Source organism: Anas platyrhynchos, chromosome 5, assembly GCF_047663525.1.
Source record: "Anas platyrhynchos isolate ZD024472 breed Pekin duck chromosome 5, IASCAAS_PekinDuck_T2T, whole genome shotgun sequence".
Lineage (NCBI taxonomy): Eukaryota > Metazoa > Chordata > Aves > Anseriformes > Anatidae > Anas > Anas platyrhynchos.
In genome coordinates, this window is record NC_092591.1 from 13,740,101 (window position 1) to 13,812,189 (window position 72,089).

Genomic DNA, 72,089 nt, shown 5'->3' on the forward strand with positions numbered 1-72,089 from the left:
GTGGCTCTTAGAATCTCAGGGTTCTTTAAAATCTGGATTGACCACAATAAAATTCAGCATAGTCCCATACTTTGCCCTGATGATGTACCAAAGTGTGTTGTTTCTGAGCATGGATGTAGTTGCAACTCACATCTGGTTGGTTCATTGCTTGCTAGCCACTCCAGGACACACAGAACGCCCATACCATTTAGCAGGTTGACTCTGGATGACAGGGCAGTGACAAAAGGTACATTTTTTATGGTACCTCCACATTTTAGGAAGAAAATGAAGGTCCTGAGATGAAAGTAGATCTGGCCACACCTGCACAACTGCTGGAGTCATGTCATTAGTGAGGCCACAGATGATTAGCCAAGGTTGAATCAAAACACTCACAATATTTTGGACTGCTTTAGTACAAATTTGGAGGCTGTTCATTGTAATACAATGAATAGAATACAGTGGGACCCTGAAGAATATTACTTATAGAGGTGAATGAGTGCTCAGGTGCTTAGACCTCCAAGAACAAAAGCATGCTGTTCTAGCAGAAGTGATAAGATCCAGTATTAAACCACTCTAAAGTACACTTATAAGTATCAGTCACACAATCTGATACCCTCCTCCTACCTCCCAGCTAACTTCTCCTTAGCAAATCATAAAATGCTGGAAAGGCATAAAACCATACAAAACTTCATCTCAGTTTCTCTGTTATAAAGACAATCAGATTTTCCTTTTGATTTCTAATTAGATTACTAAGGTAGATTTCTACTTAGATTACTAAGTAGAAATAAGCAATTAAATGAAGAATTCCCACATTGTAACTAAAACAGTCTTACTACATCCTGACTTAAATCACATGAATGTGTTTAGGGTGTGAGAGAAGTGCCTTACAACTTCTTTAAAAAATATCATTTACATATGACATAACATCAAGGCATGCTAGAAGTTAACATGACATTAATTCTATGGAAAGAGATAGGAGTTGACTGTTTAATAGTTTCTGTTTAATGCTAGGCCACACAGACAAATGCTTCTGTGAATTATCTAGAGAGCTGTTACAGAAGGAAAGATATTAATTGGTATGATGCAAAGCGGGAGGGACATGTAAGAAAGGGAAAATGAAAGGGGAGTACAGAAAACCACAGTTATAACTATCTAGTTGATCTGAACATTATTTTGGACTACTCATCATTGCAAAATCTTGCTTCATCTTTGAAACATGTTTGGGAGCACTATTGATTTTTTGTGAAAAGGATCATTAGTCTTTTATTATAAACTCTTGATTTATACTACTCTTGGTTCATTGGTTCCTGGGGGAGAATGTTGAATTGATTGGTTGAGCTCTAGCTTTTGGGTGGTTTTATTTTCTTTCCTTTTTTTTTTTTTTTCCTTTTCCCTGTCTTGTTTGTGATCAATGAAGGGATTTTGAAAGCTTCTGTTCAAAAGTGTCTCAATGTTATCTAGCTTTTATTTGTACCATTTAAAGAAAAAATGTTTCTATCTACAGTCAATACTTTATTTAAGAAGTTGAGTGTCTATCTTCCAAACATACTTATGATTGGCCAGATCCTAACCATTGCAAGGGAGTAACTCCATGTTTAAAACAATGTAAATGTATCCCAATTACCTAATTGCAGAAAGGATTCGACACAGTGTCAGCAATTTAGGTCAGAGCAGAGCCTCAGTGTCATGCAATTTATCTTCCATCTTTAGAGAACTGTTAAAAAGTAATAATAATAATTAAAAAAAAAACAAAACACCACCACCACCAACAACAACAAAAAACATGGATATTTTATCCAAAGCAATTTTGAATATGATAGAAATGCTAAAGAGCTTACTTTTGCTGGTAGCACATTTTTCACCCCCAACATAATTTTTCCCTTTGTGATTGTTAAAAACTGTTCTAAGCGGGGAGAAAAGTCCATGCCCCATTTAAGAGTCTTACTACCCTGTACTTTATAAACATGAATAAATTTATATCACTGCTTAAAAAAGGCAGTGGATGGCCAAAAGTATGACATGTCAGCAGGCTTAGTAACTGAGTTGTGTTCCATTCAGGGATCACAGAGATCAGTAGCTACAAATACACGACAGCAGAAAACTGTCAGAAGTTCAGCTCTTGAATTGCTTCAGAGTAAAGATGATGAGTGCTAGTGTAGTAAAATGCCTTGCAATAAGCACCAGACCACTGGTCCTTATGATTGCAGGACTATAGTGTATAAGCTATTCCAGGAGTTTAGTTCCTCTTTTAGTTCCCATTTTTAATCCAAACAGACTAGGGAAAGGAGGGGGAAGAAATGTGTCTCACCAAAAATACCATAAACAAATCATGCAGAATAATGATGTAGGCTCTTCTCAGATGTATCACCCTGCTTCCTTTGATTCTGATAGTCCCATTAGTAATGTTGCCATTGCTGCGTGATTTATTTAGGGGCATTGTATTTGCAATTCAGCTGTGTGGCATGCAGCTTGCTGTGATCTATACTAAGCGATACGGTTGAGTACATCTGAATAGTGTAACCCTATGGAATCTGGAGGGAATGTGTTGTGACTTACATATCTTCTGAAGAATAATTATTAAAACCTGATTTAATTTTTACCTGATGTTTCACCTATTCAAATGAGACATTAAAAAAGAGGGGGATTTGCAGCTGCTGGCTTCTTAGAAAAGATCAACAGTTTCTTTAATTAATATGGAAGATAACAATTTAAAATAATGAAACACCTATAATATATTTGAAGAAAGCAGCTTGTTGCTATAATTAGAACTAGAATCAAATTGTTCTGATGGCAAACACCATTTATTGAACTTCAAGAGTGGAGCAGCTTCTGCAAGTAAACAACACAAGTGCGAAAATATCAGAAACAAGTAGATGACATGGAAGAATGAGGCTGATGGGAAAATCCTACAGCTGAACTTCCTGAGGCTCCTCCTCTAAAAGAATAACACACTCTGAGAGTGCCCATGTTCATGGCAGAGTATTTGGAGCTATGACTAAGTCCTGACAATAGTCACAGATTTCATGCGGTGACATGTGAACAAAGGACTTCTCAGGAGATTGTATTATGTTCTTTCCACAGCAGTACCGGTACACAAGGTGAAAATTCATCTCCAGTTCCTCTGTGTCATTTGCTTATTGTTTCAGTCTGCCCTGGAGAGCTATGACAACTGGCCTGCCCTCCCAGCTAATGTTTCTCCCAACAATTTTTCTTATGTGCCTTTGCAAACACCAGCTGTTTACATGAAAGCCTCATGTGACAATCTTCATGTTGGTGCAAATTTGGCTTTCTGCTTCTGGTGGATTAGAGCTGTTGATTGGTGATTTCTCAAATCTTGCTTTCAGTGATGAAGCCTGAAAATGTCTGCAGGACCTTGGGGCCTCAGTCTAGTTTGTTTTTCCCTGAGCTTTACTTTCTATGCTGTGTCACTGTGTAAAAGATTAAAAAGAGAGAAGCTTGACTCCTCCATTGTTCTGATCACAAACTCTGCATCTTTCGCCAATGAATCCACACTTCACTGGTTAAGAAACAGATGAACACAGAGGTGCAATAAAATTTGGTCTGTGCCCCCTGACTGAGCTATGTTACCAGTTGAGGAATTACTGCACTAAAATGAACTGTTAAACAATTGCTGGGGAGCAAAACACACAAAAGAAAACAAAATATGTTGATATTGTTTCATTGGTTTGGTTTGGTTTCTGCTAATTAAGAACAAATATCCTTGTCTGAGACTGATAATGGAGCTCTGAGTGTTTAGAGGTCACAGAATCACAGAATTTCTAGGTTGGAAGAGACCTCTAGATCATCAAGTCCAAACTCTGACCTAACACTAACAAGTCCTCCACTAAACCATATCACTAAGCTCTACATCTAAACATCTTTTAAAGACCTCCAGGGATGGTGACTCCACCACTTCCCGGGGCAGCCCATTCCAATGCCTAACAACCCTTTCGGTAAAGAAGTTCTTCCTAACATCCAACCTAAAACTCCCCTGGCACAACTTAAGCCCATTCCCCCTTGTCCTGTCACCAGCCTTTAGAGGCTGTAGCAACCCCCACCTGTAGAGAGCAATAAGGTCAGCCCTGAGCCTCCTCTTCTCCAGGCTGAATAAGCCCAGCTCCCTCAGCTGCTCCTCATAAGACTCCAGACCCCTCACCAGCTTGGTCACCCTTCTCTGGACTCGCTCGAGCACCTCCATGTCCTTCTTGTAGTGAGGGGACCAAAACTGAACACAGTACTCGAGGTGCGGCCTCACCAGAGCTGAGTACAGGGGGACAATCACTTCCCTAGCCCTGCTGGCCACACTGCTTCTTGTACAAGCCAGGATGCCATTGGCCTTCTTGGCCACCTGAGCACACTGCTGGCTCATATTCAGCCAAATACCAACCATTACTCCCAGGTCCTTCTCTGCCTGGCAGCTTTCCAACCACGCATCTCCCAGCCTGTAGCTCTGCTTGGGGTTGTTGCGCCCCAGGTGCAGGACCCGGCACTTGGCCTTGTTGAACTTCATACAGTTGACCTCAGGCCATCAGTCCAGCCTATCCAGATCCTCCTGCAGAGCCTTCCTACCCTCAAGCAGATCGACACATGCACCTAACTTGGTGTCATCTGCGAACTTACTGAGGGTGCACTCAGTGCTTTCATCCAGATCATCGATGAAGATATTAAAGAGGACTGGCCCCAACACCGAGCCCTGGGGAACGCCACTAGTGACCGGCCTCCAACTGGATTTGACTCTATTCACCACAACTCTGGGCCCGGCTATCCAGCCAGTTTCTAACCCAATGAAGCATATGCCAGTCTGAGCCAAGAGCAGCCAGTTTCTCGAGGAGAACGCTGTGGGAAACGGTGTCAAAAGCCTTGCTGAAGTCAAGGTAGACCACATCCACAGCCTTTCCCTCATCCACCCAGCGCGTCACTTTGTCATAGAAGGAGATCAGGTTCGTCAAGCAGTACCTGCCTTTCATAAACCCATGCTGACTGGGCCTGATCACCTGGTGGCCCTGCAAGTGCCGCGTGATGACTCTCAAGATAATCTGCTCCATGAACTTCCCTGGCACTGAGGTCAAACTGACAGGCCTATAGTTCCCCGGGTCTGCCCTCTGGCCCTTCTTGTAGATGGGCATCACGTTTGCTAGCTGCCAGTCAACTGGGACCTCCCCCGATAGCCAGGACTGTTGATAAATGGTGTTAAGTGGCTTGGCCAGCTCCTCTGCCAGTTCTCTCAGTACCCTCGAGTGGATCCCATCTGGCCCCATCGACTTGCGCACATCCAAGTGCCGTAGCAGGTCACCAACCATTTCCTCGTGGATAGTGAGAGAGAGTCACATTCTGCTCCCCATCCCCTTCCAGCAGCTCAGGGTACTGGTATCCAGAGAACAACCAGTATTGTCGCTAAAGACTGAGGCAAAGAAGGCATTAAACACCACCGCCTTTTCCTCATCTTTTGTAACTAGGTTACCCCCTGCATCCAGTAAAGGATGGAGATTCTCCTTAGTCCTCTGTTTTGCGTTGATGTATTTGTAAAAAGAATTTTTGTTGTCTTTAACGGCAGTAGCCAGATTGAGTTCCAGTTGAGTTTTGGCCTTTCTAATTTTGTCCCTGCACAGCCTCGCAACATCCTTATAGTCCTCCTCAGTGGCCCGCCCTTTTTTCCAAAGATTAGAAACCCTCTTTTTTCTCCTAAGCTCAAGCTGCAACTCTCTGTTGAGCCAGGCCGGTCTTCCATGCCGGCTCGTCTTTGGGCACGTGGGGACGGACTGCTCCTGTGCCATTAAGATATCCTTCTTGAAGAGCACCCAGCCTTCTTGGACTCCTCTGCCCTTCAGAACCGCCTCCCAAGGGACTCTACCAATCAGTGTCCTGAGCAGCTCAAAGTCAGCCCTCCAGAAGTCCAATACAATGGTTTTACTGGTCCCTTTCCTGGCCTCACCAAGAATAGAGAACTCCACCATTTCATGGTCACTCTGCCCAAGAAAGCTTTTGACCACCACATCTCCCACCAGTCCTTCTCTGTTTGTGAAGAGAAGGTCTAGCGGGGCACCACCCCAGTAGGCTCACTAACCAGCTGCGTCAGGAAGCTATCTTCCACGCTCTCCAGAAACCTCCTAGATTACTTTCTCTGGGCTGTTTTGTGTTTCCAGGATATGTCAGGGAAGCTGAAGTCCCCCACAAGAACAAGCGCCGATGATTTCGCAACTTCTGTCAGCTGCCTGTAGAACGCCTTATGCATCTCCTCATCCTGGTTCGGTGGTCTATAACAGACCCCAACTAGGCTGCTAGCCTTGTTTGCCTTCCCGCCAATCCTAACCCAAAGGGACTCAACCTTGTCATTCCCAGAGCATAACCACCTGTATTGCTACTGCAATGCAGGGCAACTTCTCCCACCTCTCATGATATGGGAGACAGTGCAAGTGAGGTGAAAGACCTCGGTCCCTTATCCTTGTCCTCCTCCTTCAAATAAACATGCACTGGTAGGGTAGGTCTAATCCTTGGTAGGGTTGGAATATGTAGAAAACCATGGAAAATATGCCTCTTTAACCACCCCTGAAAATATGCTTCAGTATATTGTACTGAAGGCTTGGCTGAAAGGAATTGCTTCATTGCAAATTTGCAGTAACAGAAGGATTTCATTTATTATTTTTTTCATGTGTTTTAAAAATAGTTTTTAGCATTATGTCTACTTTGGGCTAGAACATTGCAGCCAATAGAGAGTGTTCATTATTGGTAAGCATTTGCTTGTATTAACAACAGCATATGTGTACTAATACTATAGAAGATAAATACCTGCTTTGGTTTTAGCAGATTCGTTTTCTTAGGCATTTTCTTTTTTTAACCACACTTTCCACACGCATCTTAGGATCTTCAGCAGATTTTTGTATTGCTAAAAGGTTTAGAATATGTCATTTTTAATGAAATTTTTGCATATTTTTATACTTTCATTATAAATTAATTTTTACCTTGGGCACTTTGGTAACTGATATAGTGGGATCCTGTTCAGAAAGAAGCAGCAGCATTCCTAGAATTCCATCTTCTTGGGTGATACTGTCACTGAATCTGAAAGACACAAGTGAAAACTGAAAACCCAGCATCCATGAGAAAGAGCAAAGTTCTTAAACCATTGCACAGAGCAAGCATATTGGAAAACAAACCAAACAGGTAGAAACTTCATATTTGAAACATCTTTCCAGCTTTTTAGAGTGCAGAATTGTTGCATGATTATAACTGATGATATGATAAACTTGTCAGACTTCCCCTGTTTGTCTTTTGCACTAAACTATTTGTGATGTGAGGTGGTAACAGTAGCTGAATTCCTCCTACTCCAGCCAGATATTTACTTGCTAAATGGCCCTTGTCATCATGGTATCTGAATGCCTCTCACACACTAATGGATTGTATCCATAAGCTCTCCAGTGAGAGCAGAGGAATATTAGCCCCATTTCTACAAATGGGAAAAAAAAAAAAAAAAAAAAAAAGGTAGAAGTGATACTCTATTCTCTGAGTGTATCTCAAAGGAATAACAGAAACTTCTTGAATTAGACTTCACACCTAGACAGGAACTCAGAAGGGAGTGCTGTCATAACCATCCCTTTAAGGGACAAATAGCCCTCATTGTGCATAGGCTAGAAATGACTTTCCTGAGGTTATACTGGAAACCTGTGATTGAAGACAGAATAGAACCAATGTCCCTTGAGTATTGTATTCAGAGAGGTTATGTTGCCAACTCCTATGTAACAGTTATTTAGTTAATAACATGAAGTGGATTTTATTGTTTTTGTTTGTTTTGTTTTTGTTTTTGCTTTTTATTTTTTTTTCCTGATGTTTTTTATCGTTAAGTGCATTTTATGCTCCAGGTTCACTGTAGCTCAAGAAAGTCTAACATATATTTATAAATCCAGACAATATATAATGATCCTGGAGACAATATTGCTGTCCATGATGTATGAAGCAGAAAAAACAGAGTTTGATTTTCATAAGCTCTAATGACCCTCCTGGGCAGTTTGAAATGTACATTGTTTGAGATAATCAGACAAACTGATTCCATTATAAAAAGACGTATTGTTTTTATTTTATGTTTTCACAAGCATTTTGTCTAATTATTGCTGACATTTCCAACCATATTGTGAAGTTTTTCAGGGGGAAAAGATGAAGTTTATCTCCATTAAAACTGGAAGCAAACTGATGCTAACTGTTTTTATAAACTGAAAACACTAAAATAAAATGAAATGCATTAGAGCAATTAGGAAGAATTATAGCAAAGTCTGTCTCGCCTATATTTTCTTTGTGAAAAAAAAAAAAAAGATATAACAAAGATTATCTTTCTACAGTATGAGTCTGTTCTAAAAAAAACACCCAAAATGTTTTTCATTAAGCTGTTTAGCACAGGAAATCTGTTATTGTTTAACCCTTCCATACTCCAAGGTGATGAAACATGTTTAAATGCTGAGATATGAATGCAGACAAATGATATGCAATCACTTAGGATTCAATTATTCTTCATGTTCATAGTTATTTTTATAGAAATAGACATAAAATTCTTCTTGCACTAAAATACCGTACAGTATTCATCAGAACTGAAGGACAGTGCTTTGTTTAGTGGGAGTATCTTGAAAGGAGTATCCCTTTCTGAAGTGACAGATAATTCAGTCATTACTGGCTGACCAGCATGTTATTGGTTAATCCCACAGAGTTTGTAAATCACATTGAAAGCTTGATCACAATGCTATTATTGCAGGGAAGAACATTGTTAGTCATATGTATCACTTGGAATTCATTTTTAACTAAAAACAAACACGCGTTTTTTTTCCGTTATGGTAGGAAGTTGCAAGTCTAACACCTGGTTAAAAACAAGGGTGATTCCACATATTTGTCTGCATCCTGCCATATGAAATCATGAACCAAAATGGGGTCCTGCTCCAGGCATAGCTGCAGCAATAATCAAGTGGGGGTGTTAGTGGAGCAGTCCTACCCCACACCCAGAGAACCCTCATTTTTCCTCTGATGCCAGTAGGTGAGCTGCAACCCTTCCACTGTAACAGTCTCCACCAGTGTTGGGAAAAGTGTTGCAGTCACTAACTTCAAAGGGAGTTAGTTAGTTCTGATATTCTGTCTCCAGAAATAATAAGTACATTCTCATACAGTAACTGCAGGCTGACTACTTCTGAAGTTGTCATTGTCTATCAAGTTATGTCCTGGTTGTTTAGACAATCTGGTCCCCGATCCTCTTATGAGAGCAGATCTTCTTAGGAATGCATGCTTTGCTAGTAATATTTTACCCTAGGTTTTCTACTGCTTTTCTAGGAGCAAATTTACTAGAATTAGTATAAGTGCAATGCACTTATAACGCCTGCTAAGGCCTAATAAGGTCTGCCATTCTGACTGGAATAAAAAATATTTATCAGTTGGAACTAATCACTGTTCTTGATATTTGCTATTAGACTGCTTTTGCTGTTACATCTCCTTCAAAGAAAAGCCTGCTAATCTCATTTATCCAAAATATTTTTTTATGCCAATTGCAGCTATTGAAAGGGGACATAAACCGGGTGTCTCTAGAGCTTTGCCATATACCCATAAATCTTGTGAAACATCTACACATCTGGGTTGCACAGGACACACCAGACTGAGAGCTAACACAGCTAAAAGATGTTAATGCAGTCAGATTAAAAATATATATATATATTTCAATAAAAACCTAGATTTTGTTTGTTTGTTCTACATAAAAAACTGGCTGTGGTTTATTTTTTTATAAGGGAAAACTGAAACAAAATAATGTAATTTTAATTATGCTTATTAATCTTAGCATCTTCCAAAGGTATTTCAGCGACTTTTAACAACTGTATTTCCAGGTCTTGGACAGTCTGTCAGGTTCCTCTATGGGGGGTTGTAGATGACAACTCCTTTATAAGTCATGATAGATAATTTCTCACAACACATAACTTCGGTTGGGAGCACTTCAAGTTGAAGTGCAATAATTTCATTATGAGATATCTAAATTATTTCATTTAATAATTTCTGAATAGAAATAAAGAGAAATATATTCCAAAAAAAGGTTTGACATTTCAAATTTATTTTCTTGATTTGTTAAAACAAAACAAACAAACAAACAAACAAACAAAAAGAAGATGCAAGAACATTGCCTTGTTATTTGGAAGGGATGTTGAATTTTTTGATCATCTGAGTATTGAAAAACTGAAAATTGATCCTGATTACTGAGACTGTGACTGATTTTTTCCTCAATCCTAACAGAATTATATTAAAAAGAAACCCCAGAGTTGGGAAGGAAAAGTAGTAGAATGTAAAATTACAAAAGTAGAAGGTTAATATTTTGTTCCATGTTTTTGTTTTCTGCCTCAGGACACATACTGTGTCTGAAGCATAGTTTAAAAAAAAATAAATGTTTCTTTGAAGACAGCAGACAACACAATTTTAGTAAATATAATATTTATAGGACCTGGCAATTAATTTACAAAAATTTTACATTAAAAATGTATGCTGATGATTTTAGTCTTTAGGGACGACAATTGTCTCCTCAGTCATGTTTTCATACACTAAAGGCAATTATTGTTGCTTCTAGCTGTAATAAAAAAATAACTGAAACAGATAGAAGTGTCTTGGTAGAAATTGAGCTGAAACTCCCACTGTGGAAATAATCAGAAAATTAAAAGCTCTGCAATCTTGCAAATAACATTGCAACTTAATATTATTGGAACATAACATTATTATCTCTTTTTATAGGGAAAAAAAACATAAACATGTTTTCAAACAACATTGATGTTATGGTTTCATGTTATCAGCTAACAGAAAAGAAAAAAATGAGAAAAACAGTAACTTTTTGGAGTTGCATATCAAACAATCAACTAGAAATTTGAGAAAAATGATCAGCAGTAGCAGAATTATATTTCTTCCACTGTTAGGTCAGCATCTTCTCTACTAACCTCAGTCTCCATGACACCTATGAGACATGGCCCATCTGCTACCTGATGGGCTCTAAACTAAATGTTATTCATGTTTGGTTCACTTACTCTCGTATTAGCGACTATTAGCTTCACAACCTGAGCAGTACAGTTGAAAACCCAAAGTAAAGAAGGCACCAAATAATTTTTTTAGTCTTATTTTTCTTTAGTGTTTTGTCTTAATTTAATAAGTACTGTATATTTTTTTTCTGTTCTTTTTTTTTTCTCGTAATGATCATCTTGTATGGCTGTTGAGCAACTCTCTCAAATAACTCAGTCTCAAATAAAGAGAAATTAACATCACCAATACTTTTTTCTTACTTAAGTATAAATCTACTTTTGGGTCTATTTGTCCCACAAATAGACCTCTATAATACCTCACCAGCTATAGTGGACAGACTACTGATCTCCTGGCTGTGTGAAAGAAGGAAGTCACACAGCATCTGGATCGCCATTACTGCTGTATTTAGTAATTACTCAAAATACCAGAAGGAAGTTGCATCCCCTTTATGATGGTGACACACAATAAATTTGAGATTTGGGCCCAAAAGAAAAAATACGTAGGTTGTGACATTTGTTGGTGTAGCTACCTTACAAGTTAATGCAGAGTGAATATTTAATTATGTGCCACTCCAGAGATTATTGGTAAATGTCATGGGTCATTTGTTTCACCTGTGTCCCAATCTGGAGAACAGTTTTAAAACAAATCATAACTCTCCTTCCTGTCAAACATGTACAGAGTTTAGGAGCAGAATCATGTAAGAAAGTCTGGGAGGTGACAGGAACTGAACTGAAATTCCACCTGGACATTAAATCAAAGCCAGTCATTTTCCTTTTGTATTTCATTTATCTTGCACTAGAAATATCTCATGGTCCACACAGTTTTTTGTTTTGTTTTGTTTTTGTTTTTGTTTTGTTTTTTCCCCCAAAGGATAATCCAAAGGTATGAATGACCCTATATCTCCAAAGTATACTTTGAGTCCTCAGTGATTAAAAGGACCATGCCATATTTGGCTTTAACTTATTTAAACAAAATACCTGGAAGCATACAGATGCACTCCCACAAGAAGACATGCACACATAAATATGCACACATTTTATTATTATTTATTATTATTATTATTGAATTTTATTTTAATGAATCCTACTGAAAATAAACCATGACAGTGGTTAGATAAGAGTATGAAAGGAAGAATAAGCCAGGTGGAAAAAATGTTAAATTACATCACTTATAGCTACTTCAAGGGGCTTAGACCTTGTACATGTATTTTGGTAACAGCAGAGCAGAAGATGATGCCATGGTAGAGTCACAGTGTCTTAAGAAGTTACCTTCCATCATCTGGAAGTTACCTGTCTTCAGATGAAACAATAGCTGACTGCACACATGATTTTATTTCACATTTTATGCTGGCCAGGTTTGTTCTGCTGCTGGGAGGGAAAGGGTGTCCACGTGGTTGTTTTATCTAAGCTAACAGGGGTGTAACATCTAGTGCAAGAGTAGTAATTGCTAACTTGATTATTACTGATCATAAGCACATTTTCCAAGAATTAGATCAAAATACCTCTTACAGTAATGTTCACTGTATTTTTCCCTAGAGGAACATCCTCACTGTCTGAAATATTTTGGGGGAAAATCAAGGCAAATTGCTTACTTTTACTGGCTCTAATTTTGAAAACACGGAATTACTGAAAATTTCTAATGCTCAAGGAAGTTTCTTACATGAGGAGAGTTTAAATAAAAAGCAGCAATGTTAAATCTAACCTTACCACTTCTGGAGCAGAAAGACCTGGATTTGAGAGGAATGTAAGAATGCAGGTGAAAGAAAAGGTGCTGATAGGGTGCTGCTAATAGCCTAGACAGAATGAGAAAAAATAAATCAGGTGCAAGTAGTGAATGACAAAAATATAATGCTGTCACCTTTGTCTGGACATCAACATTTTTTTAAGGATGTTGAAACCTACTCACAACACAAAGTAAGTTTGGGAATGGAAAGGAGTATCTTCTGTTCCAGGTTTAATTTCCCAGTAACTGGCAATACCTACAGGCATTGCTATCTAATATCTGACAGCATCTAGCATCTAAATATGATAGATAAGAGCCTGGCAGACAGGCAGGGGACTCCCTCCCTCTGTTTATTCATGTGAAATTGGGAGGAGAGAAAAACCTCCACAGGATTTCTGACCCCCTCTTTCAGCTCCACCCCTGTCAAAAGCTGAAACTAATGAGCTGGAAATAGGAAATGTGCAAAATAACTGACACTTCCCTATCTGAACTGCATTCCTTAAGAGTTCTTTTTCTTTTTTATTTTATTTTATTTTATTATTATTATTATTATTATCCTTGATAAATGCTTTGACATGTGTATTTATGTGAAGTCTGAATTTGATTTAGATACCAACTACCTGCTGAGCTAAGAATATTTGCTTCCTACTTAAACCAATATGTTTATTTAAAGGATCTTTAAGTTTTAAAATGCCCTTGGCTTACGGCTCTGTAAATGGGTAACCTTTATATGTGGAATGCATTGTGCACTCCATTTGTTATTAATATAAAGTAATATTTTCCTTTTGCTCTGCTCTGTTCATTTCTTTAGGAGCCCTTTTACTGTAGCAGACTTGTGAAAAATGTGCATATGCATGTATAGAAGAGGACAGAAAAGGCTGATTCTCAGAGCTTCTGCTTAAAGATGATGTCCACCAATCTTGCTTAAATAACAAACAAAGGGTCTTTGTTGCTCTTGCAGAGAATTATTTTGAGAGGTAGGACATTTCTTTTGTTCTGTGTTTTTGTGCACAGCACAATAGGGCTAGAAGTTGTGGATGCTGCTTTCATGTAAAGAATAAATGGCAACGTACAGACCAAATGAGTTAATTCACTATTTTTATTAAGAAAGGTTTCATAACACTTGTACTTTCATGGGTGAATTCCTTGACTCTCTGCTCCTGGTTATTCATGTTTAACACAAGTTTCACTTTGCTCAACTAATGTTCTCTTTAAATTCAAAGGAAAATTTGAGTAAGAATATACAGGTTTGCTACCAAATGCAAAAATTCTTTATTTTTACATAGAAAACCAAAGTTCTATTTTCAGGTCTTCTGATCAGGAAATGTTTGTAAAGCAGCCAGCAGTTAGAAAACATGGTCATGATTTGAAATTTCCAGCCAAAATCAGGACACCCATGTCATGGAAATTCATTTTGTAAATAAAATCATCAATATAATGCAGGCTAATCCCTTCTAGAATGAAGTTCTCTGAATGTAGATGCATATAACAGGATATTTGGGTTCCTGTCAACAACACCACTGACACATGTGCTCTAAGGCTTTCACTTAACGTATGGAAGAGGCCAGCAATCTGCAATGCAAAGTTTTGAAGGCAATTACTCTTTCTTTTTAATTTGAGCCCACATTCAATTAAGTGGAGCAGAATTGCTCACATCCTTTCAGCCAATTAGTCACAGGCTTAAGTTTTTGTTTTGTTTGTGCTTCTTCCCTTCTCCACCCTGCCATCCCTCTTCTCCCCCCAAGAAATATTCCCGCCTTGGATTCCCTAACGAACATAACCAAAGCTGTCAAAAAAAAGTTTCTGGGTGTTAAGGTTTCAGACAGCAAGCTCTAAGCATCAGATCCACAGCAAAACAGGTGCACCCTTTCAAAAACATGAAGCATTAGGGGTTGGGATCTGTCCTTGTGGGTGAACCACACCATAGCCTTGGGGTGACAGAAAGTGGCATAGCAGCGAGCGGGATCTTTGTGCAGGAGACACAGCAGCATTCACAGCTGAGCTGAATCAGATTGAAAAGGAACTGTCAAGTGTTGTGTGTACCATAATTAACCTTTTTCAGGTTTCCTTCCCATCTTTTAACCAAGCTTCCTTGCAGGCTATTATGCCCTAAAGCCCATAATGATATAAAGCTGTGATGATGGAGCACTGACCTCTCTACTCTACTCAGATCTGACCCATAATATTTTGAGTAGCAGAGATCTGAGCATTTGCTAATATTTTCATACCTTTGTGAGAAGTAAGAAAAGAAAACCCGTGACTTATCTGTTGCATATTTCCACAACAATGAATGTTAAAATATATTTATTGGGGTGGGGGGTGGAGTTCTAGGGCTCATTTTTAATATAGTGGTTAGTATAATAATTCCTTGAAACTGTTCCCCTGTGGTGAAATAATGAAAATTAACTGAAAAGAGCTGCAAGTGCAACTTCTGAGTGAAGGATTACATTAAAGTATTGCTCTCCTTGTGATAGCTTCAAATATTTGTATAATAGAATTTGTTGCCCTGTCTGGAGTTATAAATTATCAACATAGCTATAGAAGTATCCCTGAAAAATAGCCCTAAGGCTATTTGTGTACTGAGTCCACACAAACAGCATGATGTTGAGCAGGACGTTAGTAAGAGATACTCATTCCAAAGCAACTGTTTCACTGGTACCTGAATTCACAAAGTGATTAAAAAGATTATTTGCAATGATTTTATATGGAGGGACCAAAAAAAAAAAAAAAAAAAGAGTCTTTTTTTTTTTTCTTTTTTAGCTTAGGTGACTAGGTAAGGTCCTTATGCACACGTGATTGTAAGCCACTAATGTCAATGTGACAAATCACACTCTTAAATTTAGCACAAGGGTCTTGCTGAATTGGACCTAGAAATCTCGAACGCTTTTAAAACTGCTTTTTTAAACGCTTTTTAAAAAACACTTTTTAAACTTTTTGGTCTGGCCAAAAAGAGCAATGTAAAAAAGGTCTTTTAAAGTGAACAGAAATGCTTATCTGCCCATGGGGGTTTTACAGTTGTTTATAATGTAATAGTTAATAATAGGTGATTTAAAATCAGCATTTGCCATTATAGTTTAGAAACTCACACAGACTGTTTGCCAAAGCCATTACTGCAGTTCTATAATAACACCTTATCAGTTTTGTAACAAGCCCATTCTCTTAAGTTTTTTCTGTAAGGCTGGTTCAGAAAAACACTGAAGTAATCACATCACTTCACTTTTTAAATCCCGTCCCTGACTCCTTTTGCTGCTACATCAAATAAAACTAGTTTTAACACTGAGTTCGAGAAAACACTGAACTTCACATATGTGAGCCATCGCACACTTCGGGCTGTTCACATCCCCATGGTTTTGTGAGTCTGGGGTGCCAGCTGTTCATTAGCTCCTGACCTCACTTCACGGCTCACTCAGAACTTTCTCAGCCTTTTTTGGTTCCTTGTGTGCAGATTGTCCACCTAGCATTAGATGGGAAAACAACTGTTATAAAATTCTTTCTTTGAACCCACGCCTAGTATGATCCCTGCATGAAACTGGTAGGTAATAATGCCTATATAAATGGCCAGGAGCAATTCTGAGGTGAAGCCACAGTTCCACTTAATTTACCAGGAAATCCACACCACTGTCACAAAGATCATACTGTGTATGTGCATTTTAATTCTTTTAATTCTTTTATTGTGTCACCCTCTTCCCCGATGTCTCCCCCCCCCCTCCCCTTACTTCTTTTCAGCCATGCATTCAGCATGGCTGAAACTGACTGTATTAGGTCTTTTCATGTCTTTCCCTTTCCCTGACGGATTTAATCATAAATAGCTCTTGCAGAAAATATTTTCCCTAAGAAATGCACATGTCTGAGGATAACTTTGTGGCTTTTGATAAAGGGACATTGCTGTGAGCTGTAAAGGCTTCATGAAATCAGGAGGGCTGACAGCAAAGTCCTTTGTTTTATTGCAAATATCTAAGACCACATAACTGATATATGGCTGGCTTCACATATGGCTTTCTTTCTTGCCAAGTCTACTGGAAGACAAGAAGAGTGATCCAAGAGTTATTTTTTGCATGTGCTTGGAAGTCCTGATTGCAGATTCCTCCTACAGTAGGGGGACACTATTTCAGTATCAGTTTTATTGCACCATGCTGAGATTTTACATCTTTAACCCTATGTGTTGTGGCTGGCTTTGAAACAGGATTTGAATAATAGTAAAAAAAAAAAAAGAAAAGAAAAAAGAAAAGCCAAGTAAAGCACCTAAAAGTATTTATCTTGCACTTATTGTTCAAGGCAAAACTTCTGTTTATTAAAAAGGGAAAAGGGACTGAGATTCCACTGCAGTCTCTTCAGGGAAGTAAAAACCAACAATGTAGACTGATAATACTCAACCTTCTGTGCTTTTCCTTCCCCCTTGATCCCATGAGTGCACCTTCTGGATCCATCCACTAGTGAAACACTAGGTGATGGGAAAGATCTGTTGGACACTAATTCCCACTGACAGCTCCCATTCTGCACATGGGAGGCTGTTTCCATTGTTCTAAGAAGCACTTCTATGTATTATCCACACTGTGATAACTGTTCATTGCTTCTTCATGTCTGGACTGCGTGATGATAATTTGGGAAACAAAGCAGTTCTGTCTTTTTTTTTTTTTTTTTTTTTTTTTTTTCTCCTGACTGCTGTTTTCATTTTCATTTTTGTTTTACTGCACCTGCATTACTGAGTGAGGTTTGTTAATGTAATCTTGGTAGCAATTGCTTTGAGACTGTCATGCCAAAGTGTGAGGTGTGAGAAAGAAAAAGAAAGATCTGTGAGCCAACAAATAACACAGAACAGTAAAAGAAAAAAAAATCCAAAGAATAACAACTTATTTCTTACTGTTGGATTCAAAAGCAGAGTTTGATGCATTTTCATTCTTTTGTGTTCATTGTTGTATTAATATGGGACATATCTGGAAAGACTTGATCAGATTTTTCAAGATTATTTCTTGGATTGGTGAAGACCTCACTGATGTGAGCTAATAATGAGCTCAGACATCCTACATGGGTCCAATGTTCCTAAAATGCTGAGCACCCTTCCTGGGGCCTGTGTATTAGAACAATTACCCAGACAAATACACAAAATAGCCCTTGTTGCCTCCTTTCACTGATAGAAAAGTGAGATTTATCTTACATCATATAGGGATCCTTCTAGATCCCAGAAGCCATCTACGCTAGTACCTGTTCACTGTTGTGCTGAAGGAACTGACAGTTGCATTGCAACTTTGACTATTTCGCGGGGTTTCCTTGCTATTGGTTTTGTTCTGGTTGCAGAAGAAACACATGACTATTAACAACAATGTTTGTCTGCCCATCTGGGGAGTGAAAGCATCAAAACCTTTTATGACCACATATGTCATACATGTTTAAAGGCACACATCATTCAGGTTTCTGCATTCATAAGCAGCACTGTGCCACAGATGGGGCTCTTACAGTGTAACCTAACAACTTCATGCAACTCGTGCAAAAGGCCACAATGTCAGCAGCAGAGCTGGATGCAGAAGTCCAGAGTACAAAATTTCTTTTATCAAATTTAACCTAGGGTAAGCACAGAACTGTAAATGAAAAGAGATTGATTTTATTCTTTTTAATGGAATAATATATAAAAGGAAATAAGCACACATAGAAGAAGAAATGGAGAGATAGTGAGGCTAACACTAACTGCTATCACATGCAAACAGGAGCAGCAGGAAACACAGAAGACACCTAATGTCAACTGCTGTGGAAAAAGAAAACTACAGCCACTCTTGTAGAGGAGGACGTATAACTATACTTGGCAACTGCTGTGAGAATTACTAATATGTGTAGCTGGCTGAGACAAGAATGAACCATCTTGTTGGCACCTTTTCTGTCAGAAAAGGCAAAAGAAGCCAATATAAAATGGATTATGAGGACTTAAAATTAAAAAAAAAAAAAAATAATAAATAAATCAACAACCCAAGCTCTTTAAAAATGCAGAAACAATAATTCAGAGGCACATTAATTGAAATTTCTCAGTTTCTCATGTCAAGATGGGTATCTCAGTGGAAGAAGAGTAAAAGACAGAGTCTATTGACTGTGCAGCCCAGAAGACAGGAAAACCAACAGAGTGCTCTGTCAGACAGGATACCTGGATTTCTGCCATCACCCCCTCCTCTCGGAGAAGGAGTTAATAATTTCCTTGCCATCATTTCATTGAAAATAGCTCTATCCAGAAGTTCTGCACACTGGCTGTTTAGGGAGAACAGAGCACCTTCCTAAGATTACCTTGTAGATTACTTATTAATTATTCTTACTATTACAGAACTGGTTCCAAGAGTTTTTAACAAAGGTGGGAATGGGACTCACAGTAAAACAATGTTCTTGAGGAGACAAGCTTATGTGTAGATAAAAAATAATTTTTTGCCTTGGTCTTGCAACATAAAGGTGTTGTGTTTGATGAAATAAAACAATAGTTCTTGATAAAGATTTCAGCTATGCTTATTAAAATAATATATTCTAAAGATGTATCTTGCATCTCTCTTCCCAAACCCTGATACTGGAAAAAAAAACACCTTTTACTACTTCACCATAAGAGCTTGGTGCAAAGAGCCTGTATTAGATAAGGACAGGTGTTTGGTATGTAATTATGTTCTTAAAGGAATTTTGGCTTGATCCTACCTTCTATGGATTCCCTCTCCCCAAATATCAGTTATGCCCATATTTTTAGAGGATAATGTTTATTTCATTTGATTAGAATCGGAATAAATAAACTGGTATTGCATTGTCATCTTTTTTTTTTTTTTTTTTCACCCCCTTTTAATTTGAATGACTTATAAAGTATTACATGTTATAGTTCATTAGGTTCTCATTGATTGGATACTTATTAGTTTCCTGAGCCTGTTTCATTGTTCTGCTGCTGTGCTTTCACCATTTGGTATTCGGCAGTATGCATAATGAATAAATTACAGTTGAGTGAACGGACATCACCATATGGGGGTAATTTGTACTTTGACAGAAGGACAGGGCTCCTGGACTGGTCCTAAAGGGAAGCTCTGCAATCTTCAAAAATCCCTCTAATTTTTTCAATTATTTACTTTCAAAAGGCCTTTTCCATCCCCAGTGTATGTAGATAGGAGCTTTGAATAGCAGCAAGCTGTGGGGACCAGGCATAAAAGTTCTAATTTTAATTGCAGGGCTTCTGAGATGCAGATGAGACGGTACATACACTGATTAACACCTTCATGGCTAAGGGTACTTGTATGCATTCTGGCCTCCTGGAATCCTGTGATTATGTGGGATATTTTAAACCTGAGGAACTTCATGTTCCTTGCATACTGTCAGAGAATATGGGAAATAAATTTTGGAAACAACCTAAATTTAACATTGGTACTGACATGTAGCTGTTATCTGGTCATGCAATCACACTTTTTTTTTTTTTTTTTTTTTTTTTTTCACAAGAGAAAATAAGAATATAATCTTAAAAACTAAAATCATTGATTTATGCCAGTGTTAATATAGAGAACATATGTAATCCATACAAGACAGTTACATTGTGAAGTCCTTTTTATAGGGAAAAAAAAAAAAAAAAGTGGAAGGAAAACTACGGTCAAGCTAAGAATTCATAGCACAGCCCTAGAAAAGATCACACATAATGAGTCTAAGCAAATATCTTTCTTTCATTTGCCTCTTGCTTGCTTTGTCAGGACCCATGAAGTTGCCCATTCAGCTTTGTTTGAGTTCCAAAACAATCCGTTCAGAAAATATTTTAAATAAAGTATTTCTCATAATAATTTCAAAACATGTTTGAAATTATTTTTTTTTTTACTCAAAGCATCTTCATTTCATGTGGTTCTGACACTGTCTTTTTAGTTAACATACTGAGGGTAAAAATAGTGAGCTAAAATATCCAAGCTACTACATATCGAGCAAGTTTTCACACCAGCTATTCATGACATCAGAGGGATATATTCTAGAGGAAAATCTTCTTTACCTATAGTATTTTCTCATCTTTTCATCTAATGTACTCAGCATGCTAAAGGTAGCCTTTTTTTTTTTTTTTTTTAAATTTTAATTTTTATTCCAGGTTGAATTTGGGTCCCAAAATATTGCTCAATCAGTGACATCCCAGTCACACATGCACCCTTTTGGCATCCTTCCCCCATATAATGTGAAACCATATTCTTTCCTGAAAACACAATTGGTAAAATTCAGACTCCAGACTTATGAACACGCTATTTTTTAATTGATGTGTCTCAAGACTGTTGCTTAGAAGGAGATAATGTCTCTAAAGTGTGAAGTCACAGATCTGTCCTTTAAGTTCCCTGCAGCTCATTCAGATCAGTTGCCCCATCCAAGGGATGTGCAAACCGTATTTATTTATTTTTTCCCCTTACCACCAGTCAGGCCACCTGCAACATAATATTGGCAAAGCAACTCTTTGCAAGCAATTGCTTTAGCTCTTCTTATAAGCAAGAAGAAATTCTCAGAAATTAAGAATTGAAGTGTTTAATTGCTATCTTTTAAACATGGGATAATCCAGATTGACCCAAGAGTTAATACCACTGGAGCATGATCAGAGAGAGCATAGCAAGCAACCCATATTCATATCCATAAGCTCTGGGTGTAATCCACTGCATAGTGAAATAAAATCTATTCAAGACTGACATAAATGACAGCAGGGAAAAAAAGGAATACGTATTTCCAGCCAGACTGGCCACTCTCCAGGCATTTAGCAGCTGATGTTCTGTAGCTAATACCTTATTTACTACCCTTTGCTTACTCGCAAACATTGATAATTACTTCTGTTTCATGGTACTGACTGAATTTTCTTTGCAGGTAAACAATAAGCTTAAGAAAGCACGTTAAATAGGAGGACAAGCAGAGAAAACGATATGAGAGGCATAGAGTCCTATAGGAGTGTTCTGGATCCAAATTCATTGTCTTTTGGTATATTTTCTCAATTACTCTTACAAAGATCTCCCCTTAGCTGGCTAATGCAATTAAGGGCCAGTTCTATGTTCTACCAGCCTCACTAAATGCTATGAGTATAAAAGCCATAGACTGTATCAGATCAGTAAATCTCTACTGGAGACTGTTGACAGCCTTTTGAGGTTGATCATGAGCCTTCTGGTTACAAAGAGTAAATAACCAGCAACCTGAAGAACACAACTGTACAGTTACCTTCAAAGTTGTTAAGAATTTTATTTGAATTCAGAGCTGCAGATTTAAGTTTTTTGCTAAATTAAAGAAACTATAATTGTTTTTTTTTTTTCTCTTTTTTAATGTCAAAGCAAACCTCACTGAAAAAAATAATATATATATATATAAATATTTAACACTGTGGCCTTTTCAGTTAAAAAGGGAGGAAAACTGAAGTATTTGATAATTTCTATAAAATATCCTTTAAGGAAAAAAAAAAAGAAAAAAAGATGTAAATGTATGGATACAGTTTCTGTAACTTAGATGCCTGTTTTTCATATTGTGAAGTGTTCCTTTACATTCTTTGTATGTCTCTGTGGAGTTCAGAGCTCTCATAAGCCTTATTTACTGGGGTTAAGGGAGATGTAAGCCCTTCAGCTCTTGGCTTTTGCACTCATAAAGATAAGTTTTTATTCAAAGTGCAAACATTGTTAGGTGTGTCAAGGTGATAAAATTTGAAGGGGCGCTGTTGTCTCATTTCTGGGTACCTCATATTAGGTACCACTATGAAACTACCAGAGGAATAAGCAGGGCCAATATTATTTATACAAGAGAAGATCAGAGGGTGTGAATTGCAAAGGTGTTGTGAATAAATTAAAAGATAAAGTATGAGAACTGAATTTGGGAGACAGGTCGCCCACAATGAACAGGTTTCCCCATACAGCCTTATATCATACTTTAAGACTCTGATGCAGCTGTCTGTATTAATATATTCTTCACTGAACGGACAGAAATTTCAAATTAAAACAATATCCCTACTGTCTAATATTCAGAAATAATAATAAGAAAAACTAAACCTCTTGTCAGATTCTTTCAATTGCTTGCTGCTAGAGAAGTTCTTACTAACTTAAAGTACTGGTTACAAAGATATTGATGGACTTATATATATATATATATATATATATATATATATATAATATATATTTTATATATATATTTTATATATATATATAAAAGGTCTTCCCGATCTTCCCAAAAAGGAAATGTCTAATTTTTTGGGAGTGGTCTCAGAATCTCTTTTTTGATTCATGTGTTCTTTCATCTTAATATTTGGCTTTATTCATATGGTCTTACAGATTGATTATTAATCAGTCACAACTCTCCCCTCTTGCTTACTGGGAACATTACAAATGAGAACAAAATAAGACACTGCTTATTTAAAATGACCACATTCCCACACTACAATTACCCTTAATATATATTTTAAGTTTAAATAAAATATTAAAGTAATGTTTTTTCTTTCTTTTTGTCTCTGCAGTTTGTTGATATCTCTCCTTCCTGACCCAGATTCTTTTATAGAACAGGTAACACAGAAAATTAATAGTTTTTACAGACTGGAGTGGAAATTCTAAAGTTACTGTGACAAGACTGACTCTCTTTCTGGACATGTTTTCCTCTACAGAAGAGCAATGTCTGCTGATACAACAGTCTTTTTCACCTCGTTGTTTTTAGATCATCTCAATTTGAGTCTGGGCAGATGAAATAGAAGACATTATTGGTGCAACTAGGAACATTTAATATTAGAAACTAGTTAAATCCACCAAGTTGAAATCCAATTCCCCCTAATATTGGAATGTTTAGGTTGGGAGATTTGTCCTAAGCTAGTTTACATGTATATGCTTATGGGCAAATGGCATGATCTCACCCAAATGAAACCTCACGTTACATCTTTAATAAGAATGTAAACCCTCAATTATCATATCATGTGTTATGATAACACAGAATGCATTAGTCTATACACACAGCCCTATATAAAATCTAATTTGCAAATTATGAGTAAACTATTAATTATGATGTAAGTACGAACACATGTATAGCTGTTAGACATGCAGTGGTTTTCACTAATTTTCACTGAGAAACAGTGATTTTGATTTCACTTGGTGCAACAAATTCAGATCAGAGTAGACAATTAAAAATGTGACCTCCTCCACTGAAGTGGTCCATTTCTCTCTTAAAGATTATGCAACATTTTGTAAAAGATTGTTATAAATTCACACATTCTTCCAAAGGAAAAAAAAAAACTGATTTTGTCAAAGACTGGATTGCATTAACTGAAGCCCTCACAAGTGTCTCTTCTGTAGCAAGCTCTACATTTTAGGGTCGGGGTGAGCTCTTATTTGTGTAGGAGGAAAATTGTTAATGAAATTTTGCTCAGTGAGCTGTGTCATCCTTTATTCTTGCTGTGCTCCAGGAGGGTCCACACTGTCAAATATCAGAAGAGGCTGGAAATAAGTGACACATATCTTCAAGACCAGAAATGACAGTGACCTTCCAGCTCCTTTTTGCAAAGGAGTAGAGGTGTTGTACACAGCTATTAAGACCAGAAATGAACTCTGACATTTTAAAATTGTTCTGTTTGGTTCTCCACTGCTCCTTATGGCAGGGGTTCAAACTCTGCTCCTAGTTTCTACAGCACAAACTCACAGCAGTCCCTTCCAGGACACAAACCCTAATTTACATTGGACTTGGTGAGGGCAGATCTCACCTGGTCAGCTCCATCATTTGGATTGCTACATGTGCTGAATATTAGAATGTAAGCAATGCTCTTGTATCTTGAGAAGGGGAAATGAAGCTGTCCTTCTTACCCTGTGTTTGTAACCAGACACCATCAAAGCTTTTAGCCCCGTTTTTTCCCCCTCACTCACAATTTTGACTTTTTTTTTTTTTTTTGACAGTTTAATTTTTCAGTACTGCACTCAATTTTGCATAATATGATTCATATGGAAATTAAGAGACATTTAATGGAGGCTCCAGACACTGCAAATGAGTAGGGATAGGAGGAAGAACGTGAAGTGTATGTCCCTGCTCATTAACATTGAGAGAAAGATAGAAGTGGCTGGATCTTCCTTATCTTTAGGGAATGGTTTACAAAACACCTACAGAAGTTGAGCTGAAGGGAAGACAGCTAGAACAGCCCAGACAAAAAACTGAGACTGAGATTGATATATCAAGACATAGAATAATGTTTAACATACAATGCTGAAATGAAAGGAAATGTTCCCGATTTACAAACCCTTCATGAGCATGGGCAACTATTGATGGTTTGGATAGCAGCCCCAATCAAGTTACTTTTTTTCACTTGGATTTAGAATAGGTGCAGGCATTTCTGTTATGTGTGAACTTGCTGTTACCCTTGCCCTGATTACATTAAAAATGAGGCCACTGTAGAGAGGTGTGCATGGAGCTGTATCTAACAACTCCTAGAAGCTAAAAGCTAGTGCAGAATGTAGCAACCCATCCTGGAAGCTACACATGAAACTATGAGGCAGAGAGGATAAAATGACTCTGATGATTTCTCTCTTCACAGTCCTCCTGGAAGCACCTCTGGAACCAACTTACTAACCACTCAAACTGTTTGCCCTTTGACGGTCCTTCTGGAGTATCCCCCAGTGTATGACAGAGAGGCAGGCAACATGGAAGCTCCTGACTTCGCACTGATGTCTGTGTTGCTGTCAAGTGTATTCTGGACAAACTGTGCTCTGCCACACGCTGTCTAGGATGGCTGGAGCCTAACAAAATTTTCACCAGAACTCTTCCCTTTCAGGAAGGAAAGCAACTCCTTTCCTAAGACATAAAGCGTTCAAGAAGTTACTTGGTAGAGAAGCCTCCATGAAGGCTGTTGCTGTTTATGACTGTCCTCTGAACAGAAAATTAAATAAATAAATAAATAAATAAATAGAGTAGGAGACACCAGTGTCATAGGAAGGAGTGGTAGAAGAACATCATCAGGACTTAAAGGGTGGTGCTGAGCTAAGGAAGAACACAGCAGTGTGCCACTCAACACTGTGCTTTTCTCTTGGGTGGCTTGGTTGTGCAATAGTTGTATATAAAATGCCCCAGTCTGGGGAACCCTCACTTGGACAACATCTGTGAGGGACCTAGCAGTGATATAAATATAGCCACAGTGAGCACTGTAGCCCATAACTTTCTGAAGACTGCAGAATTCTGCTACATGGAAACACCACTGATGGGGAAAAAACAGCAAAAGCTCCAGTTCTGCTGCTGTCAGAGATGGATCTTTGGCATAGTATTTTCCAAGGAAATGCTTGAGGTTGGAACTTTCTTTTCCCTGTGGTTTGCCAGAAACCAGACACATCAGTTTTTCAGTGCTTTAAATCAGGGATGTATGACACGAAAATGGGATACTGGTGACCTAGGGGGCCACAAAGCAGAGCAAAACAGTTTGGCATCTGCAAGGGCACTATTCTGAGATCACTAAAGTATTATGTGGGCTGTCCACTTGATCTTCTGGTTGATTTTTGGTTACAGTGCATTTTAGTTGTGAAAACACAAGATGCAGAATAGCTTTTGTTTGTTTGTTTGTTTGCTGTAAGCAAAATAAAATGAATAAGCATAATGCAGGAGTACTTTTCTCATTTCTATTTGACTTATGAACTGCCAAACCCATCATATAATACACAATTTTATAACAACAGCTTTCTAATTACCTACACAAATGATGGAAATACAAAGACAAAATGAAACACCACCTAAGAAGCTAATGTCTGTCCTTTCATTCAGATTTCAATAGCCCTGGAGTATTCACTATCGTCTTCTGGAAAGAAGATTCTTTCCTGCAAGTATTACCTCTAGTAGCCATAGGATGAAGTTCAAAGGGCAATATGGCAGGACTGTGATGTCTGATATTCACCCTTGAGAAACAGTATTAATTACTATGAATATTACTACTAGTAATATTCAAAATATGCACCAGCAAAAATATTTTCAACATTCTGAAAATAAAAGAAAACGAAAAGTTTCATTTCCAAAAGATCTCTTGGAAACTATATATATTTTTTTTATAAGCTGATATTTGGGGGGATAGAGTGAAATGCAAATTCTGAATTTCAAATTTAATTTTTATCCAAGTAGCACATTTTAAAAAGTAAATTTATGTTCTGTTCATTTCTTCTTTGGTATTTGGCAAGATTGTAAACAGATGCTCTGTTTGGCATGACCAGGGGAAAGCTGTGACATAAATAAAATACTAACCTATTTAAAGTATCTTTTTTAATCTTGATAAACTTTGTGGGGTCTTACATATGAGTGTAAAATAGATCCAAATTCTTTCATGGAAGGAAGACATGCTAAGATTCCCCAAAGGGTCATTTTCTAATGCACCAAGCATATCTGGTTGTTCTTTAATAAATACCTGGGACCAAATAGGGCCTGCATTAAATTTGATTTCAGTGAAAAGCACTGATTTATTATTATTATTATTTTTAATGAATTCACCATTCCTATATACACTGAATACTTGCTGCAATACTTTTAACTGTGTGTTCCTTAACCATAATCTGGTGTTTCAGATAGTTTGCGTCCTCTGGTAGCACTTGAGAGCAGCAGAGAAGCAACTCCATTCTTACATATTTTCTCTGGTATACCATTTTGCCAGTGATATATTTTCACTTCTCAAAGCTGCTGTGCAAGGTGATAGTCGCTGTCCTTGAAGAAATTAGTGTTTGTTGCCTTAATTTTTTGAGGGAAGTTGGCATTTTGTCATTTCAGCTCATCATGTTATGCTTGTAATAATGTGACATGCTTAACTGCTAACTTCAAGCTGAACATTTAATATGGGATACACCTGCAGTGTTTATTTCAGATAGTCACAGTCAGCGCTCAGAGCTTTCTCATCTGGAAAGATAAAGTCCATGGCCTGAACTTTTTTTTGACGTGGACAGTTTTATTTTTATATGTTTAGAATATATAAAAATGTAAATGATAGGGGGTATTCCACCCTAAATGTTTTTACAAAAGTAAAAGGTCACTATGGACTTGTATGTGTATGTGAGCATGTGTGTTCTTGTGTGCTTGCATTTGTGTTTCTATGCTAAATATTGTAAAGCATGTTACAGAGGTCATTTGTGATTGTAAATCCCTGAGCAGTATATATGTGAAAGAGTTCTCAAATTCCAGTGTGTAGATATGTCAAAGAATTTGCCAATCTTTTTGAATGGAAAACAAAATAAATCATGCCTTACACAAAATCTACTTTTATTTTCCACCTTCTTTCTTTCCTTGCAACAAACTTGTACTAAATTCCATGTTCAGTATTCTGCTGATCAGGAATTATTTCAAGCACACTGAAAAATAAAGTGTGTGTCTATTAAATTAATGTTTGTTATGAAGTGATAATGGGAAAATGAATCCTAAAACACCTTCTCCCCAAATTGGGTTGTGGTGAACACACACATACGGAGCTTCCCTGATCACTGCAGCTGCTGCTGCACTGAGTCATTGAGAAATCACGGCAGAAGTTCCAGCACCAGAAGACAGCAAAAGGCATCCATAGGCACAGGTGTGCATAGTTTTACAGTGATTCAAATTAATTTAGGGCTATTTAAATCAAAAGCTAATTCCTATCTAGGTTTGTGTTTGCAGCTTGGATAAGTATCTGCAGCTGGCTATATTTCTTCATGGAAAACTGTTATCAAAAAAAATAAAAATAAATAAAATAAAAACATCAAAATGTTGTAATGCTGTAGTAGGAAACCAGAATGGTTGTACAAGTCTATAGTTGTGATCTTGTAGTAACCACTGTGGACTTTTTAATCCTGCAATAACAATCACAGTCAATGAAAGAGAGGCAGACTCATGCTTACATTCTGCTCATACACATATTACCAGGCTTGGGTAATTTTATGAACCAAGCATGAGATTTGCTCCAGTCTCTTGCTCCAGTCCAGCTATGTCCCTGCCTTGTGCAACTGCAGGACAACCTCCCACCCTCTCTTCTTTTCTGGAAGCATTTAAGGTGATAACTATATGCACTTCTGCACGTATATGTGGCAAGGTTTTGGTACTGAATGGGGTGGGAATGGCCTCCATAAGAAGAGCCCAGCAGCTGTCCCATGGGGGCCAGTTCCAGATGGCTCCAAAAGGGACATGCTGCTGGTCAGAGCTGAGACAGTGAGAAATGATAGCAATGAGAGCACATTTAAGAAAGGGGGAAAAAAACTACCACCACCAACAACAGAAAAACTGCTGCACCATAACAGCTGGGAGAGAGGAGTGAGAAAATGTGAGAGAAACAGTCCTGCAGACAACCGGGTCAGTACAGAAGGAGGGCAGGAGGTGCTCCAGGCATGGAGCAGAAGTTCCCCTGTGGCCTGTGGAGAGGTCCCTGGTGGAGCAGGCTGTCCCCCTGCAGCCCAGGGGTCCCACACAGAGCAGGTCTCCATGCTGCAGCTCATGGAGAACCCCCACAGGAGCAGGTCCTGGGCTGGAGCTGCAGCCTGTGGAGAGGAGCCCAAGCAGGAGTAGGGGTCTGAGGGGAGCTGCCACCCATGGGGGACCCGTGCTGGAGCAGTTTGCTCCTGGGGGATGGACCACATGGTATGGAGTCATGTGGGCACAGCTCTTGAAGAACTGCTGCCTGTGGGAAGCCCCCGCAGGCTCAGTTTGGGAAGGACAGCATCCCGTGGGAGGGACCCACGTGGAGCAGGGGCAGAAAGTGACCATGAAGGAGTGGCAGAGATGAAGCCCTATAGACTGACAGCAGTCCCCATTCCCCGTTTCCCTGAACCACTCAGGGGGAGGAGGTTGAAGAGTGTGGAGGGGGGGGGGGGGGGGGGGGGGGGGGGGAGTTGTTTTTGGTTGCTTATTGCTTTTAGTATTCTCACTGCTCTAGTCTGCTAGCAACAGGCAATAAATTACATTAATCTCCCTATGTTGAATGAGTTTTGCCCGTTTTGGTAATTGGTGGGTGATCTCCCTGTCCTTATGTCAAACCTTGAGCCCTGTTCATTGTATTTTCTCCCCCCTTCCTTTTGATGAGGGGGAGAGAGAGAATGGTTGGGGTAAAATTCATCTGTCCAGCACAATGAAATTACCGCATCACTATATGAACCTCTATATGAACTAATTGAGATATCTGATTACAAAATTTTAGCCGTTAGGAATGTCCCAGCCAATAAAGGGTGCCAATGAAAGATAAAGCAGACTTGTACATTGTCTTTGGTCCAGGACCCAACTGAAACTTACTTACTTTTGATAGAGGAAACAAGAATAGCCTAGGAGTCTGGCTTTTTTAGCCCTCCCTGCTAGTCATCTGAGGTAAAGAATAAAGGCTAATTACAATGAGGTTATTTTAGAATCAGGGAGAAGGTCCCTCAGTGCATGTTAACTGTTTGAATTGCCTGTTTGTCAGTCAGTTGTGGTTGACCACATCTAGCTGAGGTTCCAAGTACTGGTTTATAGGTCTACCTGGGCAAATGTATTCCAGCTACTTTAGAAGTAACTGTGGATTATAATCCCTTTATGTCTATTTCTCTATTTCTTATGTCAAGTGTAATGCTTTAGAAGTAGATACATTTTTTAGTTATCCCTCCCCCGTCATGTTTGCTTTGATTAATCAAAGTTGAAAAGTGGACTAATATTGGAAGCTCTTTTAAGTAAAATAGTTCCTATATTAATGAGATCCAGTCCAGTTCAACTTAAAAAAAAAAAAAAAAAAAAAATCTTGTTGAGAGGGAAATGTTCTTTCTCATGTTATTAAAATGAATGAGAGCAGTGAGATGATTTTTGATTTTTTAAGTGTTTTTTTTTTTTTTTTTTTTTTTTTTTCCCCAGCCTAATTGAGTTGGGTTTTGTTCATCTATGGTAGGTTATGTTTTCTCATTGTAGAAGCTTTTTCCTGGTAAAATCATTCCCTTCACTAATGAGATCCATCCTGATATGACAGGAAGACAGCTCTTAAAACACCCACCGTTTTCTCCCATTCATTTGAATAGAAGCAAAGGGACATCTTTTAAAGTAATTTTTATCAGTGAGATTGGGCTGAATCTCATTAATAAAGAAATGATTTTACTCAAAAGAGCTTTCACAGTTGAGCTATAACCCAGATTAGTAAGATCTAGCCTGATTATAACTTTATAAGACATTGTACTTCTGCCATTCAAAGCATGCATCAGCTATGTAGAGACCATTGATTCTGTAAAAGCTGTTTTAGAAGGGTGGGCGTGAAAGGTGAGGAAGGTGTCTGGAGGTGTCTTTCTCATCATTTCAATGTATCTTGAACACGGAAAGTGAATTCTTTCTTTTGTATATTAAGATTGGTTTTCACTATATGTATTTTTATTTTGCAAAGCATAAGAGGCTTGGATAAGTGGAAGTGTGCTAGAACACTGCTGTTTGACTTAACCAGACATTTACATAAGCCCTAGTCAAGTACCCACTTCTCTCTAACTTTGTCTCACAAAAAACAGAACAAGCATATTGCTTGTCAAAGGTCACTCTAAGCAAGAATGTCTGACATTTTTGTTCTAAAATGCATTTTTTTTACATTTCAGCAGGAAAATAAGAAATAATTGATGAATAAGAAAGAAAATTCCCCTCAGCAAAGAGAAGATCCATGGTGAATTGCTGAAACTGTTAGTGGGCTAAATAGTTTTGGCACAACCCCATGGTAGAATTGGAGGTAAAACAGTTTTCTTTTATTTCACAGGGAAAAAAATTAAGCAGTCACCATAGTTTCCTTTCAAAACGTTTGCAGTTTATCAAAAATGATCCTTTGCAAATGAATAAAGGTTCTCTCATAATGTGAGCTTTCATTCCTGTCTCCTTTTTCCTCAAACTATTTTATGACTTTTTTTTTTTTTTTTTTTTTCTGCAGAGGGAAGGCAGAGAGAAAACAGAAGAGGGAGAGAGGCTGAACATACTTTTTTCAAATTTGTTTTCAAATTAAAAAAAAAATAATTGATTTGGATTTGAGATTTTTTTATTAAAAAGGAATATTTGGAGAAAAATATATGGAAGATTTCATTTTTCATTGACAAAAAAAAAAAAAAAAAAAAAGGAATTAAATATTCCAAGGAGCTGCTATAGCAGGTAAATGTCTGGGAACCACTGTTCATAAGAAGACTCTGAAAAGTTGATGCTTTCCAAGTACAAGACCTTCATCACCAAGACCAGGCATCTGGGCTGTACCACTTTGTTACCTTTGGCACTGTTGATTCAGAGTATTAGACTACTGGGAATATTTGACTTTTATGTTAGGCTGTCTTCGGCATGCAGCTTTGGTGCAGTTGCCTATTTGGACAGCGAGGAGTTTGCATCTCCATAAGAACAATTCACCCAAGCTGGATGCATACTGCAGTTAGTGCAAGTACTGCACATTGAAGGACAGAATTAAGCAGAGTAACAGGGAAACTTAAAGTTGTATTTCAGAGCAATTGTAGAAAGTCACAGAGGTGTGAGTTGTGTGTAAGGTACAAAATAAAACACAAGTTTAAAAAGAATATTCCAATTGTACCTGTGTGAGGAATTATTTTCTTGGCATTATCACACTAAGAACAGAGTTTTGTAATAAAGTAATATTTTGAAATAAAGTCCCCATTTTGTTTCCGCAACATCATAACTCTGATTTTATGACATTTATGTGAATAGCATCATTTTTGCTTCCTAAAGATTTCTGGAGACAGAACACAAAAATTAATAACAGCCTTTCTCAGGGCCAATAGCTTTCTCTATGCAGCCCTCATGGCTTTAGTTTCCCAGGGACTTTCTCTAGAAAGAGCTAAGGACCTGTTTACTTTTGCCTCCTTTCTTGTCCACATGCTTACTTCAGCAGAGAGTTAGTGTGAAAGCATACCATCCCAAACTGGTAGCATTTTTCCCCCATCTACATCTTTGCACAAATACAAATGGCTGAATATGAGTGGAAGGTAAATGAGCACTTTGAAGAAAGGAGCGCAGAAAACTGCTACCAAATTTGACCGAACAGTGTTTTACACCGAACTGGCAGTATCTCTGTGAGATAGCGTGGCATCTTGCCTGAATATTTATGGGCAGCTAACAAACAGTTGAACACTCAGTTGTCCTCAGTGAAGACTGAATAGGTTGCCCTGATACTGAAAAGAAGCAGCATAAAGCTTACTTCTGTTTAGTCTACTGAAAGGCAGATACAAGGGGACAAGATATACCTTACTAGTACAGGATTGCTCACATGCCAAGACACTGCTGTTTCATAGAGAGTCCTTTATATCAACATTTAATTCTCAATAAACTAAGTTGGGACAGACAATGTTGAATATACTCAATAACATCTAGCTTGCAAAAGCCAAACAATCACAACAGAACATCACAACATAGCAGGATGTGGCAAACATGAACAAGGCATATCAAAAAGAACTGATGATATATAAGTACTTTTTTCACCCTACAGATTGCCAAAAGGAGTTATTTAGCTGTTTTCCTAGAAACAGCTGCATCTAACCTGAGCCACAGGTTCTGCAAACAGCTGCATCAAAATGGACTGTTAAAAATGCCCTACCACTACTAAAGCATAGCACATCATAAAGGAGGGAACCTGGATTATCCTAGTGAAGCCTTAAACAATATTTTGAGAATACTATATTTGTAGGCACACTCTACATTGAGATACAGCTGCTGTTTGAAAATTTATGTGACTAAAGATGGATGAAAGATCAACTGGCCACACCTGTGAAAGCTTAACCAGAGTGAAGGGAGGAATTGGTCAGTGTGGAATTGAGGTATTAGGTGGTAATAGAGTTTATAGCAGTAAGAGATTGGGGGTAATTTAAGGAAGATATCTTAGTTCAAATGGACTGCATTTGAATAACCATAGGTAGTGGGAGCTCTAGTGTTGTGTAGCAAATCAGCTCTAGGTTCAGGGTTAGTCACTGAATGTCTTACTAGTTGCATAGTAATACTTCTAACATGTGTCTGCTCCAGAAACTGCCATGTTGCATACCTTACGGGAAATGTGGAGTCTTTTGCAGAGGTAAATAGTTTCATTCTCCTGTAGGGAATAGAAAATTACTTTTCTATATTTAGTACTTGCCCCCCATGTCTCCCTCAGCTCCCCCCTTCATCCAGCCCTCACTGTGGCTGAAAGATTAAGCCTGTGAGTCTTTTATGAGTTCATAAAAAAATTAAAAATGACAATAAGATCTAGATGGCTCCGGTTATATGTCTTATGAGCTGTTATTTCTTAGGTGAAGACCTCTGTTCTTTGTAGTTAGTACCCTCAGAGAAATAAGTCATTCCTTCCTGCTCTCAGCTGCACATACCTATGTTCTTTGCAGAAGAGACTAAGAGTAGCTGAGATGTGCTCTGGCAGTTCAGAAACAGAGTTTGACAGAAGCCTGCATAGCACCTGCTTGCTTTATCAGCTCCTCCCTACAGTGCACATGATATTCATTCACGCATTAAAAAGTGAAGTGCAATATTCTGCTGCCTGGTCTTTTTAGACTGCAGTGTCTTTATTCAACTCTCAGACATTGCTGGAATGTGCCAAGCAATGAAATTTCAGTCTTTGAAATGTAGTTATTTGGAGAATTTTTCCTCTTTAGCAAGTTTATCTTATAATAATATTTAGTAATGTCCTATTTAGTATTGTTCCCAGTTTACTTCTATCAGACTTCATTATGAATGCCATGTTGCATCTTAACTCTACTGCCTCTGAAATTCATGTCAATGCCAATATGTGGATATTCTAAATACCAGAATGCATAAGAATCAATTCAGCCAGCACTCCTCTTCTTTCTCCGAATTCGTTGTGTCACCTCCACCTCCAGTGGCCTGTCTTGAAGAGCCCCTAGGTAATTCTTGAATGCATGGCACTGCTGCCCCCAGGCTCCCTGCAATGCAGTTGTGCAAAGTACCCGTTCTTTTGTGTATGTGTGAGAATATTTGTAAGCCAAGCAAGAAGAAAACGCCTGATATTTTCATGAGTGTATAAACATCTGATCCAGAAGGAAGGTTCAGATTTTCCACCTCGTCTTTTTAAAGTGGAAATTTTCAGCTCTGGGCTAAATAGTTATTTTGTTGTGAACCTGCTGCAGGCAGTAATTAGGGGTGGGGGAGCCTTAAAGTCCAGACTTGGGTGAGTATTGTAAAAGGCTGGACTTTACGCTGAAATTTGAATTGTTTTCTGCATGTTAACACAGAACAGCACTGTGACCCTTTGCACTGCCAAAACCCATAAATCCTACAAGGTATTTTTATTCCTGCCTACCTACTTCTCAGCCTGCTAATGTTGCAGTGGCTTATATAGATCTTCTTTCATATAGACAGAAAATAAATGCAGAAAATGTTAAAAAGGGCTTAATGCCTTGCCAGCTATACCCTTCACAATTTTAAATGTTTGTGTAAATAATGGCAGCCATAAATAGGGACACTAAAAAGGAAATAGAATTAGGGTAGGTTACCACAGTCCCAAAGGAGAAAGGTTTTGGGAGGCTTTCATACCTAGATAAAAATCCAGCAACCTTCTCACAATTTTTGAGGTCTACAGATGGTGACAGATGTATGACAGCCAGTGACAGTTGCCTCTGATGAGTTCACAGATCCAACATATCAAGGAAGGGTAAAAAGCAGAAGAAGGAAGGTATGCACTTCCTATTACTTTAGGTATCTCTTATAAAAAATGAAAATATTCCTGTCTCTGTGTTGATTTTCTGAATTCTTTAGGCCCCAATCCCAAGTCAAGACTTTTTAAATACCTTCATGATTTGAATCTTTCTTCATCACAGAAGATGAAGCTACAATAATTACTGATTAGCTTACTCTGTTTATCACCAGTGTTTCCCTCAGTCCAGAAAAAAGAAGTGACTGAGAAGATGATTTCCATTCCCTTCCTCACTTGGACCATCAGTTTTGTTTGTAGCATGTTGAAAGGGAATTTTTAATTTATTTGAGAGAAATTAAAGACCCTGCTTTTTTATAATCCTGATCAAAATAATAATTAACAACTACATGCTTAATGGTAATTAGAAAAGCCATTTAAGGTCTAATGGAGGTTAACAGTTTTTACAGTTTTTATTTTGCTTTGTTTTTATTAATGATTCTAATTTATTCTTCATTTAAATGGTAGCCATTTTTAAGTAGCCTGCTGTTGAAATGGACTTGTAGTAATAAAAAAAAATGGACATGAAATCTTTGGGAAACTTTCATGTATAAATCTATGCTTGTGCTATACAGTTATTCTGGTTATTAATTTATCATATCAGAGGTTTAAAATCTCCAGATGAATTAAGAAAATGTCCCAAGTTATATAATTTCTTCAGCAAGATCTTCTCTCCAATACTTTGTTTACAAATGCAGATGCCATGACAACTTGCAGTATATTTGTTCTAACATTTGAAAGTATGTTGAACTTTTAAAGCTAGCTCACAAAACATTTAGCCAAATTAATTTCTCTAAAAAGTAGTTTGGGAATTATGAAGAAGAGTTCTACAGCTTATACTGGAGGATGTTTACGGACAAGCAGCTACAAGGAACAATTCTTATAAAGAAGCTTCAAGGCAGTTACCACCAATACTATGAGTATATAGTATATGAGTATATGAGTTTATATAAACCATATGGTTTTTATAAACCATAAAAAAATACCAATTAGAGATTCATACTTAAAATGTGGAGCCAAACTTTTATGCAGCTTACCTGAGTCAGAAAAATCTCTAATATTTTCTCTCCACCTACAAAAGTATAATTCAACAGAAAAAAAATAGTGTGTTCCTATTCATACTGTTAGAAATGTAATTCATATTTATTGCATTTATTTATATGATAGTTAGTTTTAAAGAACAATATCATTACACTGGCACAAAAAGCCAAATCTTCAACTGTTGTAAATAATTCCATTGGATTTCAGTGAGTTCCCCTGATTTATGCTAGACTGTAGTGTTTTTCAGACATTCATTAACATTACTGACACTTGTAGAAGCATGAGACAATTCTGTAATGCTCATTGCAATGATTTTAGAACAAAAAAAATAGGACTATTAGAAGTAATGTAAAGGATTTTTTTTATTATTTATTTTATTTTTTTGAGTTACCAATGAGCTATTCTAATAATTCTCATGTGCTTACATGCAGGTTATCAACATGAGGACTGGACATCCTACAATTTTCCAAAATTGTGGCTTGAACAGCACAGCATGGAAAGCAAGTGAAGTGACTGTGCTATAGTCATATATACGTGTATTTTTATTTGATAGTCAAGTTCACCATATGAAGATGAATTAGGAAGAGCTGCAAACAACACAGAGGACACTGACATACTATGAGATAATGAGGAAAGCCTTGGAGCAGTATGGTGACTTCCCTGACCTCATGAGGTCCTTTCAGCCATACTTCCCTTGGATTTGATGAATACGTGGACAGTTGGTATAGAGAAAGGGAAGAAAACAGCTTGAAGGATTTAGTTTGTAAGTATGCAAGCATGGGTGGGAAAAACTGAAGGGATGCAAGACACAGACTCCTGATGGCTCTTGAACAGGAGACATTTATTGCCCTTTTTCACTACTACATATACTTTCCCCGTAGCTCCACGTCTTGTCCACACACCCAAATCTGTCATAACAATTGGTTAGAGACCCTCAGACATGCACTTTGAGCCAGCAATTGGCCTTTGCCCAAAGCTCATCTTTAACACTGTAGCAAATTTTCTTTATCTCAACCTTGCTCAAGTTTTTCTTTCTACTGCTTATTTCCTCATTATCTCTAAGTCAGGGACGTGTGAAACAGCATGGAGCCACCTGCAAATTCCTTTCCCACAAAAAACAATATGAAACAATATGTGTAAGAAATGGAAAAGAGGTCAGAGTAGCAGGACTGAGAAAGCTTGACAACCTCAAAAGTCAGAGCTGAGTTAAAGAAAAAAGGAATATACCATTTGAGTTTGCAAGGTTAAAATACAGGAGAATACCATTCTGAGAACAGTAGAATACCTCCTTCTCCCCTGCCAACAGCTTCCTTCCTCTTCACTGGTGTAATGGGACCTTTCCCTCCATACATTTGTCTCCTCAGCTGCTGTTAGTATGGCCATTATGCAACTAGGAGCAATCTGCCCCATCCATGCTAGTAACCACGTGTCCTAACCCTGCTAGTACATGAAAATACATTGAGTTTCTTTTCCCTCTTAAGTCCATCAAAGTTGGAAGCCTATCCATCTGTATAAGACTTTCTTACTGTTGGGAAGAAAAAATGGCTTTTGAGTTACTTATAATAAAATCAAAATAATTGCTATTCATTTTATGCCTGCATATGCTATTCATTGTGCCCATGAATAAAAAACATTCTAAATCAGCTGGATCTCTCAGTGTCCAGCAAGAATTTAAGCATTAATCCTAAGGTTATTTTATATTGGATAAAACTGGGACAAAACCTAACCAAACCAAAACCAAGCAACCAAACAAAAAGAAATATATTTACTTACCTAGAGCCAGCAGGATGACTAGCTGTGTTGGACATAATTTCCATTTTCCCTCTCTAACCACAAGTTCACATGACTGACATGTTCCTTGTACGTGACATAATAAGGACTATCGTGAAATCTTGTTTACTTTTAGAGGGTAATGTGTGATATCATGGCAATGACAAGCATGAATGAAATGCCAACATTTGGCACTCCTTGGTGAGCAGTGAAAACATTATCAGTGAGAGGTGTCCAGCAGCGTTAAAGAGGAACCGAATCAGGACAAGTTCATGTCTGAGTCAACATCAACTTGATAGAATTGCTGCTTTTGGCAGTTAATGTTGACAATTAGTACAGTGCCCTTATTGTATGTGTGAGGGACTTGAGTTCCTTTAGTGGACACAGAGTATAAAAGCCAAGGAAACAGCTGCTGGGCACATAAATGTCTCATTAGAAAGATATGTATTTAGAAAGATAGATTTGTGTTGCTGGCCTTAATTCCTTGCCTTAAGTGTCTTCTTTCTGATGGTCAGACATAGCAGTGCAACTGAATAAAGGGAAGCATTTTTGACTGGCTAGTGTACATCAGGTCCCATACACATACTGACTGCATTCACGTTACTTGTCACTTGATACAGTTATGAGATCTGAATGATTTTCAGTCACTTCAGTGAAGGCTGTATTTGAAACCTGGTCCCAAAGCCGCAAGGCAAGTGTATTACATACCTGTCAACTAACAAGACTTGCCAAAATGAATCTACTCATATGAACACATGATCATTATTGCTGTTCACACTGTGAAACACTATACACTGTGACAAAAGTAAAAAGCAAGAGGATTATTATGCTAGACAGTCACTTACTAAATATATTTATTGTGGATAAATGAATACTCCTTTTATAACAAAAATGTAAGCTTTTGATAAATTTCTAATATTAAAAAATATGATATGGCCAATTTAGTAAAACTTGACCTTTTCCTCTTGTAAAGAATAAGAAAATATTTACATTTCTTGGATGAACAAAACCTTTGTGCTTAAGACTACTAAATATTCCACACAGCAAGCACAAGTAGAAGCAAATACAGCTAACAATTGGAGGACTCAGGGCATTTTTTTTTTTTTTACTTTCTTAAAAAAAATAAAATACTTAATAATTCATCATATGTAAGTTATAAACTACTTACTAATTAGCAAAACCCTACCATTGTCACACCAGGGGAATGTATAATGTACTGCTTGTATTTTCTAGGTTTGTGTGAGAAGGATGGATCAGTGAGTTGGTGAAGTTGACAAGAAGTTCACTGAAAAAAATAATTGAATCAGCTCCTTGAAATGGAATTTGGAAATGTACTTTCTTATATGAAACTCCCACAGGAGAGAAGAGAATCTAAGGGTATAGAAGAAGATTTAGAAGTTAGTTTCACTGTCAGGTCTAGAAAATTGACTGTCTTCCAGATGTCTTCAGTGACCAAGGACTAAAGAGATGTCAGATTCCTGCTAGCCATGTAAGAGCTTATGAAATAGAGATGAATGTGGCTCTTGCACAATGTTAGTTGATCACCATTCCATCAATTTCACTATGAGCAGAAAAAATGCAAAATGCTTCAGAACACGTCAGACAAAATATTAACCTTTGTGTTTTAAGATCCATACTGCAAACTAACCCTATAGTAGGCACAATTACTTTATCTTCAAAGTACTAATTGACTTCCTGCTATTTCCTTGTACATATTTTATTAATTTGAAGATATTTTCCCTCCCTCAACCACAAAAACTTTATTGAAAATGAATGTTACAACTCATTAAATCTGCTAGACTTCTTTAGTGTAACATCTAGATATTAGTAGCATTTCTCTTTCTTCAAGAATAAAGTAAAAAGAAATCTAGTCATTATTATTGACAAAGATTATAAATAGCTTGGAACAGTCTTGTTTGAATTGCATCTAGCATGAATGGCAACTTCAAAAACATGTACTACTGAATATCTTCAAGAGAAGCCAATGGTTTCTTTGTTAGAATATCAAGTGAATAGCTTAGAAGATAGAATTTACACAGCTTATAAACATAATAAAGTTTTGTGCATATGCAAAAGCTGGAGTGATTTTTGAGTAACTAGTTAAGGATGTAATACAAAATATATAATAAATTAATACTGTTGATCATATCAGTGTTTTGTATTCCCTTTGATGGTAAGAGAAAACCAGCAACTATTCTGATTCAACTCTCTTCTTTAAAAAGAAGGTTGTCTATTTCATGATCACTGATCAACCAAAGCTATCTCAGCCTCCATACTCTTCTCCAATGTTTCCTAGAATATGCTGGCTTCTTCGTGTGAGAAGTAGAATGAACTGGTGAATAATTATCTCATCCTTGTTCTGTCTGGTCTTTCTGTAGTTCTCAACATCATGGGACCCAAATGATTTTTAAAGAAAATTTTCATTGAGTTTAGGCCTTCTTCTAATATAATTAGATGATTAATTTCCAAGTAGTTAGTTGTTGCTGAAATCTTTCCAGTTCACTCAACTGTGTTGTCTAATTTTTATGTTAAGCTAATCAAAGGTGCTGACAAACACACCAGACAGGGAGCTATCAAGGTTAAACAACTAATAGTCCTTCATTTTATTTTATGTAAGACTTGGATTTTAGTGTCATACCTTTCCATATCATCAAGTGATATAAGTATTTGGATAAAGAAGTGATTATAACACCATTGGAGAACATAGAATGGGAACCTTGTTCATCTGTTTAGGCTCTGTAGTGATGGTAATGAGATATAAGCTGTAACCTTCTTATCTCACATCATGCTGAAACTATAAAAGGCAACAACAACAACAACCAACCAAACAAACAAACAAATAAATGGAAAAAGTCAAGCACATGCACACAAAAAGACCCAACAGAGTTAGAACCTTACAGTCCAGAATTTAATTTGTCATGGGTGTGTATAAATTAGTTAATTAATTATTTGCCTCAGCTACAGAAATTTTTTTCACTCACTGTATTAGACTGTTACATTGCCTGTGTGAGAGGATGTTACTCTGGGTCCAAAACACTATCAAAATATCTTTTTAAAAGCTTTTTATTAAAAAACAACCAACCAAACACACAAAACCACCTCAACCCCAATTCAAAACCGTTCAGTGTTTATTATAGTGTGTTCAAATCTCCTTAAAGAGTTGACTAAATGTAATTTTACTTTTGCTTATCATATAGAAAAAAAGGGCAGCTGACTGACAAGACCCCTTTCTTACTTATTAAAATTGATGAAAAACATATCTATATAGTACAGATGAGCAAAAGCCCCCACAAATTTTAAGATACTGATTTATTATATACAAATAGATGACTGATTACTGTTGTCATAAGAGATCTGTACACTGATCCAAACTAATGAGTATGTAAAGAAGATTCCCATTGTATCTTCCAGAGGTGAAATACCAGTTTGTTTTTAGGGCTGCGGCTGGTGGGAGAGGAGGGGAATGGGGTTACAATTAGCTGTTGTTTACCATTGATTTTTTTTTTTCTCTTAATCTTTATAAATATCTCAGAGACTTCTTTTTGTCCATTTGCATTTGCACCTCTGAATAACTATATTTAGTATTAGTGAATTTTGTGTTAAAATAGATTTAAAGCTTTTATAAATAAACATCTCTAAAACTTCAAAATCTCAGCATCTATACATTGCATTAGACAGGTCTGTGAAGGGGGAGAGAGAAATAGTATAACTAATAAATGATTTAAGAATGTGAAATGATTTTAAATTGCTCCAGTCAACAAGGAAAGCAGGCATTTTTCCCAGCGTATCTATCACATAAGTATTGTAGATTTCTCTTACTTCTACCAGCAGCTTCTTTTAGTCAGCCTGCTATCAATATATTGCTTTTGTTTGTGACACAATAGGCTTTCCACTGTAATTTAGCAGGTTTTACTGCCAAAGAGAAATCCTATGTGTTCTTTCTCTCTCCATATATACACAATCACTATGAGGAAGGCTTTTACTTATTGTTTTTGTTGTTGTCATTTTTGTTCTGTTTTGTTTTAATTTCACATTTACTAATAATATGCTTTTCAGAAAATGCAGGTGCTTTTACAACATCATACAAGTGGTGTGTTTTGAAGGAGCAATACGTAGCTTGTTGCCCTTTGATGTAAATTTGTGAAGAAGATAGATTATAGCATCAAGACGTTTCTCTGTGCATAATAAACCACTGAGGACAAAGTTCATGGCTGAGAATTGTGTAGGATACAAGTGACTACCTTCACGACAATCAATTATTAGGATGATTATATTGTGTCTGAAGAATATGATGCTAATGACTAGCTAACACTTAGAAGAGACACTCTTGACTTGAAAACCAATGACAGTTAAATGCAGCAAGGGGAAAGGCCTATATGTTGAGCTAGCAGCTCTCTAGTGTTGATAATAAATAATTAAAAATAACAATCTTTATGTGTGGCTTGACAGTATACATATCCTTTAAGTATATTCTGCTTTGTAAGGAACTTCGCACAATGACAGCCTAAGAAAGGTATACTAGTGCATCCCACACAAAAAAAAACTGCACAGGAAAGCAGGGAGTTAAACACCCTTGCTGTTGGGAGGGCCTAAGCAGGATTAGCTATGTACTTATTGCTAACCTTCTACTCCCCTGTATTCCAAACAAATAAATAATTGAAACCCATTACCTCTTTTAGGGGTTTGCTCACATGCTTTCTATATTCACATCAAAGCAGAGATCAGTGTCAAAGAGGCAGCCACATTTAGCTGAGTCTCTCAGAGACTACTGATTAATTAGTTTTGCATTTTGGAAGTGAATCCAAAGATGTTGTAAATAGTGTTTGTTTTTGCTATTGCCAAAACTTGTTTAGGAGAGCTCTGGAGGGTGACGGTGATGTACTCAAGATGGTTGTAAAAGAAAAGGGCAATCAGTTCAGGTGTGCATGTGCCAACATTCCCCCCGCCCTCCCCCCTCCCCCCCCTCTTAGGTTTCTGCATGATTTTTAAGAGGACTGCCTAAATGAAATGCACACTGGTATCAATAGAAGGGAAAGGATGGGGTGGAAATGGAAGTCCCAACATTTCCCTTTACCAACCCAGTGTAAAATGGAAGTTACACCAAGACTGACAATTCAGTTCTTAAAGAAAAAATGAAATACTGCCTTAGATAAGGGAGATGTAGGGGCTGCAAATTCTGTTTAAAATGTTGCCTTTCAAAAAGTTATTAGGGCTCGTTTTTTGTGTGACTCTTTTTTTTTAAAGTTTTTATTTTTAACTGAAGTGTGGTGATATGATGTATGGGGGGTACTCAGTTATGGCAAATATTGCCTACAAAACTGTGTTCATACTGTTATTTGCCTTTCTGTCTCTGTCTATATCAACTCCACATGCTGCTCTGGTGGCCTGCTTTGTACTTAATATAACTTGTCAAAACACATCTATCAGATATATGAAAAGGCAAACCTGGGTGGCCAGACTAGTCCAAGCCTGGCGTGGATTGCATTTTACCAAGACCACAGAAATCTCTTCTCCTCCATGAGATTAAGATGAAAAGCAGAGTTCATTGTTGTGCAACCAGATTTTAAAATAATTACACATACGCTAGTACATTAGTAGGCCATTTGTGTTTATTTGAATCCCACATACTGTACTTTTATGTGGATTTTAAGTGATTTTTAAAGCTGTCAGTACAGAAAAAAAATAATAAAAGTAATGTTACCACTTGTTTTAGGTTGCCTTATTATTATTACATTTTTTTTTTTTTTTTCCAATCCCTTCCTTTATTTGCTTCATGCTGAGCTGCTACCATCCCAGTACCTTATCTCTGTCCAGGAAAGGTGGGGTATGTGGTTCCCTTTGGCTATTGACAGACATCTGTCTCTCCTTTGAACCATGACCAATGCCACCAGAATACCTTACATCTATGATATGCTCAGTATTCACTCTCTAATTGCCTGGGAGCTCGTGCTATGTGATACAGAATGGAACATAATTTTCAATACGGAGTGGAACTCACTTGTTGATCCAGTGATATCTCCTTCAGCTCTCACATGTATATTGCTCTGCAACATGTAAATATGCTTGATTGTTGCTCCAGCAAATTAACTGATTTTATAGATTTTCCTTCAAATGTCAATACTAAAATATTTGTAGGGAAATTAAGAGTTGCAAAAACATTAAAACCCTGCACCACATAAAGCTCCATTTGCAGCATGTTTATGCTTACCTTCCCAGTGCACAGGTGGAACAAACTGTTTCAAACATGACTTTCTGAAGAAAATTTTGCTAGGATTTCTCAAAGGAGTCCCAAATCCTATTGAATTTATGGGCTGAAAATCACTTCCTCTCCAACCAAGGTATGCAATCATTCTATAAAATTGTTGCAGCCTGGGATCTCCTCAGAAGTGCAAAATGTGCAAAAGAATGACCATGAAAATATATTAACATTTTTATCCTGTTTGAGCAGCTATTACACTTGCATTCAAAGAAATGCCTGAAGCACAACTATTCCAGCACAGCTAGAATCCTTACAGTCTTAGCTTTCCGCAGTGTTTATAGGTTACTTCTCAGTCTGCAGAGTGAAAATCATTGAAAAACACAAGTTTCTTTAAGAAAGATAACCCTTACCTGCCAGGTAGATATATACTGAGTTTCTAGCTGCTGGAGGGAGAGGGGTCTCCAGGAGCAATGCAGTATCCATCAGTGCTTCAGAATAGCTCCACATTCTCTTGGCTCACTGGGTGGCTTCAAGTTGGTTGTGAAGTTAGGGATTATCATTGAGTGCTCTGTAGTTGTGTAAGGGGGGAGAAGAAAGGAAATTGGAGGCATCCTGCCAATATCCTTAGTGCTTATATGCTAACCCCACTGGAGGACAGCAACGTGAGTGAACTGCTTAGGAATGGCTTGCTGGATGTCATTACAGTAACACCACAAACAGGAAAACTGACACAGAGAGGTAACATTTTTAAGCTTAGTGGAGACATAATAAAGTGGAGTTGTGTTGGCTGTGCTGGCACTGAGAGAGTCAGCAGCAATCATCTTTCTTCTAATAACCAAATGTGCTGAACACGAGCTGGTTATTGCAAACACAATTATTCAGTAATTGGATAAGCTTAAAATATCTTGGATACATCCTTGATCCAAGAGCTGGCAGCTTATTGATTATATCATTGTTTGGCAAAGAGGCCTGCAGGCTGCAGGACTCGTAAGATCCATACCCAGAGCAGACTGCTGGACCTGCTATCACGGAATAGGCTCCAAGTTACTGATTCAACTACATTGTTGGAGAACTGGCACAGAGCCTGCTAGGCGTAGAAACAAAATGCTTTAAAGATCTAAATATTAAAGATCTAAACACTAAACAAGAGCTGTGTAACAGCATTCTTGCAAGGCTTGCCTGCCCAAGACATGTAACAGCACAGGGTGGTGAGGGGAAAGCATTATAGGACAGCGTGGCACACTGGGGCATTGCTGATAGAATTGGTTTTGTCAAAAGTCATCATTAGGTCCAGTTTGATGTTTTAATCAAAACCTCTGCTGAGGAAAAACAAAACAAAACAAAACAAAACAAAAAATAATAATAAAGCCACCACCACCACCAAAATCAAAACAGCCTTAGCTTCTTCTCTGCTTTCCCATTCCAGGGCAAAGAAAACACATTAGAAAAGCGTTAGTCCTAAAGCTCAGGCAAAAACTGAAGTGAGTGTATGCTCGGCAGTCGGTTAAGGAAGCTGACGAAATTTAGTCTTTTTCAGACCAATGTAATACAAAACACTTTTAAGGAAAATTGTAGCTAAAGATGAACAATGATTACATAATTTGAAGGTGCTGGAGAGGGAAGTTGTTATTATGGCTGAATGTGAAATTAGGCAGACCCGAACAGGTGGGTTGAGGTGGCCCTTAAAATCTTACTGGTTTTAGTTAAGCTAAACATATATGTCTAAGTATCTCTGCCAGATATATTTTCCATTTCTGAATAAGGGGAAATATCTTGAGTTCAACAAATATTGAGGGTATCTAACTACAAAAACATATTTTGATACCTAAGGCAGTTGACAAGATTTTAAGTCCCACCTGTACATGAACCTCAAAGGATTAAACGAATGGGCTTAATTTGGATAAAAATTCAAATGCCTAAGCAAAGTTTATCCAACATAGACAGTACTACCTTAGTGTCTTTCATATGCCTTTATTTACTCTAGGCTCAGGTCTCAATTATGTTGTGTGAACAAAGGAAATGGATCTCCTTGCCATGCAAGGAATTGTCATCAATGTGAGTAAAGTTGGCAGTATCAAGATTTTAGCACAATGGGTGAAAACCAGTAATAACACAACTTTATCTGACTACTTTAAGTCATCCAGGCCTATCAAGCAGTAGCTTCAGCAAGGGTTTCTAAGCTTTAATCATTGTCGACCAGGCTATAGTCTCTAACTTACTGAAACAGCTGATCTTCCCCTGAGTGACATGTCTGGTTGCATTTGTGGTACCTGACCTACATTGCAGTACTTTCCTTGGTACCATCTCATCATCTGATGTCCCATGAAAGTACTCAGAATTGGAACTCACTCCCAATAAAGGATGATAGTTAAATGAAAATAAAAACACATTTGACAGCCCACAACAAAGGCAAATCTCAATGGCTTTTGCATGTGTTTGCCTGCTGAATCAGACAGTAGTTCCTGTCCCCACAGTGCGGCTGGATGATGGATCACCAAAATGACAAAAAATCAGGATAGTACTTTGCACTGTATTCTTTCTTCTCTCTGAAATCTTGGTAAAATCAGGCATGCTAATTAATCCTCTGTTTCCCTGAGGTTTACTGTTAGACCCGTTTAACAGGTGGGTAAACCAATGCACAAAAGTGTTGTGACTTGCCTTCTCTGAACTCTACACCCACTTTGGGTCAAGATGCTCCAGCACTCCAGGCTTTATTTAGAACAACCCCATCATTTCTTTAATGGTAGGCAATTTCCCTTCCTTTAGGATGAATCTTACATCCTCCCTATTTGCAATTTAAATATCATGGAAGATGAATGAGTCAATGGTAAAACTCCCATTGAGTTTAAGGAGTGTAAGGACATGAAATTTATTTCTGAAGAGCCTGTGTGCTTGAAAGCATTTGTTTTTCTTTCCCTCCCCCCGGCCCACAATGTTATTAACCAGTTGAATAACAAGTACTGCCTCTCCCTGCAGACTTGTGCCTTTGAGCTCAGTGTATTCAGGTTTTCACCCACTTAGCACAAGACCACATCATAGTTGGAACGGAAAGGTAGCTGCCATGTTTATACAATAATTTCCAGTTTTAATTGTGAGTACTGTCTTGGACACTTAAACTTTCCTAACCAGGGGATTCGTATTGCAGTATGAAAGAACATTCCTGTGAAGGTAAGATTTCTAAACTTCCACTTGCATCTGACATGGTAATAACTATGACCCCCAAATTATGTCTGCTGATTGCAACCCCATAGCACATACCAGTAGACATTACCCTAAGCTTTCTCAGCTTTACAGATTTTCCTATATTGAGTCCACTCTCTTAATCAGGAGATAACACAGTAGTTTCTGCCCACAGTCTGTGAGCTGCTATCAGTGGCACACATGATTTCAAAAGCCATATTCCAGCGGCTTTCTCACCAGTCTCAAGTGTATGGGGAAAAGTCTCATCCCCTTAATCAAACAAATTAGGAAGGTAGATTTTTTCCACTTGGTGCCAATATACTAAGGACATTGGCACTTCCATTCTACTTCTGTTATCTTTTTGGCCTTTTGTGTACCCAGTGTTAGTTGATGGCAGATACCAGTTTCAGCTAACAGCCTCCTGGACAGTGCAGTGCCTGAGACAGCTTCTCTAGAGAAGGGGGAAGGGGAGAAGCTTGCATGCGGCTGGGTAACCCTTCTTCATCCCTCTGGGAATTGGCTCTTGTTCTGTTGTGGACCTGAGAGGCTGCCTTTTCACTCAGTTGATTTAATTTAATTAGCCTCTGTGAAGCAGAGGCTTAGAGTTGCTAAACCAAAGCTCACAAGAATCTAGTTGACAAAATGAAAGGCACAAAATCAAAAGCTAATTTTTTGCAAAGTTCACTTGTGGACCAACGTGAACTACATGGTAAAGATCAAAAAGTCTTAGACATTTGTCAAAAATATGAGGCTTCAAAGACAGAGTAATTTAGCTTAATTCTGAGGAGCATTAGCAGACCTGCAATAAAGAATTAAGTCTTATCTCTGGTGCTTCAGTAAGATTTTCAGATATGTGGTTCTGTAATTCAGCAAAATACTGCACCGTATGTGCAAAATAATAATAAAAATATTCCTTGACCCATTTTCTTAAGCTTCATTCCCAATTATCTTTAGTTGCTTCTGAAAAAGAGACTTTTTATTTCAACTATGGAATATCTATGGCTGCTTTACTTTAAAAGTTCTTCCTATTTCGAAATAAATTATGTTATCTAGCTGTATTTTCCATTTAAATTTATCGCTCTTTGATTGTATCCAGCAGGTTTTCCTCACTCTATTGTTAGGTATTTGAACCTATCTCAGTTTCCTCATTTATTTTCTTGCTGTCTTCTGAGGTTTGCACAAGCACCAGACGGTCAACCAGAAAACAGCACAAGCTAAACCCTTCACCTTCACTATCAACTTCCTTTCCTCTTTAGAAGAAAACAAATACTGGCATACATTAGAGCTTTTACCTCTGTTTTGATGAGCTTTTTAAAACAGTGTCTGTAATCCTAGATTCCACACAGCCCCAGTAATTCCTTATCTGTGTAACCTCACCAAGGATGAAGGATTATTTATCTTTCTCATAAGAGTACTTTGCAGGTCCAAATGAGCTTTCTTCAGCAGAAAACTAGTGCTCTTGAAAATGTCTGTCTCACTATATAGTTCTTTTTTGTGTTACATTTTACATTGAGGAGTAATAAATGAAGAGACAGTGATGGTTCAGTAAGTCAAAAGTATGAAGAAGCAAGAAAAAAAAAATAAAAAAAATATTTTTCCTTCTTTTAAATATGCTTTTCTGAAAATATGGAAGCAGAATGCTCTGCTTTTTCAACATTGTATTCACACTAATTGATTTAATTTTTATTTCATACTCTTCATTGTGGAGCATATCACATTCTATCTCCTACCTCTGGATGTGGAAGTGATTGTAAAAGTAACAGGTTGGACCAGTACAGCAAACCTGTCCCTCCCTCACAAGTTACTGCACTAAGTCACTCAGTGTCTTTCACTTAGTTGAATTAAGCAGTGGCCTACTCTCTTCCATACAATATTTTTTGCAAGACTGCTGAGTAAATGTTTTCGGCATGGTCTCATTTAGCAGATATTCCCATGTGGCTTCCATGCATCCCCATACTAATACTGTTCTCTATGTACACATATGTACACATGGATTGCATTACTTGATGCCCTTTTGATCTAAACATAAAATAAATAATAATAGTTTAAAAAATAAATATAAAAATCCCAAACTAATAAAAAGCCAGGTTTCTTTTCAAGCTACTGGGCAACAACACAATTCCCCTCTTCTGGGTCCTTCACCTGTGACTGCTGACTGCTGCAGATCATTTGTGCAACCCTAGTTGCATTCTGAATCTCTCTTTTCTCTATTGCTGGCATTGGTTGTTCCCTTGAATTTATATGTGTGGTTTTTTTTTTGTTTTTTTTTTTTCCCTTTCTCTTACTTTTTGGCCTCATAACCTCCCTTGAGTCTTCAACCACTGTTAAAACACTGTGTATCAGCTCTTACCCACTTGCTCCTACTGGGTGGGAAAGCATTAAAACATTGGGAAGGATGGTTATTCTCTCTTTGCCAGCCTGTTTTTTTTTTTTTTTTTGAGGGAGATTCCCCACTGGTGTAAATAGCTTAGCCTCTATGAATTCATGTTACTTATGCTGAGGATCTGGGCCTTTGATTTACTTTTCCCAGCTGTAGCCATACTGGCTTGTTCATTTACTTTTATAACTGTGCCATTCAATTCCATCTGAGCACTACTATGGCACTGTGATTTAGCTTAGACCCTACTTAACACAGAATTTATTGTCTCAGTAGATAAATGATGACTGTATACTATTTCTCCTAATAACTTGCATACTACTGATAACATAATGTGTACTGCACGTTTGATGCGTAAGGGTCCCAGGTGCTTTATAACATAGTATATGAACTATATAAAAAGATAACTTCACTCCCTGCTGAAATGCAGCCATCTCTGCTGTGAAGCATGCATAACCACACTGCAGAACAGTTTGGGATGCAAAGTGGTGTCCAATTGAAACTGCAAGGGGAATTTTATGTAAGTACAATATAATTACCCAAGCTGGATGTCAGCCAGGACTCAGGGAACACCCTAGATCTTGGAGGAACTGCCAATGGGAGATGGAGATGTTACTACAAGCATACATGTTCTTGTTTCTTGATCAATTCCAAGAGGATAACTTGTTGTCTTTTAATTTCCTCTTTAATGTTTATCTTTTTTTTTTTTTTTTTTTTAATCAGCTGCTCTTTCTGTAGCCTTATTATGTGTCATGTTCTGATTTCTCTCCTTATATTTCCTCTCCTACATTTCAGACATCCCAGTATTTCCTCCCTGCCTCTCCCCCCCCCCAAGTCTTTCATCCAAAGCACTTCTAGTCCTAGTAAAAAGGACAAAATGAGCTGTTTATATCATGTTGTTGAATAAAATGTTTGCTATATGAGGGTTCACCATATAAGTACATACAGAATTTGCACAATCAAAAATAACTAAAACATGTTTGTTTGCTTGTTTTTCCCCTGATACTTAAATGATTTATCCCCCTGCCTTTCTAGGATCATGTTATTGAGGGAGGGTGAAATTCCCTAAATGGAATGTCCATACCAAGAACCCTACACACAACCTCCTCCACATCTCCTTAAAGCTTACACTAAAATCAGTAGCAAAGCTCTTCAACCACAAAAGGGTTTGCTCCTGGAAAGCCACGTGATGCTGAGGTGAATACAGGTAGTAATAAAAATGAAACAGTTTAATTTTTCAGCTCATTATATGCACCAGCCCTCCGTTGGCTTCTGAGCTGTCCCACAAATACCCATAGCACAGCGGCAGCTTGTCAGCTCATCCTGGTGCAGCTGCCCTTGGGTAAGGCTTTCACTCCGAAATGTGTCACCAGGTGTCATGGGTTATATTTCAGTGTTTGCTCCACCTATGCTTAGCTCTCCAATATTTCATTGAGGGGCCTTGGCCAACTTGAGAGATTCAGAGCAGACTTCATACTGCTTTTGGCTAGGAGTCATTACTGGTCAGAATGGCTGGGAGTGCTGTTTGTGTGTTCATGGAAAGAGAGGTCTCTGTCTTCTGCAGACACCAAAATCTTGGCAAAACTAAAAATCTTCTCCTATATCTTAAAATATTAACTATTAAATCTGTGAAACACTTAGAGAACAGTATGCTGCCTGACCCTGGTCTCTTCCCCTCAGAATAGCGTGCTCCCCTTCCTTACTCTAATTCAATTTTTCACTCTGTTAAGTGAAATCAAATGTCAAAGTTCACTAAACTATGCTGGGTGAAATGTGATATTTTTCTCTTGACTTCGTTGCAACATTGTCTCACTTTCTGTGTGAAATGTTCCACTCAGCTCCACTCTGTAATCAAAGGCTGATGAAATATCAAGGCTCAATTAATTATTACAGTGCCTAGCAGCACTGCTGAAGTTGGTGGGTGGAGAACTCATTCCTTTTAATTTTGCATTGAGCTCTATCCTGCTGCATGAGTTCTCTGGTCAGGATCTCAACGTGCACTCTGTAGAGATTTTTATTTGAACTTCACGCATCGGGAGACATGCTATATCGATACAGACCTAAAGTAAACGTTTATTTGTTTTCCTTTGAATACCATCGTCTTTTTTTCCCCTGGCCTGTGCACCTTGAATTCCTTTGAAATTTTAGTGTTATTGTCCTGTTTGCTGAATTGATTGTCAGATGGTTTTCTGTGAGCACGATGAGTCTCTAGTAAAGTGCCAACTAACTATGCAACTATGTGAATAAGGAGGATGATGGTTACAACAAGAGTTGGAGTATTTTAGAATGAAAAATAGAAAAATCTTCCCTGTCAGTATGTCTTTCTCTTTCTTAAAACAAGAAAGAATAAGAGATTTCCTTTTGGCTGGAAATTCTGCAGATGTTCATTTTTGTGTATTTAATTGGCTGCATTGTCAGTGACATGAACTTTTGCTAAGGGAAACTAAAAATACTTGAATAATAAACAGAAATTGAGTGTAATAATTATATGTGTTATTTACTGGAAAGTGTCGAATTTATTATTATGGACATCATTGTCATCAGGGTTATTGCTGTTGTTATAGCTTTGCTGAGATACATAATTCCAAAACCCAGAGGAGCTGACTGTGCTGTGTACTGGGTGAACACAAAATAAAAATCTGGTCCCTGCTGCAAAGAGCTCGCAGGCTAGGGAAAGAATTGGTAGTACAGATTTGATTATTATTACTATATTTTTTTTTTTTTCTGAAAGAAGAATTCATTTGTGATTAAATATCTTTTATATTCTACCAGATGATTTATAGATGCTTTAAAAACTCTGGGACTGCTCTAAACTCCATTGAAATCAATGCAAAAGCACAGCTAGGACTGATTTATTTCTTGTCATGTGGAATCCTACAGCTTATATGTACCAGAACCATTTTCTGTAGCACTGAAATGCGACCACTTCTTGTGTGGAATACAGCAACTTTTAAACATTTTTTTCTAATAATAAAAATAATAATGATAATAAAAGCTTGATTCTTTAATGACAGAAAACAAAGAAGCCTATCTGACTATCTTTACCTCATCAAGCTACTTGGCAGAGTGCAATTGTCTTCTTTTGAGTTTGCTGAGGATACTGGCATAATATCTCTGTTTTTTTTTTTTTTTTTTTTTTTTTTTTTTTTTTTTTTTTTTTTTCCATCTGATCTCAAGTGACCGCAACTGTTCAGAGCTTTGGTTTTCTCTGATCTAAATGATTGCAGCTCAAGCACCAGAGTGTCCCCAAGCACCATGCTGGGAGGCTGGCTCCGCACTGACTCAGAGGGAGCATTCCCATCTAGCTGACTCACCAGCACTCAAATGCACTGCCAGCAATCCAGATATTAAACTGATTCTCCATCAACATGGGGAGGGGGAGGGAAGAGAACAGATTAGTTTTCAAAAATGAAATACTGATGGTACTGAGTGCATCAATTGGACCATTTTGCCATATGCAATAGACCAAACAAAACAACTTAAATGGCCAAGTTTGTTAAGTTTGCAAAGCAGATGCTGTGCGGGCTGCTTCTGCTTTTTTTTTTTTTTTTTTTTTTTTCTTTCACAGGGTTGTTTATTCCATATTGCATCCAGACAAATTCATTGTCCTTTCAATGGGACTGCACAAGCAGGGCTTGCAAACTTCATTTTTTCCCCTCCATTTCTAGCTAGACTGTGTGAAATATGTGTAAAGAGAAGGTTTGTATAGTCATTATCTTTTGTTAGATCAACTGTTACAGTTGGTAAAAAACAACAAACTCTAAGGCACACAAGCCCTTTGTCAGGTTTGACACTGTAAAAAGACAGCAATGATAAAAAGTAAGCTCTATGTCCTATTATTTTTGTTTATTTACATGCTAGGCTTATAAGGTTACTACCAATTAACAAATAATGCTTTTGTAGTAGATATGTCATTGGTGTTGGATGATGTAAGCTTTTATCATCTTTCAAAAAAAAAAAATCAGATTTCTTTTTTTTTTTTTTTTAATTTTATTTTTATAAAATACTTTTAGAAGGGTAACTTTAGAGCAGTACTACAGGGCTGTTCCTGCCTTGATGATCTAGGATTGTATGGATATTTTTTTTCTGTGGAGTGAAAGTAAATTTTAATTTTACAAGTATAACAAGAATATTTAAGGAATGTATAGGAAAATATAGCAGAAGGAGCACAAAAAACACTAAATTTCATAAGGGTTATCACTGTTGTCATGATATAGAAATATTTCTCACTTAATGGTGCAGGATAGAAGAGGGTTCCTCAAACCTCATCTCTTTCTATTCTCTTTCCTTACCATTTTCCATCCCTGTCAGTAGGGTCCCACAAGATGAGTGCTTATTAGATATTTTCCTCTGGCTGAAGTGAAACACAATTGTGAATGTTAGACGGGAAGTCATGTGTCTTCTATTATTCTACATGTATAATTTAGCTCATGGACAAAGGCCCAGTAATGGAGCACAGATACATCAGATACATTAGGAATCAATTAATTTGTTAGCTCTTGGCCTCCTAGGCACACGTAGGTGAGATATAAGAAAGTAACAGAAACAATACTTTTTTTTCTTTTTTTTTTGCTATATATTAAAAAAAATTAATGAAGTTCATCAGTGGAAGTAAAAAGTATTTTTAGGGCAGATAATGAAAGGAATGAAGGAAATGACAGTGGCCAGTGAAGACAGCCTGAGTCTGGCCATTCCCCCATATCAAGAAAAGACCCAAACTTGATTGCACGTTAAGTGGAAAGATTTGGTAGTTTGATTGAGAAAGCATGCTTAGTTTTTTAACAATAGACATTGAGAAGCTGTGGGGTTTTGTGCTAAATCTTATTACTAGAATTAGATTGTTTAACCTTTCTTTGGGAAAAAAAAAATCCATAGAAAAAATGAATAAAATATTTGAGTTCTTAATACCTCAGTGTACGTTGGAGAACCATTCTTCTTTCTGTAATAACACATGAAGTGCAGTGCACTAGATTGCATTTTTAATGCTTCAAGAACATTACTTTGCAATGAATGTGCTTCAGAAAAACAGTTTTGCTGTGTATTTTATTGGCTGAGTTAACACAACAAATACTATAAATCCAGTAATTACTAATTGCCTCCTCCATTATAATGTAAGAAATGAATCATAAACCTTTTATTACTTTAACGGTGGACTACAGGAAGGATTAATCTTCCAGTGAAGCATTTTTCATATTTACCTGGTTTCTTCTGTTATACTGTACTCGTTTGCTCTTCCCAGTCTTCCTATTTAATGCTCTGTAGTGGCCCCTACCGGGAAAGACACGCCTGGAACTTAGCAAAAGCCTTGACATCTGGTGATAGATCTATTTAGCTGTTGGTGGTTTAGCAATTACCCCTTGGTGGGGAGAGGAAACAAAATTAGGAGGCAATTCTAAGTAACCTTTTACCATCCTTTGCTCTAGTTGTGGCATGCACACTGCTGCTACATCTGTAATGCACCATCTCAGGGTGCCTGAAAGCTGGTGTAAAGATGAGCCTGACAAGGGGAAACTGAGGATCATGAAGTATTACATAAATGAATACTATCAGGAGAGAAGTATTATAGTCAAATATTTATGCAGATTTTGTGTTGAGCCCCTGACATAATTTAATCATGCAACTAGATGCATTTTCATTGCATAAACTCATATTGGTTAATAAATCTGGGGTTTGCTCTTGAATTTGAGTAGTTTACAGCAGTGTTCTGAATGTCTTTTTCATGTGGTATTTACCTTACTGCTGTTGCTATTTTTATTATTATTATTAAAGATTTTGGATTATAATGTAACCTAAAGTCCTAACTAAGATTTGACCCTGTCTGGTAGGAGACATATAAATGTATATGAAAAGGTAGTTCCAGCTCCAGGAAGTTGTAAGTGTAGTGGGAAGAGAAGGAGGAGTTTAACTACTTTCCTATTAAGTCTGTGGTTAAAGAAGGCAGAGAACTAAGATCATGCCTAGTTACAAGTTTTCTCTGTTCTGTACTATCTCCTTCCAAGGAAAAGCACACAGATGAAATCTCTTACATTACTTTCTATGCACTAAGGATGCTATCCAACATATATAGCCCAAATGGTCCTGATTGGAAGAGAAATTCCTTGTAAATATTTTATCTGTTTCAAAACTAGACTCGGTTGTAAAAGGAATAAGTAACCTGCAGCAGAAGACTCTCTCTCTCTCTCTCTATATATATATATATATATATAAATATAAATATATATATATATTTATTTTTTGGGGGGAGTGTCTTCCATAGATATGTAGTCATCTTTGAGCTCTCTTTATCAGTGAAAATCCAAAGCAACTCCCCTGAAACCAGTGTGTTTATGGCATTTTACAGCTGGACAGTGACCCAGAGTTCTAGATAAAGTACCCAGTTCTGGAACTGGAAAATACTGCAGAAAAGGAGCAGAAGAGTCTGAGAAAACAAAGCTTAGGAGCTTCAATTAACTTTAAGGAATTGTTTTCGGGATGATGTTTTCCCTCTTCAAATACCAAAAAGGTGTGAGCAATCAAATTAGGTGGAACATATTAGTTTTGTGGTATCTAGGGTCAGCATATCATAAGGATAGACACCACAGTGATTGCTACCAAAATGGATGCTGCTCTATAGTTTACAATCCAGATCGGTTCCTGCAAACATCTTTGTCATACAGGATCCTTTGTTTCCCCCATATTTCCAGAAATGAATGATCTGTACACATAACTAAAGACTTATGTGAAAGACTGAGGTCTTAAAACTTGGTGAGTAGCAATATACAGCACATGAAGCTAGGTAGAAGGGAAGGATTACAATATAGAGTGTTCAGGAACAAGAACAAGAAAAATGTTCTCCAAAAAGTTCATCTTGCTCCTTCTATTCTTGTGCTTTATTAGTGTTTAGAGCTGTACATGTAAATAGAGAAAACATTTTCATCCCTGGTGACCTTTTTAGTCCACCATTATCATAATTTTCTTCCTTGAAATACCACTTCCAACTCTTGCTTTCCTTTGGATGTCACACTATTTCAAATCACCTGATGTAATGATAGGTAATACGGTAATATGAGATGATATGACCAGAACAGCAGTATTGTTTCCATTGCAGAGAGAATCACCAGTGTGATGATGTTTTGATTTAAACTCAGACCCTATTCTCTTTTGTATTTCAACAACTGAGCTTAAGCGGAAAACTTAATTTCATTTGATCTATATTTATATTAGAAAAGTTAAATAACAGAATATATTGGTAGAAATATTTTTCATCACCATCCAGCCAAAGCACATTAGATTATAGGTTTTTCAAAATGTACTTTATTGCTAAACTTTTTAGCTTACATTGGGTGACTGTGGAAAGGTGTAGGTTGCAGAGGGGCTGCAGGGGTAGCCTGTGTGAGAAGATATCCATGCTGCACCATGTGGAATATGAGAGGGAATGAGCTGCAGGGATAAAACATTAAATTCATTTGAATTTGGAATGTTTTACAGTTCCTTTCCAATTTAAAGACTGCAAAATATTTTAGACCATTTATTTACAAAGTTTCAAAACTATGTTTTCACATGGGAAAATACAGTAGCATCCATTCTGAGACGAGTTAGTAATAATAGACTGACATAATTGGAGGCATACCACAGCGCTCCTAGTGCTTCTCTAACTGTTAGTTTTATGCTCCAGGTTAAGTCATCTTTGACACTGAAATGTGCCAAATCTCTTAACTGTCAGGAGACTTTTTACTGTTTCACCAAATCCTGTTGTTGAACACATTTTTCTTACTTTTGGTTAGTTCATATAGGTGTCTCCAAACCCTGGCTCACAGAAGAGGTAGTCTTGTGTTTTACTTTGACTATGTTATACCATCAGTTCCCAGCCAAATCCAGCATTCAGAAATGACATATCAGCCTCCTGAATAGTTATGAGAGTGAATGTAACTAGAAGGAGAGGCAAGAAGGACAATGAATCTCACTTGCAGGAATTGCTGCAGGACTTATGATTTCTCATTCTTTTTGCAGACTTTTTGTCTATACCACTAGTGTCTGAGATCTTTCTTAAAGAAAAAGAAGCCCTCTGTCTTCCAGGCTGAAATTCTCACATCACTCCAGAAGTCATAGATTTGGTTTTTTTTTGTTTTTTTTTGTTTTTTTTTTTTTATCAAATTCAAAAATTCCTAGTTACAATGCCATTGGTTAGGGAGATTAAGGAGGAAAAGAAATATATTATTAAAAGCTAAATTCCGTGCTACTTCAGATCAACAGAAGCCTGTGGATAATCTAGCTGTTCTGTCTGTTTTGTAAAGTACAGCGCTATCTACAATTACAGCTCCATAAAGAAGCTTTATATAAGTCATTCATCATCCTCATCACAATATGCTACAACTGTCCCCAATAGATGACTGACCATGTATTACAGATGTTACTTTCTTGACTAAATATCCAGCTGATGTTGAGGAGTTTGAGTGAATGTGGGTGTATGAATGTTTGAGTATATACATATATAAACAAACACAAATGAGCAAGCAAGAACCAATGTAAATTTTATGCATGCCTTCCTAAGGTTTTAATGACAGCTCCAGCACAATCTCAGAGTTAAGGTTCATGAACAAAACAATGATAAAGGACTATCAGCTGTTGCAGCTGTTTAAAACAACAACAACAAAAAAAAAAAAAAAAAAAAAAAAGAAAGAAAAGAGAGAGAGAGAGAAAGAAAGAAATGAAGAAGAAGAAGATGAAGAAGAAAAAGAAGAAAAGGAAAGAAAAAAAGTTTTGGATAATTAAAAGGATTTTGCCTTAGAATCAAAGAGGCTGTAGATGAAGAAATCTAGAGAAATTATCTAAGGCCGCCTCAACCTTAGCATTTATTATTCAACACCTCACTCATTGCCCTGATTATAAATATTTAATCACTCAACAACTGTAAGTGCTTGTGTCTTCCTGGAGGACCTGCAAGCATTAGGAAATAAAGGGATGGGGGGAGCGGGGAAGAGGGGGACTAGAAAGGCAAAGAGCCTAAAACATGCATTGAGATTATACAGGGACAAGTGAAAAGGTGTGAAGGACACCACTGAATTGGGCCTTTTTAATCAGGTTGCACAAACACCTGAACGCTAATTCATTTTGTTTCTATTCACTGGACTTCAAAGCCATATTTTTTTTATTGTGTGGCAGTCTCTGACAGAGGGTGCCTTTGGAGAACAGGCAGAAAATGTTCTTAATGAAAGCAGAGCCCGGAGCAGTGAGAGGTGCCATCCGTGTACCCTTCTTTGTCTGTCATAAAAAAAAAAAAAAAAAAAAAAAAAGCAGGCTAGCTTGGCAGGCTTTTGGGCCTATCAATAATGCATGAGAATTACATCTGCCCTGATGCCAGGAGAAGGCAACAGCAGAGAAGAGGGTTGTGTTACCCTGAACACGTATGACTTCCTATACCTCCTCCCTCTCCATACAGAACACATGCTTTTGAATACATTCAGTAATGTAAGGCATACACCCTCTCTGAAGGGGCAATATTACTTTCTTTACCTGTACAGGATACGCAGATTTCAGTTCAGTGCAGCTAGGTTGCTTGGAGTATGCTGTTTTATCCTGAAATCCCATGAGTTTTGTTATGAGTTGTTTTTTTTGTTGTTGTTTTTTATCGCTAGGAGAAAAATATTAAAACAATAGGAGGGGAAACCCTCTTCACTTCTTCATACTTCACATTGTTTGGAGTGTCCCCAGTTTGCCTTCACTGTGAGGATTCTGGTTTAGACATGAACGTATTTCATATTCTTTCCCTTTATTTGTTTATTTATTTATTTTTGTTTGCTGAGCACTGGAAAGAAAAATATCTATCTTAGGAAGAGTAAGTTTTGAATATACTTTCATGTAAGAATGAGGAACTTCCAAAAACCTCAGCACATTCAAAGGTACAGCATAAAATTAGGGATGCATGCTGAAAACTGTGAGTCTTTTTTAGCTTCTCTTCTGTAACAAGAGCTGCACCCTTGAGGGCTTATTTCTTTCCAGACAATATTGTGCACTTTCCATAATTTCTTGTATAAACATGTCCTCCACAAGCACAGCCACTGGTGATTTGGCAAAGTACTCAGAGGCCTGTATATTCTTCTCCGAAGTTTCAGGATAAAGTGTGGGCATTCTACAGTTTGTCCCAGCCAAATCTGCTGCAGATTTTCCGGGAGATTTTTCCCAAAGCATAGCTGAGAGTTAAATGCTTACTTGCGTATTTTGTTCAGTTCAGTTCAGTCGAAGTGCTACTCCTGAAGCCTGCAGAAGGAAGGCCTTGGCAAGCACTTCAGCCTTCAGCTCTGAAGTTACACTTAGATGGGTGTGGTGAATCAAGCTCTCTTGTGTCCTGAGGAAGGCTGAGCATGCAGTTTAGTATGTTACATGTATAAAATCTTCCTTGGAAAAACTGAACTAATTGGGCATGCAATGGGTGGATTGGCAAATACCGGACTTCTTTTACTGAGCAAGCAAGGGGACTGAACCAAGCATACTGTTCTGGTGGAAGTGACTGGCATACAGCCTCACTATCCAGACTTTGCTAGCCCTACTCCACAGAGCACTCTGCTCTTCTGTATCAGAGATACTGCCACATTTGTCATGATGGAGCTCAATGACCAAGTAAAAATCTCAGGGAAAGAAGACAAAATTGTGGTATCCAAATGCAAATTTTTGTGCTCTTCATTGTAGTGCAACTGGATGCTGGCCAGAAAGTCTAGAAGCTGTGAGTGGTCTTATTAACAATGGCCACAAGAAAATAGAAAAGATGCCACGGCAGTAAAGAAAACCTGCAGCTCTACTTTCTTTACAAAAAGAAAGTCATTCTTTCACCAGTTTTTTGTTTTGTTTTGTTTTGGTGACCTCCCTGTGAGGGAATACAGGGATCTGCAATGGAAGTTACAAGATACTATTTTGAAGGGATTAATATTGTCTCATCCAACATAGATAAATAGGAGAGTACTAAAGTTATGCTGTATCAACAAGATGGTACCTCATCATATGAATGTGGAAGATTCACAGCCAGCCCTGCTGACTGTGGTTCTGCCTCTGTATCACACACTTACAGAGGAAGAGAATCTGTACAATAATAGGGCCTTCCTCTTACACTGCCTCCTGCCTTTAGGATGGATGTTTTGGAGGAATGCAGTCTGAAAGAGCCAGGAAAAAGGGAAATGTATCATCACTAGGCAACTTAATCATGATAGGTGTCTGAGCTAGGACATTCACAGCTAATCTTTCAGTAATGGCACTCTATTTCCTCTGTTATTGAACAAAGTACTGGAAATCTGGCTCACCAGCTCCATTTTCACAAAAACATACAGGGATGGAAACCCACTGCCAGACTCAAGGGTAGGCTGGGTACAGCATAATTCCCTTCACCCTTCACCACTCTCCAGGACCTTTAAGTGTTACTTGAGAGATTCAGATAAGGTGTGTGTCCCTCTCTGCCATTGCAAGAGTTGTTACCTGCTTAGAAAGCTAGCCTACAACTTGTAAGTCGTGTTGCAATAATGAGTCTTGGCATTGCCTGTGGGCTGCTGCTGCTGCCACCACTGCCACTGCTGCCGCCTCCTCTGCCTTCTCCTCCTCCTCTTTCACCGCCGCCTCCTCCTCCTCCTCTCTTTCTCCTACTTTCTGTGCTAGGGGTTGGCCACAGCAAGAACTAAGAGCATGCTTCTGTGGCAGTGCCAAGCAGCCCCAGGCTTCTGCCAAACAACTGACTGTTTTGTCTTTGGCCGCTGTGTGTAAAATGGCAGGTCTAATGAGACAATGTGGAGCAGCTGGTTTTGGCTGTTCCTCTAGCATAAGCAATTACAGCCACAAGTTGGGATGTGAATGATTTGTACCTCAAAGGCTATTTTCACCCAGGTGAACTCCTTTGAAAATTCCTTAGCGGGAGTGATGTCTTGGCCCCAGCCCCAGCACATAGCTTGTGCAGGATTTACTCTGTGCTCCCCCTGCCCTGCAGTTTGCTTCCCTGAGGCATTGTAGGTGCAAAATCCCACCAGTACTTAAGCAAGTGACCAACTCAGAGTGAAAGCCTTTCAAAAAGGCTCCCCAGTCCTGCAGCAATTGAGACCCAGACCCACAGACATTGCCCCCCTGTCTTTTGCAGAATGTGTCTCAAAATGTCAGCTCAAGGATAACCCCTTATTCATGCTTTGTGAAGTTGTTAGAGGTGCCCACTCTTTCAAAAAAAGACAAAAAACAGAAAGATGTTAATGGCAGATTGTAGTTCTGAATTCACATGTGAAGACACAGGTAAAGCTAAGAGGTCTGTTCTTCTCTTGGCTTATGTGGATGAGTATAGCTACTGGGATTTACACATATGGACATCAAGGAGAACCTTACTTTGTTTGAAACTAATACATACCAGATTTTTATTTATTTATTTATTTATTTATGACATGACTGACTTCAAGCTGCACTATAGTGTACAGTGCCCTGAACTGAAATGCAAAAATTGGTATCATTGTTAGTGATTCTTTCACCTGCCTTTGCTTTGCTCTTTTTTTTTTTTTTTTTCTGAGAATAAAGATGACTTGTACAATGCAGTTTTGATAAAGATTGAATAAAAACAAAACAAAAAAAATTCCCCACGCATACTGTACTTTTCTTAGTAAGATCAGTGCAGTGTGTCATCTTCCTCTCTCCTCCTTGGAGAGATAAAAAGTGACTCATTACCTTGCTTCGCTTTAATATTTTAGATATATGAGAAGACAGAGACAGTAACAAGAGAGTCAGTGAACAGGAAGATGAATGCTGGAGGTGGGGAGGAAGGTTTGGAATGATGCATAAAGAGGAGAAGTTGAAGTGAAATAATGTTCTGGAGAATAAGCATACTTGCTTTTGATGGGGGAGGTAGGGACAAGTACATTTCTGTTTACTTAATTAGCATGTGGAATACTTTGGATAAAGTTATATGCATTTTGATCTCATATGAGTTATTATACTAGCTTGCCAACATAAAAACATTTGGAAATGCCAAACAGTGTAGTGAATCTTTAAAAGAGCCTGTTTGCAATCAATGGTTGTTTTATGTTGCTATTAGAGAATGGAATGATATACGGCATTGCTGCGTGATATACTGCACCCCAGTTTACTGAATTTATCAGAGAAACAAACAAGACCATAATGACTCACAAGCACTGAGGGTAGTAGAGACTTGCGTGGGCTTCCCAATAGTTTAGCTAATTCTTCATAGCATGTTGTATGCTAAAACACACTATCATCTTTTCCCTCCCTACTTCTAAGTCATTACATAAGGACCCTTTTAACATACATTATTGAAAAATCTCCATTACAGTCCATAATTTTAGTGAATTTGATTAAATATCCATGACAGAAAATAAGGTATTATAACACATGTACTTGTATTGCAAAGGTCTGCTGTAGTTGAGGCTTGGATGCCTTCTTATGTTCAAATGAACTGTCCTGAGAAAATAATTTGGTGAGAAATGAACTTAGAAGAACTAAAAGCATTTAGATCTGAACAAATTACTGAGCAAAATTGCTTTGCCATGAAATCTTAGTCTCATTGTCAAAGATGTTTAGTCTACTCTGAATGTTTGATCTATGAGGGCTCTATTCAGAGCAAATTTCCTTTTCCACAGTTTTGGCCACAGAGACTCCATGAGGCTTCTACAACTTGGCACTTAGATATCCCTCAGCCTGGTTTTAGAGCCAAATGTTTCTGGGCACTCCTTTGGAGGAGCTTTGGCTCGAGACTTTGGCAAAAACCACGAACTAGAGCTGAGCAAAAAAGTTGTCATGCCTACCTTTATGCAATTATAAAGGGGAGGGCCATTGACTGGTACTATCAGACCTGCTTGGTCCCTTGTACGGGTTGGGGTGGTTAGAACAGTGACATCATTAAGTGCAAAGAGTCCTCCCAGGCAAACTGACAGCGCTGCTAGGGCGTACCCAAATGACTTCTTTATGCTTGCCTGTACTGTGCTAGAAATATTGGAGGGGGCTCTGGCACATGGGTTTGTCACAACTTGCTATGGATCTACTTGTATCTACAAATTGACTGGCATGATAACAGATGGTCTTTCTTCTGTGCATTTATCTTGCTTAAATATGGCACTGTCCCTGATGCTGAATGGCTGCTGGCTTCCACCCCAGAGGTGGCTGCATTTCAGTGTCAGATGAGGGAATAAAATGCTCTAGGACTCTTTGGGAGGAAAGAAGAATCGAACAAGTACCACGTGTTGGTCATACAGTACTTAAAAATTAATGTATGTTTTTATTGTTGATTTCCTGGTAGACACTCATCCTTCTGAGATTATGTAAGATGTGTTCTCATCTAGTTCATATGCGTTGGTCTGCAACCCCTACACATCAGGATAGAGAACAAGCCTAGCTCAGAATATGATCCCAGTCAGAAGAAGAAAGGAAATGATTTTCTGGCTCTGGAATGACCCCTATAAATTTGAAAGCAATGAGTTTAATGCCACACAGTGTAGGAAACCTGTCACAATATGCATTTTCCTTGTTGGCCTTGGAGTACCAGAGGATTATACAGCTGCAGCTTGAGTGCACAGTAGGCACAGATACGTGGCCCTTTCTAGTGAAACATGCAAAAAAAAAGGACTGATCACCTCCCCAGAAAGGCTGGTGCCAGGCAAACTTTACCTCCCTCTACTTTTTGTCTCCCAGAAGGTCCAGCTACTTCTACGTACAAGAAGCCATTGTGGCTTTCTGATGCACCATGCCTCTCAACACATCTGCTGCAGCAATACAATTGTAGTGCCCTTAGCTTCTTGTCTTTGCTGGTGCACCACAGCTGATTCTGTAAGTTCTGGCCAGCACTCCCTGAGCAGCCATTCAAGTAGGGCAACACCTGCTAGAGGAGGCTGATTTCCACCTCCTCTGACCCCATGCAGAGATTGTCTGCTTCTTTATCCAGGTGCATCCCCATGTGCAATGCTCTCGGGTTCCAAGACTTTGTGAGAGGCTTGTCACTTGATACGTCTGATTACCATAGTTGTACTAGACTTTACATAACACCTCTACATGCATGTTGACACCTCACATGATAGTCAGAGAATTTCCCAGACACCCTTTGCAATGTAATATTGCACCAAATTCATCAAAGCTGGCACAGGGAGACATAAATCAAAGTTCCAAGCTCTGCCCTGGGCATTTGAGCTGCACAATCTCCGTAGAGTATAGCCAAAGTTTCCAGTTGCTAACAGACCTTCTCTTTTAGCATTTTTTGTTTGTTTGTTTGTTCATTTGTTTTGTTTTCCCCCAGGTTTTCTATCACTGAGCATAGCCTTAGAGAAGACAGTGCACCTGTCTGCATATGTTCTAAATCACAGTAGCTTACCATCTGTGAAGGCTTCAACCCTAGATCAGGTTTAAATCAGGTGCATTAGGTGTGTGGAGTGTAACTTAACTATGGTACATGTGTCAGTTCAGAAAATATTTTCTGCCACTCGAAGGAAGCTGGACATGATCAGAAATTTTACTGTCAAAATTACCCAGGCATGTTTCCTCCATCACTCTCCTGTGATAACTATTCTACTGTCTAATTATACTTAATGTAAGTAAAGAATATCACCCTTGCTCAGCTTGCATCTTTCTTTCAGGTTTTTCTTGTTGTTTTCAGTTTTATCTTTTTCTTAAAAGATGTATCTTGGTTTCAGCTATCAACCATGTGCAGAATTGCGATTTCCATTTTCATATTCTTAAATAGCACGTATGCTTTAGATTTTCCCCATTATTTTTCCATGTAGCTGCCTTCTGATCATTTATTTATTTGTTGTTCCAGATGGTATGCTTTCTTATCAGTGTCCAGGACAGAAACAGTATACCATTTGTATGGAAGACCACAGTTATGTAAGTAAGGGTTATGACTTCATTATATGATATTTTATGACACAGTTTTTCTGTCTCTTCAGTCTCCATTTGTCCTCTGTTTGCTGCTATGTTATAAGTAGATCTCATATTTATTTTTAATTTTTAGCCACTACTTCTAGGTCTTCCTTCTGGATCATTCCTCAGAAGATCTTCTATCCCATAGATAGAAGTACATGTAGTGCTGTACATTGAAACAACTTGACATTTCTTTTGTTTAACCTCTATTCATGCTCTTCTATTTAATTCATCCAACTCTTCATTCCTATCCTTTACATCTCCTGCATATCCACTACCCGCTAATCATCCACTCTTATCACCCACTAATTTTATCAATATGTTACTTATTCTGTATTTGAGATAGTTAATAAAGATATTACATAAGACCAAAGCCTGATTCTTCTGGTGCCCCAGTAGGCACCATTCCTCAATTATTACACCGTGGTTTATCATTACCCTTCTTTTTTTTGCAGTCTTGTTTACCCATTTATCTATTAATGTTTGTTTTCAATCCACATAACACTGTTCTTCTCCAAGCCAGCTTCAATTAAGTTTTCAAGTAAGGTTTTGTCAGACACTGTATCAAATGTTTTTCTAAAATCCAAATATGTTACATATGCCTCTTTCCCTTCATCCATTAATTTTGATGCTTTATCCAAATACATGACCAAGGTTGTCTAGCAGATTAAGGAGAAATTTTTCAAAGGACTCAGGCCTGTGCTCCATGTTTGTATAATTTGCATATATTAAAAGGATAGCAATATTTTTGTGCCCAAAAATAAATTACAAGGGTAAATCAAAGTAGTTGTTTCTCTACCACCTTATTTGCACCATCTACCAGTGGTTTGAGGGTAAATGTCTAAAATTCTACCTGGAAGTCACCTGAATATGCAGATCTTTCAGATGAAAAAACAAAAGCGTGTTAGCATAAATTTGAATATATTTTTTCTTCTATAAGTAACTTTTGATTATTGAGAGAATATCCAGAGGTGCAACTACAAATAAAATTGAAATGCATTGTAAAAATGCTAACAGAAAGTTGTTTGCAAAAAAGAAACCTCTGATGACATGCTCATTATTGCAATAAAGTTTTTTTTATTTAATGAGTATGGTTCTGTCAATAGTTAGAGAGATTTTTTTTTAAAGTCTCATTTTCTTTTTTTTCTTTTTTTTTTTTTAATTTTATTTTAGTGTCAATCCAGAATTCTAATAAGGAAAGACTAATTAGATCTTTGGATGAAAATTGTCATACGCAACAATCTTTTTATGTTTGAAAAGAGTTGATATTTTTATTTTCTTCAGACTATGCGATTTCCCTACCCCTTCATAAAATATTTTTAGAAGAACAATGACTCCAATGACTCGATATGTTGGTTAAATAAGATGAGCTGTCTTTGACTTTATTTTGGTATTTTGGAGTCTCAACTCCAAATGCCCTACTTGAATGGCTCTTTTTTTTTTTTTTTTTTTTTTTTTTTTTTTTTTTTTTTTTTACTGTCTTCCTTTTTCAAAAGGCGAATCTCTGACTGTCCTGGATAAGAGATTTGGTCAATGTCTGAACACCATGATATTGAGCCTGACTCTCCAGTTATTACAACCATGTGCTTCTCTTTAACTCATTGAGAAAAAAGGCTCAGAAAATTGGCCAGCCTATACTGTAAGTTTATCTGGTGGGGTTCTACTCACTGTCCATCTATCCATTTACCCATTCATCTGAATCTCTAAAGCTACTGTCTTTTTCACCACTTAGAAGCAGCTGAGTTTCTTTTCTTTCTTGCACTGCATATGATTAGGGCTAAGAAAAACATGTAGTGCTAAAGTGGCAGTACAGACTCAGAGGAAAACCTGTCTCCGAAGAGCTGTCACGTACCATTTTGTCCAGGCTGCTCATCTAAACTCATGGAGCTAAATTTATTCCTGTTATAACTCCATGTCTTCATTACAGTTTTGGCCCCTTATGCCTTCTTTCCACTCCAGAGGAAGCATTTCTTCTCAGCATATGAACAATTACTGCAGTATCTTCACTGAATCTCTTATATTTTTGTGTAGTCTTGGGAACTTTTATCACTTGCAAGAAATTTTTTCATAGCCAGAAGACCCATCCAGAGTTTAAGCAATTATTAAAGTTAGAGCACTACTTTTACAAGTACTCATATCATTCACTGATGATATTCAATCTAGAATATTCTCAATCTAGATAATTTGACAGGCTGCAGCTGGAAAGTGATGAGCTATATATATGCAGTGGCTGCTCCATTTGAAAGGATGCATTTCACTAACCATAGATCTGAACCAGCTGAAAGGTTGAAATTTGAAATTTATCAAAGCAAAATGGAAACATTTTAATTTCTTCAAAATATTTACTCTGTTTTCCCTCTGATTCAATGTACTGCCTCAAAAGGTTAAAAACGCAGAAAATAAATGACCTTCTACTATGACTTGTAGAAATTCTATAACCTCTTAGAAATATTTGAGATGCACAGTGATCTAGTAAATCATGTGTGCTGACAAAAGAATTGTCCCTATTATCACAAGTTTGTTCCAATGGTAAAATGAAAGGGGTATTTTGGGAAACAAATAAGCACAAAAACTCAATAAAGATGAGAAATGAACAGAAGTCATCTCCTATAGAAAGAGTTGGTGTTTCAGCATAGGATAAGACATAATTCAAACTTATAGGTAGGAGGGGAAACACTTGGGATAATTACAGCAATGGTGAATGTTCCATGTGAGTGAATGACTAGAAGATAAGATTTTTAATTCCACTCTTGTGGTGCTCATACAGCTTTGAAAATCTCAACCAATTAATATCAGAAATGTGAACACAGTTTTTGCTTCAAATGAGAATAAAAAGAAAATGAATAATTTACTGTATTTTTAAATAAATAATAATAATAGAGCATATTTAGAAATCCTTTACTTTCATAAGGGAAGGCAAGAAAGCTTCAGACTTTTAGACAAGAGAGCTACTGTGCATTCTCATCAAAGTCCTAGGAAAGTACTCAGCATTACCTTTCATTTATCAAGGACCAGATTTTGCCACTGTCACTCTCACCCGGGACTACCTTATTACACAAGTGATCTAATTGACTCAGTGTCAGAATTTGCCTCTAATTAAGGATGTTCTTGTGATTAAAGCACAAGGTGCATGTCAAGAGACTTGTCTTTTCTATGGTTGTTCTGTAGGCTTGTGAAAGTCAGGCAATAGTTCCAAACCAAATGTTGAAATCTCATATTAAGGCAGGATGCCTCTCTTCTCCATTCCTGAGGCTGAAAAACAACAACCCTGATTTCCAGGAGTCTTGGCATCTCCCAGTTAAGTTAAACTCAAAAGGAAAAGTACTAAAATGTATGTACATACATAATCATTTGTCACTTGAGAGTAATCTCTGGACCTTAAGCACCAGCAACACAGGCTGCTGGCTGAAGTGATAGAGAATAAAGAGCACTAAGAAAACAATTGTCTAGATACAAGATGATGACATAATTTCAGACCCCATATTAATGGAAAGTTGTGAAAATATCACTTTATGGTTACTTGAGTTGCAGTTTGCTTTTTGTTAAATGGTATTAATAATTCATACCACCACAGATATGCTTTGAAATATATTTCTCTGTATTGTTATTTTATTGACTAATGTGGACATCCAGTGCTGTATTTAGTTACAAACACTTTAGGGCGGAGACTGTTTTTGGCTCTGGAATCACGCAGTTCAAGTATGGAAAAATTCTAGTCATGACTGAGACTGATACTGTCATGATTAATAGAACAAATAATAATTCTGTTATTTATTGTTTATACAACTCTTAACTATTATAAACACTACAAAATGTAGTACAAACAATATAAAATAATAAAAACATTAGTTCTAGTAAATTGGTTCTCATTAAGAGATATTCCTGAATAGGATTTCAGCTTGCAAATGGCTGATCTTTGTATCACATAGATAGGGATTCCCCCCACCCTTCTCATTACATGCCACCTCCAAGTTGCAGCTTCAGCCAGCTGCATTTTAGACTGTGGATGAAAATGGTGAAACTTGGAAATGAGCCAGAAATATTTAAAATACATGTATGACGAGGACAAAAAATTGATCAGAGATCTAAGTAAATCTTCATAAAATTTACATTGAAAGATTACATGTATGGAACAGGAGATGACATGCTTTATGTGCTGCAAGGATGTAGTTTTTTTTCATGTAGATCATACTATGGGCTGATTAATGACTTTGACTTTTCAGTCTCAGGATCTGTTTCTAAAACCAGCAGAAATATTAGGTGATCATTGCTTCTCCCTTAGTTAATAACAATGATTATCAAACATTAGCATGCCATCAGTCTCTATTTAAACCTCCTCAAGAATGAATTAAGAATGGTAACTAAGTAACCTTGACCCCTCCTTCAAGATCCCATTAAGATACAGTAGCTTAAGAGTTACAGGTAAACACTGTGCATGCCCTAAAATGAAGAGATTCAATATTCTGCACTAAATCACATTCCATAGGAATGAAATAATTGGGGGGTGGGTGGGAAGAAAGGAAGGAATAAATAGCCATAAACATATAGTGGGTTACATTTTCAAAACACCGGCACATTCAAGCAATAGAATATACTGATGGATATCTTCAACCTCACATGCTGTTATGTGTTCCACTGTTGTGTAGATTTAATTCATCCTATTAGACTGTTGTTTATTCAGTTGAGTCTGTAGGTGTCTACTCATGGATCTTACATATTTAATTGTTTAATTTATAGGCAGAGTTGCAGTGGTACTTTTAAAAAGATTTCTGGTATCTGTTTCCTTCCCCATTACATTATTGAAATAATGATAACAAGTTAAAAAAAAAAAAAAATCTTTCAAAAGCACAAATGGGAATTAACCACTTAAAACCTACTGGCTCACAACTGAATTTCTGTTAACAGCAGACCACTGGAATCTTAAAAATTTCCTCATGAAACAGCCCTATCTTTTGAAGCTATCTTTTGAACAAAGTAGTGGCCACTTAATTGCGATAGCCCAAGTTTACAGTGAAGTAGAGTTATAAAAGCTATGTCTTGCCACATAAACTAGATGCTTGCATAAAATTTTGCTGAACACAGAGAAGAAACTAGAAGGAAAATAATAGTGCTAGTATTGATCCGTAGAGTTCTGGTCTTTTTCTTCCACATTTTCTTTCTTTCATCAGAGTTTTGCGTGTATGTACTTGACTGGGGATTAATAGGTTTGTTAACTGAGCCAGGATGGAGAGCTGAAAGGGGGAGGGGGGGGAGGAGGAAGGGAAAAAGAAAGAAAAACAGCCTGCAGACAACTTGAAGATGTGAATTTTCTTGGCTCAAGCTTTGAAGATAAAGCAGTGCCCTAGGGACTGTGGCAAAAAATAAGCTCTCGATTAGGCATCAGGCGCAAACTGACCAGCCTCCAATCAGATTTGTTCTGCCGTGTTTCATTGGAACAGCAATGTGCTAATGTTTTTGCCATTTTAAAATTACACTGTTTTATTTTATTTTATTTTATTTATTTCATTTCATTTCATTTCATTTTTTATTTTATTTTATTTATTTCATTTCATTATTTCATTTCATTGCATTTCTTTATTTCAGTTCAGGAGAATGTAAACTAAATCAGCCATTTTAGCTCAAATGTTGATTATTTATTTTGATTATTTATTTTATTGTTCTGTAAATGTATTTCACTGTCTGTCTGCAAACTTATTAACACCCCATATTGCCATTTGCTACCATAAAACTTCTTTGAATTCCTCCTTAATCTGAGCTGTATATGAAGCAAAGAAGACAACTGTAGGAGAACTTCACCTTCTACCATACTTTCTTGCAGTTGTGACTTTCATATCTCACTTTAGTGTTCACAGCTGAGAGCTTGTAGCATTCATTTCCTGTCCTGAGACAGGGATCTTGGACCCTACAAAAAGGCTTTGAAGAATCCAGAGGCTTGATCCCAGCTTATTATGAAGGATCAATGAGCTGATCGCCTAGAGAACCTGACTGTCCCCTACACTTCTGAGCTTTTTCTCGTGAAGGAGTCAGAGAAATGAAAGATGAGGATGAAAATACAGGCCCGTTTTGCAGCAGCCAGGAAAACAGTGAGGATGTGCTGACTAACTCTTGGCTAGTGACTCTGGTGGGATAGAACTGAAAAGCTTTTGAACAAACAAATGTCTACAGGTTTAATTATTGTGATCTTCCCATACTAAATAATTAAGATGTATCAGTAAGTGCATGTCCTTAGCCTGCACTGAAAGGCAGCTTAGGTAAGTCATATTACCTTGCATTTTCCATGTGTAAAAAGCATGTGTGAACAGAGGGACCAGAGCATCATGGGGACCTGGTAAGTACTTAAACTATGGTAATTCAATACTAAACTGGCTTGGTCCATGATTGCATTTTTGTAAGGCTCGGGG

General features: G+C 37.6%; 3 long non-coding RNA genes across 4 annotated transcripts; 2 read left to right on the forward strand and 1 right to left on the reverse strand.

The window, feature by feature from the left end:
• Positions 1-956: 956 nt before the first annotated feature.
• LOC140002719 (uncharacterized) lies at positions 957-44,876 on the reverse strand. The gene is made up of 4 exons (XR_011809989.1): positions 44,684-44,876; positions 6,939-7,035; positions 6,766-6,862; positions 957-1,693 (listed from the first exon to the last, which is right to left on the reverse strand). It is a non-coding gene; the product is annotated as an uncharacterized lncRNA (long non-coding RNA).
• Positions 31,183-31,640, forward strand: LOC140002557 (uncharacterized). The gene is made up of 2 exons (XR_011809391.1): positions 31,183-31,312; positions 31,508-31,640. It is a non-coding gene; the product is annotated as an uncharacterized lncRNA (long non-coding RNA).
• LOC110352926 (uncharacterized) lies at positions 33,344-40,168 on the forward strand. Of its 2 annotated transcripts, none has more exons than XR_002402710.3 (4): positions 33,344-33,637; positions 35,145-35,245; positions 36,736-37,067; positions 39,308-40,168. It is a non-coding gene; the product is annotated as an uncharacterized lncRNA (long non-coding RNA). The 2 variants fall into 2 exon arrangements; XR_002402709.3 differs by having other exon boundaries at positions 35,153-35,245.
• Positions 44,877-72,089: the final 27,213 nt, after the last annotated feature.